Below are 72089 nucleotides of genomic sequence, written 5' to 3'. Positions count from 1 at the left end.
GTTCATGTAGCCTTCGTTGGACAAACGCTCTAGAAGCTCTGAAACACCTTGGGTTGAGTTAGTAGTCCTAGAAGCCTTGGTTGGAAAAATATTCTGGAGCCCTTGGTGGGTTGAGTTACTAGTCCTAGAGCCTTGGTTGGATAAATTCTCTGGAGCCCTGTGGTAGTTTTTGTTTGAGTTACTAGTCCTGGAGCCGAGTTGGAACAAACGATCTAGAGCCCTGGACAACTTATGTAGAGACTGATCCACTGATGGTTAGTGATATCTGACCCTGAGGTGGAATTAGTGGTTGAGGGTTGAGGTGGTTTGGCATCTGGAAGCCTTGATTTGGTTTTGCATGGTTTATTCCATGATATCCCACATTCATACTTGTAATATGGCATAGGGGTGACTGGCTGAAAGAAATATTTGGTTCAAACTAATCTTATGGTCAAGTGGTACGTGGAACTCCCTGACTTGGTTGGATTTCCATATTTTAATAAGAGCTCTTTTCCTCTTGTAATTTTATCAGTAAATGGACTTGTCATTATGTGGATTTGATGGTTTTTCTATCATTATTATTGTTCTGGCTATATTTTGGTTAAAAGTATGGTTTCATGACATATTCTAGTTATGGTTCTTAACATGTTTTGATTAGTAAATGAAAGGTTATTGAAATCATGACCTAATAGATGTTTTTGGAGTGATTATGAGAGGGAATTAGAACTTCTTGATGATTATAAGATAAGTATGAGACCCCTATGTTCAGATATGAATCTATGACTTGTAGATTACATGTTCACAATGTGTTTGATGAAATTATTGTCATGCTTACGCCTAGTTAGGTCAAGTCCTTGATTAATTTTTCTGTTAGAGTCTTTATCCTTTTGTCATTTATTGTTTTGTAAAGTCTCATCAAGTTTTGAGAAGTGATATGGAGTCTAACCATGAAAAGGTGGCATAGATCTCGTGGTTGCAGTCTCAGAACTAAGAAATTAGTACTGTAGTCACTACCTTGTAGGATTATGCATGTGACTGGAATCCTAAATTCACATGGATGTAGGCTTATGCATGTGACAGGAAGCTTAGGTCAGTGAAAAAACATTTAAGCTCAGTTTTTTGGCACCTAGAGTGGTTATTTAGCTCCTGGGAGTCCTGTAGTACTTGAGGAAGGTCAATAAAGTTTTAGTTTGTCGATTCCACTTGCTTAACTATTTTTAGGAGGTTGAGTCATATCATAGTAAATCTTCATCACATATTTACCTTGGTGGACTGGTGAAATTGGGTAAGTGTGGGAGGAGGTGGTTACAGAGTGGTATCAGAGCTCTTAGGTTCAACACTTGGACTGGATGGGCAGAGTGTGTTTGTCATGCATGCATCTTGGTTGTATATGTGTTCATTATGCATGTTAGTTTCTATATGGTTGCTACGCCTTCATTGTTATGGTCATTGTTATGCATGCATTATAGTGGCTATGATTAGCATGTATCTAGTCGGTATTATAGTTTGTGAGATCATGCATGGTAACTGGATAATGATTGAGATGATGTCGACATATTGATATGATTATGTATATATACATGAATCATGCTAATCTAGATTAACCTTGCAGATGAGATAGCCTCCCATGAAATTGATTGAGGTTTGTTGATTATGTTTGTATTTGGTTTATCTGACATAGTATGTTTCTAGGAAGAAGATCAAACATGACAAGCAAAATGGTTGACTATAGTTCATGTGATTCTCCCTATAGATATTACGAATGGCATGGTGATGAGTACTCCCTTCACATAGCAGATATGTTGAGAAGTTAAGGCAGAGCTAAGAATGTGCAAAGCAAATAATGAGAGGATCACTCAGTTATAGGAAAGAATTGCTAGGGCACATGAGAAACAAGCAAAGGTTAATGCGGTTATTCTTTAGATTTTATCATATTTTCAGAGACAGGGACAACTTAGGATCAGTCATGGATAGGAGGAAATGAAAAATGGTACATATGGAAGGAGGTCTTGATTAGGACACAATTTGGATAGAGAGGATATAGTGATAGATGGCATATTTTAGATACACTTGACCAGAGGGGCAGTGATCATGGGTTCTATCCTAGTTCTGGTTTAGAGAGAAAGTATGGTCATCACCATCACCATCTGTATAAAAGGAGTGAGAAACGGTATTTTCCAGAAGAGTTTAAGAAAGAAAAGCGTCCTACATTTGATGGAGAAATGAATAAATCAAAGGATGCAAAATCGTGGTTGCTGGGGATGAATAAATTCTTCAGATTGCATGACTATTCAAGAAACATGGAAGCCAAGATAGCTAACTTTAGTGTTAAAGGTAAAACAAACATTTGGTAGGAAGATGTGAAGAATGTTAGAGGCATTCAAGGAGAGGAGTTGACTTGGAGGGAGTTCGAGAGACTTTTCGTGAAGAAGTATATATCTGATAGGTACTATGATGACAAGACAAATGAGTTATATGAGATGAAGATGGGATCTATGAAAAATGATTATTATACTAGAAAATTCTTTGAGTTTTTAAGATATGTCCCTTATATTATGAAGGAGAAAGAGAATATTCAAATATTCGTCAGTGGGTATGCTAGTAGCATTCAAAGAGAGGATTGAGTTTGATGAGTCTTGATCTCTAGAGGAAGGCATCATAAAGTTGGATAATTTTTGTGGGAAATCAAAGCACAGGTATGAATCTAAACAGGATTGGAAAGGTAATGACAAGAATAAAATAAAATGGGATAAGAAGTGAGGAAGGCTACAGGGTACAGGTAACAAAGAGAATGTAGTGTTGCACAAGAAGTTCAATGCATCTGACACAAGACAAGGATTTAAGTCTAAGGAGTAGAACAAGGGTGATGGTAAGAAGCCTTTACAGTGTTAGACTTGTGGCAAGGATTATTGCAAGATAGAATATCCACAATATTAGGGTGGTAGACCGCAAATTTACAGTGCTTGGGGGGCATAGGCAATGGGGAATGTTGGACAAAGTATTCATCGAATTTATGAATTATTCGATAATATTGAGGCGGATCACCAGAAATCTATTATCGAGATGGACATTAAGATTTGTTATCAAGTTGTTTCTATTTTGATTGAAAATGGATCTAATTATAGCTATGTTAATCCTAACCTAGTGGATAAGTGTGGTTTGAATAAAGAAGTGCATGCAGAGTCTTGGTTAGTGCAATTGGCTACAGGTATTAAGAAAGGAGTTCATCATTGGGTAAGAGATTGTGCATTTGAGCTGAATGGTATGTCTACATAAGTGCATAAAAATGTGCTTCCATTTGGATCATACAATATGTTGTTGGGTATGGATTGGTTGTATCTTCACAGGACTAAGGTGGATTAGTATGAAAAGGAAATTGAGTGCTTGGATGAAAATGGAGAACAAAGAATCCTGCAGGGTAAGAAGAAGGTGACATCAATTAGAATGGTTACAACTATGTAGGGAAAATGTGGTTGCAAGAAAGGGTGTGTATTATTTGTAGTTAATATTTCTAGTGATAAAGGTGAGGATGTTGAGGATGTTGAGGTCTTAAAGAGGTATTTGATTTTACAACAGTTTCAGGATTTGTTCCCAACAGAGATTTTAGTGTTTTCACATCACAAATAATTTTTGTTGAGTTGGTACTAGGAGCAACACCTACATCATAGACACCTTATAGGATGAGCACTCCAGAGATAGGAGAACAAAAGTTGTAGTTGAAGGAAATGTTGGACAAAGGATACATTAGGTCAATTGTGATGCCCTGGGGTGCACTACTATTGTTCATGAAGAAGAAGGATGGTACTTTCAGGTTATGTATTGATTACAGTCATTTGAACAAGGTGACGATTAAGAACAAGTATCTACTTTCGAGGATTGATGACTTGTTTGATCAATTGAAGGGAGTAGTAGTGTTCTCAAAGATTGATTTGAGATCAGGATATCATCAAGTACGCATCAAAGAAGAGGACATTTACAAGACTGATTTCCAAACCAAGTATGGGAATTCTGAGTTTGTTGTAGTTCCTTTTAGTTTGACTAATGCTCCAACTAATTTTATGTGCTTGATGAAAAGTGTGTTGTGTTCCTATCTGGAAAAGTTTGTAATTGTATTCATTGGTGATATATTGATATATAATAAGAATGAGGAAAAGAATGCCAAACACTTAGCAATAGTATTAAGGTTGCTAAGAGAGCATCGGTTGTATCCCAATATTAGTAGATGTAATTTTTTTCAGATAGAGGTGGATTACTTGGGACATGTTGTTTCCAAGGAAAGTATAGCAGTGGATCCAGAAAAGATAAGAGCTATTATGGAATGGTAAACTACTATAAATGTGGATGAGGTTAGATCATTCATGGCATTAGTAGGTTATTACAAGAGGTTCATCTAAAACTTCTCACAGATTTCTTATCCTATTACATCATTGCAGTGAAAAGGAAAGAAATTTGAATGGACAGAGGAATGTGCAGTCAGTTTTGAGCAGTTGAAGCAGTTTCTTGCGAATGCTCCAGTTTTAAATATTGCATATTGGACAAATATTTTGTGGTATGTACAGGTTCTTGCAAGAGAGTACTTGGTAGGATTTTTATGCAGGAAGGACAGGCAGTGCGCTAGGAATCAAGGAAATTGAATGAGCATGAGTCAATTTATGTGATGCATGATCTTGAGTTGGCAACGATCATCCATGAATTGAAGATGTGGAGACACTATCTTCTTGGAAGGAGGTTCGTCTTGATAAGTGATCATAGTGGAATGATATACTTATTTGACCAACTGGATTTAAATGTCAGAAAATCTAGGTGGTTGGCCACGATTAGTGAGTTTGACTTTGATATCATGTACATTAAGGGAAAAGAGAACAGGGTTGCAGATGCTCTTAGCAAAAGAGTAAAGGTAAATCACATAGTAGCTATGAGTTCATATGGGACAAATTTACATGATCGGATATTGCAGGCAGGATAACAGGATGACATGTACCAAAAACTTAAGTATAGGTTATAGCACCAAGGTACAAGTGAAGAGGATGTGGACTATCATCTCATGGTGGATGGTTTGGTCATATTTAGAGACATGATCTATGTGTCAAACAAGAGCGAGCTCAAGAAGATTTTCTTGCAGGAATTTCATGTAAAGTTGTATTTAGGTCAACCGAGATATCATTAGACATTAACATTAGTTAAGAAGTCTTACCATTGGACGAATTTGAAGAAATAGGTAGCCGAGTTTGTTGCGAGATACTTGGATTGTCAACATGTAAAAGCAAAATGTAATAATATAGGTGGGTTATTACAGCTGATTCCGGTTCTAGAGTGGAAATGGGAGGTTATATCCATGGAATTCATTATTGGTTTGTCGAGGACATCTATACATCATGATTCTATTATGGTTTTGGTTGATAGGTTAATCAATGTAGCTCACTTAATTCTTGTAAGTCTATGAATTCAGCTAGGGAAGTAGCATAGGCCTTCATCAGAGATACAGTGAGGTTGCATGGTGTTCAAAAGAAGATTGTGTCAAACATACATGCTGAGTCCACTTCGAGGTTTTGGAAATATTTATTTGCAGGTTTGGGTACATATTTGGCCTTTAGTACAACTTATCATCTGCAAACATACGGACATACAGAGGGTCAACAAGATTTTGGAGAACATGTTGAAAATGTATGTTATGCATCAACAACAAAAGTGGGGAGAGTATCTTCCACTGGTGGAGTTTGCATATATAATGGGAATCAATAAAATTTGAAGATGTGTCCATTTGAGGCACTTTATGGGAAAAGTTGTAATACTTGTATCAGTTGGAGTGATCTAGTGAACAGGGTATTGATTGGACCAGACATGTTGGCAGAGATAGAATAGGAAATGTAGATAATTACGAAGAATCTAAAGGTAGCACAAGATAGGTAGAAGAGTTATGCATATCAACACAGGGTGTTTAAGGAGTTTTGGGTTGGGAAAAAAGTGTACTTTTGCATCAAGCCCAAGAAGAGATCCTTGAGGATTGGATCATGTGCCAAGTTGACACCTTGATATTGCAAGCCTTTAAATATTCTTGAGAGGATTGGACTAGTAGCCTACCGACTTACACTACCTTCGGCGGTGAAAATCCATGATGTTTTCCATGTGTCATTTCTTAAGAAGTATGTGAAATATGTTGATCATGTGATTGAATGATGTGTATTGAAGGTGGATCCAAAAGGAGAATTACAACTAGAAACTCATTGCATTTTCATCAAAATATGCTCACGCTCCAGAATCGAGAAATCAAGCAAGTTAAGGTGCAATGGAAACAATTTGGGGCCAATGAAGCTACATGGGAGATGATTGATCAGATGTGAGCTATGTATCCTTCTCTATTCAATGGTTGAGATTATTTCTTTTGGTATATGATTTGATTTTTTTGTTTGTTTATGTCTATATATGCATATGTATTTTATAAATATGGCACCAAGCTATGTTATAAATATACAATAAGCAGTATGGTGTTCATGATATGTTGGCTATGTTTTAGCAGATGGATATAATGTAAATGTTGCATCGATTTGTGCTATAAATCTCTATTGGCAGCATGTGTTTTTTGGTTTATAAGTGTCATCTAACTTCGAGGACAGTGTTCCCCAAGGGGAGGGTTCTATAACAACCTTAGTTAGAAAATCTATGTAATAAAGTTAATAATGGAAAAATAAGACCAAGGTCATGGAACATGTATTTCAAGATGAATGTTGGGCTCAAGAACATAGTGATGGGGATCACTAGTCATTAATAAATGGCTATGGAAATTGGGAAAGGCATTGGAAAAGGAAAACAGGCATTTATTGGCATTTATTTATGAAAGTAATGGAAAATAGGATAAAATGAAGGTGAGAGGTCACATAATTTCATGTGAGGAAAATTGAAGGAAAATAGAGAAAAATCAAGAAAAATAGAGGCCTCATTGATAAAAAGGATTCTAAGGATTAGTTTGCAACCTTTTGTCAGATTTTAGCTTGGAGATCTATTCTATTCTCTCTCTCTCATACTCTTGCATACTTAGAGTTTTCTTAGAGCATTCTTGGAGGATTTTGGCATACTTTGGATTTGGAGAAAGAAGGAAAAGAAAAACAGGAAAGCGTAAGGGGCAGTGGGATCAACTAATATAGTTAAATTTATTTGCAGGTATCGAGTTGAAAGTATGATTTCATTTTTGTTTTGACACACGTGGAATATGCATATGGTTAGTTGGTTAGGATTTGTCATTGACATGGAGGATTGCGTAGATTGATAGTAGTTTTTCCAAGACTTTCCATTTCATGGATAGCCATGGTGTTGTGGGTTTCCCACTTGATTGTTTCTTATTGGTTCTCTTGTTCCTTATGTCTATGCTTTGAGTTAATAGTTCCTGGAGCCTTGGTTGGACAAACGCTCTGGAATCCCTGGAAAAAATTGGGTTCATTTACTAGTCCTAGAATCCTTGGTTGGAAAACCACTCTTGAGCCCTTTGTGAGTTGAGTTACTAGACCTAGAGCCTTGGTTGGACAAGTGCTCTAGAACCTTGTGACAATTGTGGATTGATCTACTAGTCTTGGATCTAGGTTGGAACAAACACTCTAGAGCCCTAGACAACTTGGGTAGAGACTGATTTGGTGATGGTTAGGGATTTTTGACCATGAGGTGCAATCATTTGTTGAGGGTTTAGGTGGTTTGACCTCTGGATACCCTAGTTTGGTTTTGCTTGGTTTATTGCATGAGATCCCACATTCATGCTTAGAATATGGCACTGGGGTGATTGACTGAAAGAAAGATTTGGTTCAGCCTAATCTATGGTCGAGTTATACATGGAAGTCCTTGACTTGGTTGTATGTGCATATGTTAATAAGAGCTCTTTCCCTATTATAATTTTATAAATAAATGTACTTTCTATTATTTGGTTTTGATGGTTGTTCTATCATTATTATTTTTTTGGTTATATGTTGGCTATACGTATGGTTTCATGACATATTCTAGTTATGGCTCTTAACATATTTTGATTGGTAAATGAATGGGTATTGAATGTGTGACCTAATAGATGTTTTTAAAACTATTATGAGAGGGAATTAGAACTTCTTGATGATTCTCAGATAAGTATGAGACCCCTATGTTTAGATATGCATTTATGACCTATAGATTACATGTTTACAATGTGTTTTTCAAAATGACTGTCATGGTAGGCCTTGTTAGATCAATTCCTTGATTAAGTTTTCTGTTAGAGGATTTTTTATTGTGTCATTTATTCTTTTAGAAAGTCTTATCAAATTCTGGGTAGTTATCTGGAGTTTAGCCCCCAAAATAGGTGGCACAGATCTCGTGGTTGCAAGATTAGAACTAAGAAATTGGGATAGTAGTCGGTACCTTGCAGGATTATGGATGCAATTGGAAGCTTATAGTCACATGGATATAGGCTTATGGATGGGATTGGAAATATAGGTCAGTGAAAAATTAATATGGCTCGGGTTTTGGGCACCTAGAGTGGTTGTTTAATTCCTGGGGATCTTGTAGCTTATGAGGAAGGTCAATAAAGTTTTAAATTATCAATTCCACTTCCTTAACTATACTTAGGAGGTTGAGTCATATTACAGTAACTCTTCATCACACATGTATCCCAGTGGACCAGTGAACTTTAGTAAGTGTGGGAGGAGGTGGTTACAGAGTGGTATTAGAGATCTCAGGTTCAACACTTGGACTGGATGGGCGGAGTGTGTTTCTCATGCATACATGTTAGTTGTATATGTGTTTTTTATGCATATCAATGTCTATATGGTTGTTATGCCTGCATTTTTATGGTTATTGTTATGCATGGATTATAGTTTCTATGGTTATCTAATCGATGTTACAGTTTGTGACATCATGCATGGTAACTGGATGATGATTGAGATGATGTCGTCATATTGATATGATTATGTATATATACATGTATCATGCTAATACAATTTGATTTTGTAGATGAGATAGCCTCCCCTAAACTTCACTGAGGTTTGTTGATTATGTTTGTATATGGTTTATCTGACATGGTATGTTTGCAGGAAGAAGATCATAGATGACAAGAAAAATGGTGGACCACATTTCACGTGATTATCTCTACAGATCAGATGAGCAACATGGTGATGAGTACTCCCCTTACATAGAAGATACATTGAGAAGTTTGAAGGCATAGATAAGAATTTACAAAGAAGATAATTATAGGATCAGACAGTCATAGGAAATACTTGCTAGGACATAGGAGAAACATGCAGAGCTTAATGCAGTGATTCTTCAAAGTTTATCATATTTGCATAGATAGGGACCACTTAGGATCAGTCGTGGATAGGAGGAAATGAAAAATAGTGCATATGGAAGCAGGTATCGATCAAGACATAGGTTGGATATAGAGGATACAGTCAGAGATGGCATATTTTTAGATACGCCTAACCAGAGGACCAGTGATCATGGGTTCTATCCTTGTTCTGGTTCAGAGAGACAATATGGTCATCACCGTCACCATTCGTATAGAAGGACTGAGAAGCAGTATTTTCTAGAAGAGTTCAAGAAAGCAAAGCCTCCTACGTTTGATGGAGAAATGAAGAAATCACAGGATGCAGAAGTGTGGTTTCTTGGGATGAATAAATTCTTTAGGTTGCATGACTATTAAGGAAACATGAAATCTAGTATAGGTACCTTTAGTCTTAAAGGTAAAGAAAAAATCTGGTGTGAAGATGTGGAGAATTTTAGAGGCATTCGAGAAGATGATTTGACTTGGAGTGAGTTCGAGAGACTTTTTAGGAGGAAGTATCTATGTGATAGATAATATGATGACAGGGAAAAGGAATTCTATGAGTTGAAGATGGGATCTATGATCGATGAGGAGTATATTAAAAAAATTATTGGAGTTATTAAGATATGTTATTTATCTTATGGATGAGAAATCAAAGATTCAATGATTCATCAGTGGGTTGCTCGTAGCGTTTAAAGACAAGATTGAGTTTGATGACCCTATATCACTAGATAAATCCATCAAAAAGTTGAAGCATTGTTATGAGCAATCAAAGCACAAGTCTCAGTATAAATATGATTGGAAAGGTAATTACAAGACTAAAGGAAAATGGGATAAGAAGCGAAGAGGACTCCAGGACATAGGTAACAAAGAGAATGCAGCATCGTATAAGAAGTTCAATGCATCTGACAGAGGACATGATTTCAATCTAAGAAGCAGAATAAGGGTGAGGGTAGGAGGCATTTATAGTTTTGGACTTGTGGCAAGGATCATTGCAGGAGAGATTGTCCACAGTACTAGGGTGGAAGACCACAGATTTACAATGCTCAGGAGGCATAGACAATGGTGGATGCTTTACAGAGTATTCCTCATATTTATGTAGTGTTGGATAGTAGGCAGGAAGATCACTAGGCATCTATTATCGATATAGATGGTAAGCTTTTTTATCAAGTTGTTTCTTTTTTTATTGATCCAAGATATACTTATAGTTATGTTAATCCTGACTTTGGGGATAAGTGTGGTTTGAATAAAGAAATGCATTAACAGTCTTGGTTAGTGTAGTTGGCTACAGGTACTAAGAAAAGAGTTCATCATTGGGTAAGAGCTTGTGCATTTGAGTTGAATGGTATGTCTACATCAATGCATCTAAATGTGCTTCCATTAGGATCATACACTATTTTGTTGGGTATGGATTAGATGCATCTTCACATTACTAAGGTGGCTTTTTATGAAAAGGAAATTGAGTGCTTGGATGATAATGGAGAGAAAATAATCTTTCACGTTAAGAAAAAGGTAACGTCAGTTAGAATGGTTATAGCTATGCAAGAAAAGTGTAGTCGTAGGAAAGGGTGTGTATTATTTGTAGTTCATATTTCTAGTGATAAATGTAACGATGTCGAGGATGCTTAAGTCTTGAAGAGGTCTCTAATTTTACAACAGTTTTAGGATGTGTTCCCAGCAGATATTTTAGAGTTTCTACCTCCCAGGGAAGTGGAATTTTCTATTGATTTGGTACTAGGAGAAACATTTGTGTCAAAGGAACCTTATAGGATGAGCACTCCAAAGTTGATAGAACTGAAGTTGTAGTTGAATGAAATGTTAGATAAGGGATACATTAGGTCAAGTGTGTCACCTTGGGGTGCACCAGTATTTCTCGTGAAGAAAGATATGGTACTCTCAGGTTATGTATTGATTACAGCCAGTGGAACATGGTGACAATTAAGAATATGTATCCATTTCCAAGGATTGCTAACGTTTTTTATCAGTTGAAGGGAGTAGCAGTGTTCTCAAAGTTTTATTTGAGGTTAGGATATCATTAGGTACGCATCAAAGAAGAGGACAATTACAAGACTAATTTTCTGACTAGGTGTGGGCATTATGAGTTTGTTGTAGCTCCTTTTGGTTTCACTAATGCTCCATCTGCTTTTATGTGCTTGATGAAGAGTGTATTGTGTCCATATCTAGGCAAGTTTGTGATTGTATTCATTTATGATATATTGATATATTCTAAGAATGAGGAAGAGAATGTGAAACACTTAGCAACAATATTGAGGTTGCTAAGAGAGCATCAATTGTATTCCAAGCTTAGTAAATGTAGTTTCTTTCAGACAAAGGTACATTAGTTGGGACATATAGTTTTGAAGGAAGGTATAATAGTGGATCAAAAAAGGATAAGAGCTATTATGGAATGGGAAAATCTTATAAATGTGGATGGGGTTGGATCATTCATGGGGTTAGCAGGTTATTATAGGATATTCATCGAAAACTTCTCATGGATTGTCTATTATAATACATCATGAATAAAAAAGGAAATAAATTTGAATGGATAGAGGAATGTGTAGCCATCTTTGAGTAGTTGAATCAATTTCTTATGAATGATTTAGTTATAAGGGTTGTAGATCTGAACAAAGATTTTGTGGTATCTATAGATGCTTGCAAAAGAGGAATTCATGGGGTTCTGATGTAGGAAGGATAGGTAGTGTGCTATGAACCAAGGAAATTGAATTAGCATGAGAAAAATTATGTGATGCATGATCTAGAGTTGGTAGTGATCATTGATGCATTGAATATGTTGAGACACTATCTTCTTGGCAGGAGGTTCGTCTTGTGAGAGATCATAGTGGATTGTGATACTTATTTGACCAACCAAATATGAATGCCAGACAAGCTAGGTGGTTGGCCACAATTAGTGAGTTTTACTTCGAGATCAAGTACATTAAGAGAAAAGAGAACATGGTTATAGATTCTCTTAGCAGAAGAGCATAGGTAAATCACATAGAAACTATGAGTTCATATGGGACAAATTTACAGGATTGGATCTTGTAGGCTAGACAACGAGATGATAGGTACCAACAAGTTAAGGACATGTTACAATAGTAGGGTCTAGGTGAACAGGATGTGGAATATCATCTCATAATAGATGGTTTGGTCAGATTTAGGGACATGATCTAGGTTTCGGACAATAGTGAGCTCAAGAAGCTTATCTTGCTAGAATTTCATGTCAAGGCATATTCAGGTCACCCAGGATATCATAAGACAATGAGAGGAGTTAAGGAGTTCTACCATTGGCTAAATTTGAAGAAAGAGGTGGAAATTTTTTTTATGAGATGCTTGGATTTTCAATAGGTAAAATAAAATTGTAAGCATCGAGGTCGATTATTAAATTCGATTCCAATTTTAGAGTGTAAATGGTAGGTTATTTCCATGGACTTCATTACAGGGTTGCCAAGGAAATCTAGACAACATGATTCTATTATGGTTGTGATTGACAGGTTGACAAAGGTAGCTCATTTCATTCCAGTAAAGTCTACTAATTCAGCTAGTGAAAGAGCATAGATATTCATCAAAGATATAGTGGGGTTGCATGGTGTTCCAAAGAAGATTGTGTTAGACAAAGATGTGAAGTTCACTTCCAAGTTTTGGAAAGATTTATTTGTAGGTTTGTGTATAGAGTTTTCCTTTAGTACATATTCTCATCCATAGACAGATGGACAGACAGAGAGGGTCAACAGGATTTTGGAGGAGATGTTGAGAATGTATGTTATGCATCAACAATGCGAAAGTGGGAAGAGTATCTTCCACTGGTGGAGTTTGTGTATAATAATGGGTATCAAGGATATTTGAATATGATTCCATTTGAAGCACTTTATGAGTGGAGTTGTAATACTCCTATCAGTTGGAGTGATTTAGTGATGGGTACTGATTGGACCAGAAATGTTGGTAGAGATGGAACAAGAAATGTAGGTAATTAAGAAGAATATAAAGGTAGCATAGGATAGGAAGAAGAGTTATGTAGATTAGCACATGGTGTTTAAAGAGTTTCAGGTTGGGGAATAGGTAAACTTGCGCATCATGCCAAAGAAGAGATCCTTGAGGATTGGATCATGTGCCAAGTTGGAACCTCGATATTGCGGGTCTTTCAAGATTCTTTAGAGGAATGGACTAGTAGCCTACCGTCTTGCATTGTATCCAATAGTGAAAGTCCATGATGTGTTCCATGTGTCATTTCTTAAGAAGTATGTGAAATATATTGATGATGTGAATGACTATTCTGTATTGTAGGTGAAGCCAAAAGAGAATTGGAGTGGGAACCTTAGTGCATTTTGTAGTGAAAGATGCTCATGCTCCAAAATCAAGTAGTCGAGAAACTTAAAGTGTAGTGGAAGAAATTTGGGCCCGATGAAGCTACATGGGAGATGGATGATCAAATGTGGGCTATGTATCCTTCTCTATTCCCTGGTTGAGAGGATTTCTTTTGGTATATGTTTTGATGTTGTTTTTTAGTTATCTGTATATATACATATGTATGTTGTAAATATTGCATTGAGATGTGTTATAAAGCTCCAATAAGTGATATGGTGTTCATGATATGTTGGCTATGTTTTGGCAAATGGATATGATGCAAATGTTGCATCGAGTTATGTTATAAATCTCCATAGAAATCATGTGTTTGATAGTTTATCAGTTTCATCAAACACTAAGGACAGTGTTCCCCCAAGGAGGAGGGTTCTCTAATATCCTCGGTTAAAAAATCCATGTAATAAAGTTAATAAAGGAAAAATAAGACCAAGCTCACGGGACATGTATTCCAATATGAATGTAGGGTACTAAAAAATAGTGATGGAGATCGCTGGTGATTAATAAATGGCTATGGAAATTGGCAAAGGTAAAGAGAAATTTATTGTGATTTATTTATGAAAATAATGGAAAATAGGAGAAAAGGAAGGTGAAAGGTCACATAATTTTATGTGAGGAAAATTGAAGGAAAATAGAGGAAAATGAAGAAAAATAGAGGCCTCAATGATAAAAGGGCTTCAGAGGATCATTTCATAGCCTTTTTTTAGTTTTTAGATTGGAACTCTCTTCTATTATTTCTCTCTCTCTTTCTCTCTCATACTCTTGCAAACTTAGAGTTTTCTTAGAGAACTCTCAGAGGATTTTGGTAGACTTTGGATCTGGAGAAAGAAGGCAAAGGAAAGCACGAAAGCACAATGGGACAACAAGATCAGTGGCTACAACCAGATTTCTTTGTAGGTACTGAGTTGCATGTATGATTTCCTTGTTATTTTTGCATGCATGGCATATGCATGTAGTTTAGTTAAGACATGTCATTGGCATGGAGGATTTCCTAGATTGACAGTGGCTTTGCGTAGCTTTTCCATTTCCTAGATAGTCATGGTCTTGTGGGTTTCCAACTTGATTTTTTCTGATTAGAGCTCATTTTCCTTATAGCTATGGCTTGAGTTACTAGTTCCTGGAGCCTTGGTTGGACAAATTCTATGGAATCCCTCGAACAACTTGGGTTAAGTTACTAGTCCTTGAAGCCTTGATGGAAAAACACTCTGGATCCCTTGGTGTGTTGAGTTACTAGTCCTGGAGCATTGGTTGGAAAAGCACTTTGGAGCCTTGTGACAGTTGTGGGTTGAGTTACTAGTCCTAGACTTGGGTTGGAACAAATGCTCTAGAGGCATTGACAGCTTGGGTAGACATTGATCTATTTATTTTTAGTGATGCCTGACCCTGAGGGGGAATCATTGGTTGAGGGATGAGGTGGTTTGGCCTTTGGAAGCCATGGTTTTTTTCTTTCTTGGTTTATTCCATGAGATCCCACATTCATGCTTGGAATATGGCAGAGGTGTGGTTGGGTGAAATAAATATTTGGTTCAACCCAATCTATGGTTGGGTGGTACGTGGAAGTTCCTAACTTGGTTGGATTTTCATATGTTAATAAGAGCTCTTTCCCTCTTGTAAGTATGGGAGGAGGTGGTTACATAGTGGTATTAGAGCTCTCAATTTAACCACCTAGATTGGATGGGCAGAGTGTGTTTTTCATGCATACTTGTTGGTTGTATATGTGTTTGTTATGCATGTCAATTTCTATATGGATGTTATTCCTGCATTGTTATCGTTATTGTTATGCATGCATTATAGTGGCTATGATTAGCATGTATCTAGTCGGTGTTACATTTTTTGACATCATGCATGGTAATTGGATGATGATTGAGATGATGTTAGCATATTGATATGATTATGCATATATACATGTATTGATATGATTATGCATATATACATGGATTGATCTTGTAGACGAGATAGCCTCCCCTAAAGTTCATTGAGGTATGTTTATCATGTTTGTATGTGGTTTATCTGACATGGCATGTTTGCAGGAAGAATATCAAAGATGACAAGAGAAATGGTGGACTACAGTTCATGTGATTCTCACTATAAATCATATGAGAAGCATGGTGATGGTTACTCCCCTCACATAGAAAATACATTGTGAAGTTTGATGATAGAGATAAGAAGTTGAAAAGCAAATAATGATAGGATCATTCAATCACAGGAAATACATGCTAGGGAAAAGGAGAAACAAGTAGAGGTTAATGCAATGCTTCTTCAGTGTTGATCATATTTGTAGAGATAAGTACCACTTAAGATAAATTTTAGACAAGATGAAATGACAAATGGTTCATATGAAAGTAGTTCTCGATAAGGACACAGGTTGGATAGAGAGGATACAATCATAGATGGAATATTTTTAGAGACACATGACTAGATGGGAAATGAGCATGGGTTCTATCCTAGTTCTAGTTCAGAGAGGTAATATTCTCATCATTGTCACCATTTGTATAAGAGTGAGAAGCAGTATTTTCCAGAAGAGTTCAAGAAAGAAAAGCCTCCTACATTTGATGGAAAAATGAAGAAATCATAGGATGCAGAAGCGTGGTTTCTTGGGATGAATAAATTCTTCAAATTGCATGACTATTCAGGACCATGAAATCTAGGATAACTACCTTTAGTCTTAAATATAAAGCATACATTTGGTGGGATTATGTGAAGAATTTTATAGGAATTCGGGAAGAGGAGTTAACTTGGAGTGAGTTCGTGAGAGTTTTAAGGAAGAAATATCTATTTGAGAGATACTATGATGACAGAGTAAAGGAATTTTATGAGTTGAATATGGGATCTATGACCGATGAGGAGTATACTAGCATATTCTTGGAGTTGTTAAGATATCTACCTTATCTTATGGAGGAGAAATCGAAGATTCAAGGATTCATCAATGCGTTTCTAGTAGTGTTCAAAGATAGGATTGACTTTGATGAGGCTAGATCACTAGAGGAATCCATCAGAAATTTGAAGCATCATTATGAGAAATCAAAGCGCAAGTCTAAATCTAAACAATATTGGAAGGGTAATGACAAGACTAAATGAAAATGGGATAATAAGTGAGTAAGACTATAGGACACAGGTAACTAAAAGAATGTAGCATTTCATAAGAAGTTCAATGCATTTGATAGAGGACAGGGCTTTCAGTGTGAGGATCGGAACAAGGGTGGCAGAAGGAGGTTGTTAGATTGTTGGACTTGTGGCAAGGATTATCACAGGAGATATTTTCCATAGTATCAGGGTGGAAGACTGCAAATTTACAGTTCTTAGTAGGCACATATATTGGGGGATGTTCGACAGAGTATTCCTTGGATTTCTGCAGTGTTGGATAACAGGCAGGTAGATCACCAAGCATCTATTATCGACATGGACAATAAGCTTTCTAATCAAGTTATTTTTATTTTTATTGACCTTGGATCTAAATATAGTTATGTTAATCCTGACTGGGTGGATAAGTGTGGTTTGAATAAATAAGTGCATGCAGAGTCTTGGTTAGTGCAATTCACTACAAGAACTAAGAAAAGTGTTCATCATTGGGTAAGAGCTTATGCATTTTAGTGGAAAGGTATGTCTACATCAACGCATCTAAATGTTCTTATGTTGGGATCATACAATATGTTCTTGGGTATGGATTGGTTATATCTTCAAAGGACTAAGATGGATTGTTATGAAAAGGAAATTGAGTTCTTGGATGATAATGGAGAACAAAGAATATTGTAGGGTAAGAAGAAGGTGACATCAGTTAGAATGATTACATCTATGCAATAAAAGCATAGTCACAAGAAAAGGTGTGTATTATTTTCAATTTGTATTTCTAGTGATAAAGGTAAGGATGTTGAGGATGCTAAGGTCTTGAAGAGGTTTCTAATTTTATAGTAGTTTTAGGATGTGTTCCTAGCATATATTTCATAGTTTCTGCCCCACAAGGAAGTGGAATTTTCTATTGAGTTGGTGCAAGGAGAAGCACCTACATCAATGTCACCTTACATGATGATAACTCCAGAGTTATTAGAACTTAAGTTGTAGTTGAAGGAAATGTTGGACAAGTGATACATTAGGCCAAGTATGTCGCCTTGTGGTGCACCAATATTGTTTGTGAATAAGAAGGATGGTACTCTCAGGTTATGTATTGATTACAGGTAGTTGAAAGAGGGGTATCTATTGCTGAGGATTGATGACATGTTTGATCAGTTTAAGGGAGAAACAATGTTGTCAAAGATTGATTTGAGACCAGGATATCATTAGGTACACATCAAAGAAGAGGACAATGACAAGATTGCTTTCCGAACCATGTATGGGAATTTTGAGTTTGTTGTAGTTCCTTTCGGTTTGACTAATGCACCATATATTGTGATGTGCTTGATTAATAGTGTGTCACATCCTTATCTAGACAAGTTTGTAATTATATTCATTGATGATGTTATCGCTCTGATAATTCCTTTGAAGTAATAAGAAGGAAAAACCAAAGGTAACCACTATCCACTTTTGGAGATTAGGACCTAGCCTTCCTAATGCTCAGAGAGGGCTCTCTCTTTAAGTTTTAACTTTGTTTAGTTAAGAATGTTTTAGGCTAGCTATGATTGTTCAAGGGGTTTTGATCTTGTTTGAAATTGGGTGGTGGGATCTTTTAAACAGATGGATAAATTGATGTCTTTTGGACCATTGGGCTATGGAGTCAACTCATAAGGAAACAAGGTTGGATAAACTCACTAAAGGGGATGTTCCAAGGGCAAGATAGTAGAGTGTATTTCAAAATGTTTGAGATAGAGGGGTGAAAGGGTTTCACTCAGGGTGAGAGAGCAGTTAAGGGTTCTCAGACCCAGAAAATGAATGAAGGAAGGGGTAATCGAAATCAAAGGGCAATTAAGAATCCTTTAACGTGGATATTTATGAAATCAATCTAAATCTAAGAGAAATTAAGAATTCTTTAATTTAAATATCAGAAGAAAACATTGAAATGCTTCACTGTTAAAACAGAGTGTGATTTAAACAAGTTTTGAAATATTATTCCAGTTATAGCATTTAGATTTAAAACACATATAAGATTATGAAATAACTTTGAGAAAATGACAAAGATACGTGAAAATACTTGTCTGAAATTCGCTCAACACATGAATCCTTGGAACATTCTGATCTTTGTTAATCAATCCAACTTGTTGGCTCATCAACTGATACAATAACCTTCTGGGTCTTCTTGATCAAAAAGTCTATAGAAATGTGTAATAGAATCCACAATACATACTTTGAATTGTGAAGTATTTATACAAAAGTTATTTACAAAATATCTCAAACTAATTTGAGATTAAATCTAGGAAATAAAAATATCTTCTTGCAAGAAGATAGAGACAGCTATTGAACTGTTTCATGTTGTCCCTTTTATTTTGGTACTGCTGGATTTTATAGTTTGATTTTAGCCCTTTATGTTGCTTTGTTGTTTGATATTTCATGTCGGAAGCTTCATTTACTTTAGGCTTTCATCTGATACACTTTAACTCTATTGATCTGTCTTCATCTTTTTACCTAGTTGTTTTACTTTTACTGTACATTAACCTTTTTACTGCATTTTTATTTTAGTAAATTAGTCAATTTTTCCCACATTTCAGCATCAAGTAATTGGATTTTTAGCATCCTCCTATATATTTCATCTGCCTCGGTATATTTGGCAAAATTAGGCTTATTGATAAACAAGTGTTTTACCTCATGCTAGAGGTAAAACAAGTTTTCAAATGTCTGATAGAGTACTTTGCCTGTTGGAAATGCCTTGATTGATGATGTATTGACATGTTCTTTTGCTAGCTCTCTGATTTTGCTGTTGTAATCCTGTTGTGTCATGAGCTTGTCATTTATCACTAAGGGACTGGGTAACCCTTTTTCTCTCAAAATTTGAAACTTAGCCATAAATCTGTCAATGGCTACCTGCATATTCTGACACTTGTCCTCCAAGTTTAGCATTAATTTTCTCTTGGATAGGACCTTTCTCACCTCCAAAATTGTCTTTGTTCTGTCTTCTATTTCCAATTCTTGAAACTCGTACTTATTCTTACTGTTGAGGAACTATATAATTTTGGTAGCATCTTCTCGCATTTCTCCTAATTCTTCTTTTACTCTTTGGATGGTATCTGTAGCCATCTTTATTAGATCTATCTATTCAAAAATCACCTGAATGGATGGCCAAATATCATTAACAGGGTCAATGATATTGGCCCATAGTAGTTCCTTAGCTTGCCCAAGGGGTTATTTTAGTGTTAAGTCCTTTTCCATGGCTTTCAATTTATTTTTCATCCTGGAAACCTTTTGTACTTCTTCCTTGTGCATGATCTTGGCAAGCTTGTAATTAGTTTCCAAGCTTGTGACTTTCTCTTTGAGCTTAGTCATCTCTGTCACCTGTATGGAAATTTCTTCCATAGCTTTAACCAACTTTGTTGCTTCATCACCTGATGTACCTGCTACTAATGTAGACTCTGTGGAAACTAGTTGTGTTGTGGCCATAGGAGCTGTGGTAGCCAATGAGGCTACCAATGTGGAGGGAACAACCGTGGTAACTGTTGGGGTGACATTCACTGAGGTAGTGGTAACATCAGTTTGCTTTAATTGGATTAGGTTGTCCAATTCCTTCTCTGTCTCCCTTAACTGATCATTTAGTTTGAGGACTAATTCCATCAACTCTTCATGCTTGGTTTGGTTTTCCAAGACTTCTTATGTCTGGGGATGCTACAGTTGAGGTATCTTCAATTACTTCTTGAGTGTTGCAATATCATCATTCTTTTTCTTGATTAGTTGTTCAGTAGCTTTGATGTCTTTGGGATCATGTCCCAATTCAATCACTAAGTCTTCCAAAGACTTGATTCTGGTGTCTTTGACTTGTGAGGAGGCCTTTTCTAACTAATACTAGGCTGAAATGTTGTTCAATGAATTCTACAACTGATGGGAAGATATGGCTTTTCTTGTAAGGGTGGAGTAAATAATTTATCCGACCTGTTTGTGAACTTCAGTTTGGTCAATGGGATGAATATCCTTTGCCAATACCTCAAAATGATCTTCTTGTAATCTGCTAATGTTCTTGGTTGTTGTATAGTTGGTTTTATGAAGGACATCTGCATCTTTCCTTCCTTGATGTCAAAAGTTGACATCAACCTGGTTTGATTCGTAGGTGTAAGTTTGAGATATTGTGCATAAGACTGTGCCTTCAGTTTCTCATTTCTCATTTTGATTTATTTGAACCTGTCCTTAATGTCCTTATCTCTATCAACAGGCCTACTAAATGAGGAGACCTATAGACTGAGCTACCTTTCTAACATTTGAGTTTGTGATATAGATGGGTCGTGTGTTTCTCCAGATGGAGTTGTGCCCTTGCTTATGTCTAACTCAGTATTAGTTATTTCTGCTGAGCCTTCTGTGTCTTCCTGTTCTGAAACAGGATTGAGCCTTGGCCTTTTGCTCTGGCTGGCTTCATACTATACATTTGATGTGTCCATACCTAAAGTGGAGGCTCCCTCTCTGTTCCTATTGGGATTCTTTTCCTCATTCTGAGGAATCTGCAAAATAGTAGGGGTACTCATGGTTTCTTCTTGTTGTGGTACCTGCAGGAATGAGCTTTTATCAAGCTGTCTTTCTAAATCACACAAGGTATTTTCAACCTCTACCTTGGTATTATCCTTGTCTATGAGAGTGTTTTCCACCCACTCAAATTGATTGGCATATCTTTCTATCTCTGGTATGGGCTGATGAATGTAAGGTCCCTGTTATCACTCAGAACTTTTCCCTAGAAGTTTTCAGAAGAAGGAAAGGACTGAGATAACCACAAACCAACTTTTAACCATATGCTCTAGCCAAACTATCGCTCAGAGAGGGCTCTCTCTATATGATTTAGCTTTGTTTGCTAAGACTTTAGGCTAGTTTTGAAGGTTTAGAGGGTTTTGATTTGTATTGAATGGTTGGATGGTGAAATCCTTAAAACAAATGGATATACTGATGTCTTTGGACCATTGGGCTATGGAGTCAAAGGAGGGTAGAAAAACTGGAATTAACTCACTAAAGGGAGTGCTCAAAGGGCAAGCTACCATAGTAAAGTGCAGGTCTTTGGGCTAGATGGGTGAAATGATCTTAACCAGGGTGAGAGAGCACTTAAGAATTCTCAAACCAGGATTAAAATGAGGAACATAGGATAATCATGAACAAAGGGAAATTAAGAATCCCTTGCTATAGACTACAGGGAGACTACCTAGACTAAGAAGCAATTGAGAATTCCTTAATTTAGATAATTAGCATAAAACGTTAAAATGCATAATAGTTAAAACAGAGTGCAATGAAGCAAATTCTGAGATATCATTCCATATTATAACATTCTGATTTCAGATACATTAAAGATTGTGGAAAAACTTTTAAAGAAAGATAACAACACAAGAGAAAATACTTGTCTGCACTTCGCTCTACACATGAATCCAGTGAAATGTCTTGTCTTTATTCAATAATCCAGCTTGCTGGTCCAATCAGTGATACAATATCTTATAGTATTTTGATCAAAAAGATATCTAGAAATGTCTAAGAATCCACCCTACATACTTCGAATGGTGAAGTATTATACAAAAAGTATTACAAAATATCTCAAAACAAACTTGAGATTTAATCTAGGAAATACAAATATCTTCTTGCAAGAAGATAGAGACATCTATTAAACTATTTCATGTTGTCCATTTTTATGTGGTACAACTGGCTTTTATGGTTGGATTTGTAGCCCTTTATGCTGGCTTGAAGTTGTGGTCTCTTACATTGGAATATTCTTCAACTTTCATCTTTCACCTATTACTCTTTGACCTTGTTGTCTTGTTTTCATCTATTTACCTGGCTGCACTATTTTTGTTGTGCAGTAACCTTTTACTATAAATTTCTCATAGTAAATCAGTCATGCTTTCCCACCATTCTGCATCAGGTAATTTGACATTCATCATCCTTTGGTATATCTCATCAGCTTCAGTATACTTGGCAAAATTGGGCTTGGTGATGAATAAGTGTTTTACCTCATGTTGGAGGAAAAACAGGTTTTCAAAAGTGTTATATAAAACTTTTCTTGTTGGAAAGGCTTTAATAGATGAAGTGCTAGCTTGTTCTTTAGCCAACTACTTGAATCTATTGTCATAGTTCTGCTGTGTCATAAGACTTTCATTGATGATGAATGGATTGGGCAATCCTTTCTCCCTCAAAATTTCGAATTTGGCCATGAATCTATCAATGGCCACCTGCATGTGCTTTCACTTTTCCTCCAAGTTTAGCATCAGGTTCCTCTTGGAAAGATCCTTTCTTTTTTCCAAAATAGTTTCATTTTTGTCTTCTATATTTAGCTCCTAAAGTTCATATCTGTTTTTGTTGTTAAGGAAATGGATGAGTCTATTGGCATCCTCTAGCATGTCACCCAATTCCTCCTTGACTTTCTGAATAGCTATTGTAGCTATCTTTATCAATTCTGTCTACTCAAAAATAACTTGAATAGATTGCCAAATATCCTTGATGGAGTCAATGATATTGGCCCATAACAGTTCCTTGGCTTGCCCAAGGGGTTTCTCTAATGTTAAGTCTTTCTCCATAGCTTTGACTCTTTCACTCATTCTGTTGGCCTTTTGTGCCTCTTCCTTTTGCATAATTTGGGAAAGTTTGTAATCAGTCTCTAAACTTGCCACCTTTTCCGCCAGTCTATTCATTTCTGTAGCCTGAATTGACATCTCTTCCATGGCTCAGACTAATTGTGCTGCTTTTTCTCCTGATGCACCTACTGTTGTAGACTTTGTTGTAACTGGAAATGTTGTGGCAGGTGGAGCTGTAGGTGCTAATGAAGCTTCCAGTGTAGAAGGGACTATTGTTGATACTGTAGGGATGACATTTGTAGAAGTTGTGGAAATGTCAGTTTGTTTTAATTGGATCAAGCTATCCAATTCTTTCTCTGTCTCCCTTAGTTGATCATTGAGTTTTAGGACCAAGTCCATCAACTCTTCATGTCTGGTTTGGCCCTCTATGACTTCAAGTGTTTGAGGATGTTGTAGTTGAGGTATCTTCAATTGCTTCTTCAGTGCAACAATATCATCGTTCTTCTTCTTTATCAGCTGCTCAGTAGCTTTTATATCTTTGGGATCATGTCCCAACTCAATAACCAAGTCTTCCAAAGACTTAATCCTCGTATCCTTGGCCTGTGAGGAGGCCTTCTCCAACTGAAACTGTGCCAAGATGTTGTTCAATGAGTTTTGTAGCTAATGGGCAGCTATGGCTTTACCTGTTAGGGTAGAGTATATCATCTCTCCAGCTTGTTTATGCAGTTCTATTTGGTCTATGGGATGAATATCCCTTGCCAATACTTCAAAGTCAACTCTTTTGAAATTTGATGATGTTTTGGGCTGCTGTGTTGTAGGCTTGATGAAGGACATCTGCAGCTTTCCCTCCTTGATGTCAAAGGCTGACATCAGCCTTGTTTGATTTGTGGGAGTGAGATTTAGGTATTGAGCATATGTTTGGGCTTTAAGCTTCTCATTCCTCATTTTGATTTCTTTATACCTATCCTTTATGTCTTGGTCTTTGTCAGCAGGCCTACTGAAGGAAGACACTTCCACACTAAGCTGCCTTTCCAACATCTGAGTCTGTGATGTGGAAGGCTCTTGTATGTCTTCAGATGGAGTTGTGGGCCTGCTTCTGTCTACCTCTATGTTGGTTACCTGTGTTGATCCTTCTGTATATTCCTGTTCAAAGGCCGGATTGAGCCTTTTCCTCTTGCTGTGACTTGTTTCCTGCTACAGATTAGAGGTGTCCATTCCTGAAGTGGAAGCTCCCTCTCTATTTATTTTTGGATTTTTCTCCTCATTCTAAGAAGTCTGCGTGATTGGAGGTGTTCTCATGGCTCTTTCTTGCTCTGCTGGTACATGCAGAAAAGAGCTCTCGTCAAGCTGCTTTTCAAAATCAATCAGAGCATTTTCTACATCTACCCTTGTGTTGTCTCAATCTATTAAGGTATTTTCCACCCAGTCTGTCTAATTTGCATATGCCTCTATTTCTGGTATGGGTTGGTGGATAAAAGGTCCTAGCTTGACATTTTTCCTTTTCTTGGTAATGAATTCTAAAGGGTCATATCTCCATACAAAACTCCTTTGGAATTTCATGCTTTGCAGGATCAGGTCTACCTCTTTCCCTACCTCTCTAAAATTGCACATGAAGGGACCTAACTGGTCTTTGATTTTGAAATAGGCCTTCTTCTTCACATTGACAAAGTTGACCTCATCTGCATTGATGATCTGTCTGTAATATTCTAAGGCAAACAACCTCATGGGGAGGTATCTTGGCAACTTATATGGTGCAAGTAGGAAACCATATATTCTGATTTTTGTGTGGTTTTGGTAGAGGTACCAATCTCCCACTTTGATTTGCTTGGAAAGCTAGAGGACTCTTTTTATCTCTGGACTTATCCTAGGTGGAGAATTTCCAGTGAGCATAGTCATGACTGGATACACAAAATAATATATGAAGTCAGATTATGTATATGGTGATCTAAACCCATGGAAAAGTGGGGTCCAAAAAATGACAGATCTGGGCTGGCCCCTCGTGTCAAGCTTCTGGAGAGTAAAAGGAAACTTATCCGACTGATAATACAAAAATAGATGGTACAATACAGAGGAGTATTTGAATACTCTCTCATTGCCCATTCTTGTGAATTTCTCATGCATTCTGTCGGCTATGAATTTGGAAAAGTCATATGTGATTGCAAGAGGCTACCCTGGGGTATAAATGGAGAGGAAGGCAAGAATAAGTTCATCAATGTATTCACTTGTAGTGTAACCTAAGACACGTGATATCATGGTTACAATATACTGGCCCCATTGAGAGAAAATATTGGATACATATGGAGGGGAGTCCTTAGGGATGTGTTTTTCCTCTCTAATGAAGGTTTGGAACAACTGGGCCAATCTTGATGGGCTTAGCTTGGGATACTGGTCCAACAGGTCTCCAATTGAGAGTGGGGTTAGGTTTGGCCCTGGTTGGAACTACAACATTTCATTAATGGACTCAGTTGTGATAGTGAATAAAACCTTCTGGTCATGAGACATTATGGCTCTATGGATGGGGACGTAGCATGCATAGTACATACGAAAAACTTCTTGAAAGATATGAACTTGGGGGAACTGGTATCTGGGTAAATTGGACTCCCAGAGGCCACTATCATATGTATGGTTCAAGTGTTTGTCTTTTCTTAAGCAATGAATTTTGACCAGAAGCTCTGTTGAAGTTGTGTCTTTGATTTGGAAATCCCTATCAGCCAGGGGAGGTGGTCAAGGTCCAAGTGTGGAGTGGTAATGGGTCTAATGTCCATGGCGATAAGGGCAGCCATAATTTAGTTCTTGTGGATTTGAATTAAGCTCTAGGGGTTTTTTCTGAGGTTTTGAACAGAAAATGGAAACTTCAAAGGGTTCTAGCTGGAGGTGTTTGTGATTTTAATTAATTTTCAATTAATTGGACTTAATGAGAATATTAAACAGGCTGAATGTTTTTCAATTTTGCACAGAGAATGGTATTCTATGGTGAAATACCTAGAAATTGGGCGAATTGGCTTCAAATTGATGGTTCTCGGTGGCTGCAGAGGTTTGTACGATTCTGGTACAAACTGAAAGGTCAACTAGGTTGTCTGCAGCGTCTCCTGGAGCAGTCTTGAAAGTCTGGTGGTAAATTTGGCGTTCACAGGGATTGCAATGGTTCACAGAGTTTACACAGAGAATGCACGGAAAAAGGGCAAAAGAGGGCTTCGTGGCCTTTTATAGAGAAAATGGTTCATTTTTGGATGAACAGTTGATGGTTTTTCGATTAAGTGGGGGAAGCAGTTTTGGAGGGCCATCACATCGCTTTTGTGGTGTGGGCAGTATTCGGGAGGGGTCACCAGATGCATCTTAGAGTGCAAGACATAGCATTCGGCGGGTCAGGGAAAACCACTTTATCGGGTGGTTAACGTTCAATCATCGGGCGCGACTGATATGGCTGTGCGCTGTTGGATGCGGGAGTGCGATGATCATCGGTAGTCGGGTGGCAAATCTGCATGGGGGAAATGAACGGGAGTTGATGGGGGGCCCAGGGGTTTAATCACGGCGGTCTAGAATTATTTTAGGGATAAATCACAGGTTTAAAATGATCGGGTCAGACTTAATGAGGGATTAGGGAGTCGGGTGAGGTTAATACCAGGATTAACTTAAGTTTACCGGGATTAGGTAAACTAAGTAAAGTTATATCGGGGTATGGGGAATTTCTATTAGTTTTTATTAAAACCAAGGGTTGGGGTATTTTATACAGGGATTTAATTATTATATGGGATAACGGGATTTTGGGGAATTTACATAATAATATTAGAAATTAATATGAAATATAAAGGGTGGAGTGAGTTTTTTTTTTAAGTAAAAAGGTGGAATATCACGTTTGTGCGCTTTTCATACCTTCAATACTTAGGATAAAGTGTTTTTCATGGGTTTTTGAGTGAAAATGGATTTACATGGGGGTTCCCACTTTTCCTAGGTAAATGATGTCAACCATAGGAAAGTGTGATTTTATTAGGGAAATGAGGGGAAATGAAGGGAGATGAATTTTTTATGAAGGGATTTCTAGTACTTGTTTTCCATAAGCCATCAAGCTGAGGGTCTGGTCCCTCCAAAAGTCAAACAAATGCTCTGAGCCTTTTGACTTGTAGGATTTAAGTACTAGAATTTATTTATGGGAAACTAGTGAAGTAAAGGGGTGAAATGAATGAGGGGATTTTAAATGAACCATATTGTGAACCACTGCCTTTGCTTTGTTTTCTGCTTATGCATATTTGAATGATGCATTTAAAACAATGACATAAGTTCTTTTGTGTAATCACATGATATTTCTGCAACCTTTCTACTACTTACCCATTCACTCATCCTACCATTTTTTCTTCATTTTATTTCGGTGCATTTAGGCTAGAAAACCCTTATCAAATCCTTTTCTTTTACAAAGGGCTCAGATTAAACTGATGAAATCCTTTCATTTACTCTACCAATCTAATGATCTGCCAAGGTTAAACTGTTTGGTTAGATTTTATTCTCTAACTATAAACATAAAATTCAAAGCATGGTATAATCAAGATTAAACAGTTTGATTACCATGGATCGTGGCATGAGTAACAAGCTGCACACAATCATTATTATGCATAAAAGTAAATAGTAGTAGCATATTTTCTTGCTCACTTTCATGGTATATTTTTGTTTTTTGGGGTTCATATATTTTCATTTTTTTGGACCTTTTCTTATTCTTTTGTCCTTTGATTACTCTTTTAGGACATACCCTCTTTACAATTTTTTAAATTTTTAATATGGAAAACATTTTCAGAAAACAAAAGTATGTACAATATTACAAGGCTTAACCTTAGTCATTCAAAATTATAACTCCTATTGGTATAGGAACCTAATAGTGGCTCCACTTGGGGATGGCATTTTCTAGTGAAATGTCAAGAACTTTCAAGATCAGTGGCCTCTGAACTGTTGTTGATGTCACCTTGCAAATTGTTCCTTTATGCATCTGCATTATTGATACTTATGACAATATATATTTCAAAGTTTAGGGTCTTCTCTTTGGGCTTCAACTTCAAAAATCACCATCCAATCCAAACTAAAATTTTGAAAATAAAATATGCACAAATGGGAAATGACAATTAGTAAATAGGTTCAAAGTAATGTTTTAGCATTCGACCATTCACTGGCCTACCTTCTACTTCTGTACCATCAAGTTCACTCAGAAAGAAAGCCTTATTTCCTCTATAAGCATAGATGACATAGGGACCTTTCCATAGGAAACCAAATTTCCCATGTTTAACTTTGTCTTCCTTCCTGGAATCCCACTTGAGCACCTTGTCCCCAAGGTAGAAATCTTCAACGTTGGTTCTTTTATCAAAAATATTTTAACCATTTCCTGCACAACTTGAGTCCTAATATAGACCTCTTCTCTGGTTTGTTGAAGATGAATAGTTTGGTTGATTCTTCTTTGGATACTATTGGGTTCAACCTGCAATTCTTGAAGCATCTTCATTATTGGTACTCCCAAAGAGGATGGAAAGACAGATTCCATCCCATAAACTAGTTGATAGGGAGAAGTACCAATTGATTTCTTAGTAGTCAATCTGTCTACCCACAAGGCATTGACTAGCTTCTTATTCCAAGTTTTCTTATTTTCCTCTAGTAACTTCTTGATGATGTTTACCAGGATTTTGTTTGAGGATTCTGCCAATCCATTTCCTTGAGGGTAATAGGTTGTAGAATGGCCTAGGGTGATATGATACTTATTGCATAAATCTATCATTCTTTTGGATTTAAAGGCTGCTGCATTATCAGTAATGAGCTTAGTTGGACATCCAAATCTTGATAGAATATTGGTTTCAAGGAAGGTTATGATAACAATGTTTGTGGCTTGCCTTGAAGGTATGGCCTCTATCCATTTTGTGAAATAGTTTGTGGCTGTGAGGATCCATTTTTGCTAGGCAAAGGAGGGTGGGTGAATTTTGCCAATGAATTCTAAACACCATTGTTGAAAAGGTATTTCGGCAAGGATTTGCTTGAGGGGTAAAGGTAAAAGTTTTTTTTTTTCCCTCAAAAATTTGACATTTGTGACAGAAGGTCACATATTTCTTGACATCAGAAAATAAGGTAGGCCAGTAAAAACCAGCTCTAAGGATTTTATCTGTAGTGGTCTTCTAGTAAAGGTGTCCTCCATAGTCACCTACATGAAACTCTTGTAAAACTCTGTCAGATTCATCTTTTAATAAGCAATTGAGAAGAATACCTTCGTGGTCTTTCCAAAACAAAGCATTGTCTAATATACAAAATTTCAAGGATTTCATCTTTAAAAACCTGCTTTTAGTTCTAGATAATTCAGGAGGAGCTTGTAAGTTCTGTAAAACATAAATAATATCAGCATACCAAGGTGATTCAATGAAGGCCTAGCTGATTACTGGAGTTTCCATCTCCTCTCCATCATATATTGTTGCAATAAAGTTTATATCCAAGGCCTGACAGTTCGATTCAGCCCTGAGATTGGCTAAACCTTGGCCCTTGATTAACTTAGTAGGTTTGATTTCTATTTCATACTCTAAAATAGTAGCAATCCACTTTCCCCTCTTTCCATCTGGACCTTCCTGAGTGAGGATGTCTTTGACTACTGAATTTGGAACGTAGGCTACTATATGAGAATATAATATGTACACCCTCAAGTCCTTAATGGCTTTGACTAAAGCCAATTCTTGTTTTTCCATTATATTGTATTTTAAGGGGGCATCTCTCAGGGCTTTGCTAAAGAAAGCAATAGGTTGTTCATAGCCCTGGTCATTTTTCTACAATAGAACTGCAGCTATTGTGTGCTCAGAAGCAAAGGAAAATAAGATGAAATCTCTGTCAAATTTTGGACTGATTAACACAAGTGTTTTAGTTAAGGCCAGTTTAATGTCTTCAAAAGATTGTTTAGCCTCAACAGTCCATTTTATGGTCGAAATTTTTTTCAGCATATTGTTGAGTGATCTAATTAATTCTGCTAGATTAGATATAAATCTTCTAAGAAAGTTAATTTTTCCTAAAAAAGCTTGTAACTCTCTAATGTTCCTTGGTTGTTGTATTTGCAAGATGGCATTTATTCTCGCAGGATCTATTCTTATGCCATCTTTTGAGATTATGTGACCTAACAAATTTCCTTCCTCCAAACCAAACAAAGACTTCTTGGGGTTTAAGGAGATTCCAAATTTCCTGCATTTAATAAAAACTTGTCTTAGAGGATCCAAATGTTGATTGTTAGATTTTGAAAAAACAATAATGTCATCTAGATATATCACAACGAAATCATGATTTTCTTTTGCAAAGGCTATATCCATAGCCCTCTGAAAAGTGGCTCCTGCATTCATTAGCCCAAAAGGCATTTTCACATACATAAATGTGCCCCAAGGAGTAGTAAAGGCAGTTTTGGGTTGGTCATCTGGATGAACCAAGATCTAATTGTAACCAGAAAACCCATCCAACAATGATATTTTGGTTGATCCAACTACCCTTCGTAAAATGTGATCCATTTTGGGGAGAGGGTAATTGTCTTTTAGTGACACTTTGTTGAGGTTTCTGAGATCCACACAGAGTATGATCTCACCATTTTTCTTCCTAGTTGGCACCAAGTTTGAGACCCAATCAGAAAACTTGATTGGTGTAATTATTTTGGCATCATACATCCTCTGAATTTCTTTTTCAATTGAAGGTAATAAGATAGGACTGATCCTCCTAAGTTTTTGTCTGAATGCTTTTGATTTTCTTTAATAGGGATTGTGTGCTAGATGATTTTGGTGTCATAGGATTTGAGGTCCTCATGACTCCAAGCAAAAACATCCTAAAACTCTTTCAACAACTCAATCTATTTTACTTTTTCAATCGGAGGTAATGATTTTGAAATTTTGATCAGGTTAGGATTTTCACTAGTGCCTATATTACATTCTTCTATATCAGACCTTACTGGTTCCATTTTAGGTTTCCTAGGAACATCATTTGAATCAAATAAATCTTCCAGAGGGGTAATCCCTTTGGTAATAAGTTATGCTTGATATTAATTACTTCGGTTTCTTCACTTATTATTTCGTCACTCTCAGTTTTCTCCAAGTTATCTATATCTATCTAGTTCATCACCTTCTATCTCATTTATTGTTAACTCATCCTTAGAGTCAGGATCTATGGATGTATCAGTATCTATATTGTTATTTACAAACTCTTCTTCTGAAATTAAAAAGTTATTTATCTGTTTATCATTAGAAAATACTTGCCAATTCTTCAAATTATCTAGAATTGCAGGTCTATGCCTAACTTCAGTAGTGTATTGATGGTTAGGTTGGAAGGGTAATTTGCAAGTGCTGGAAAACATTGCTAAACTATGGGCTTGCATATTGTGTTTTTTGGGGATTACTGCAAGCTTTGTTTCTAAGAAAGTGTTAAGTATTTCTACAATATTTCCTCTATAACAACTTAATATAGGGTATTTTGTCATATATATAGCATCAATCTATTTTATAACTAGTTCAGAGTCTCCCATGACAAAAAATATTTTAGCTCCTAGATTCCTAACTAACTTAAGACCTAAAATTAATGCTTCATACTTGACCATATTGTTAGTACATATAAAATTAAATCTATGTGCATGGCCTTTTGAGTGATTATTTTCCAAATTGTATATCCACACTCCTCCTGCTCCAAATTTATTGACTGGCCCATCAAATTCAAGATGCCATAATATCTCATGCTCATAATTTTCACTATCTGGTGCAACAAACTTTTCATCACTTACAACAATTTGGCCACTTTGTTTATTCGAAAGTTCTAAAGTTTGGTTAGTTTCATTTTGTATAGAAACTGTAATTTCTTTTGGTTCTGTATTAATACTGTCTGAATTTTCTTCTGGTGTTTGATCAGCATTATATAGGATAAAAGAATTAATGTCTGAGTGTATGGAGTAGATGGGAAAGTTTTGAGGCTGATCCTGGCTACTTACCATGTATTTCATTAAGGTTTCTCGGTATATTTTCTTAGGTTGTCCAAAACAGAAATTGTAGCATATGACATATCTAGTTGTAAAGATCCCTAAAGTTTGGCTGCCCATGATCTGGATAATAGCATGCCATACTTTGGCGGGATGTCAAAAAATACAATATCCATAAGGATGCTTTTGGCAGGATATTGGACAAGAGTAACACACAAATCTTTAATCAATCCTAGACACTTTACTTGACTTGAGTCAAATGAGAATAAGTCCTTGTAAGGCCTTGTAATGTCTAGGTTTAATTTCTCCATTACTGATTTGGCCATTAAGTTTTGGGAGGCCCCAGAATCAAACATTGCATTGTGTAGAATTTTATCATGGATACTAAGTCTAATGTAAAAAGGTGGAACTCCTCCTACTAGTTTGCCATTCACATCTGGGCCAAATATGAGTTTTGGTTGATCATCAAACAAGTTAACATAATCTTCATTTTCAGCAATGTTTAAGGTCTGGTTTATTTGTGATTTTTAAGTTTCATTCTTTATTAGTTCTATTAAAGGAACTGAAATCTTTGGTTTTGCTATCTCTGCTCCCAGATTGAATGGTGAAGAAACTTTTTCTGTTTGAAGGTTTTGGATTTTTGAAGTAGGAATCTAAGTAGACTTGTCTTCCTTTCCTTTATTGGGGATCTCCTTATGTGGATTTTCAGACCTAGTGTTTTGAGTTTTGTCCACTGGTTCCTTAGGTGGATGGTTGAAAAGCAGAAGGTTGATCAGAGGTTATATCTACAATGGTGGGACCAGAAGGATTTGGGTTCTGCCTAGGGAGAATTTGGAGGATCTTTGAAACAGGGGCTTCTTTTATTTTCTTAGGTTGATTTTGCATTGTTTTCTTGGTTTGGTCAGGGACATCAACATTCTTTCTGCTTCTTAGATTATACTGTTTGTGTACTTCAAAAATGGCAAAATCATATCCCTGTTTGTAATCAAATGACTCTCCAGACTAGATTTGTAATTGCTACAACATATGCAATTCCTGCTCATCTTGGGTGAGAAAAACAATGTCTTCATCATTTATTCCCATTATGTTTATTGTGTGTCTTAATCTAGATCTTCAAGATGGGATGTTTCTGCATAATTTTCTTGAAAAGGAGGCCTAATGTTCTGATCCGGTCCATTTTTCCCAATGTTTTGATTTTGGTTTTTTCTAAAATTTGGGTTTCTAACTGGAGGTGCTTGTTGGTTATCCTTTCTATGTTATCTATTCTATCCATTAGTCTTTCCATACCTTTGGCTAAACTATCTATTTTAATGTCAGATGATGAAGCTTCATCTTTAGCAGTTTCGCTTTTTTCATTTCTAACTCTAGCCCTTTTGGCTAACAAATTAGCTTCAACACTAATAGATACACTTTGCATTTATTCTAATGTTGGGGGGTTTCTTTCCCTAAGTTGGTATGCCATATCTGTGTCAAAATCATCAGGGAACTTTATTAATGCTAAGTTAGGTGGGGGTCTAAGATTAACTGGGATGGCATTATATATACTGTTGAATCTAGTACAGTAATCTTGAATAGTTTCATTAGGTCCCATTCTAATGTTCTCATATTCTAAAATGATTTGCAGGGGATTCTTTTTCTTTTCCCATATGTTTAAAAATTGTTGATGGAATGCTTCTAAACTATCAATACTATTAATAGGCAATGCTCTAAACCATTTCCTAACATCACCAGCTAAAGTTTTGGCAAAGAGTCTCATCTGAACATTATCTGTATCAATTTCATCAACTCAAAGTAATCTGTTATCTTGTTGACATGTTGTTGAGTAGTGTAATGTCCTATGCCATCAAATTGAACAATTTTACTTTGGTAGTTTTCTGGCATAGCACCAAGTTGGGCAGGTAAAACAAGAGGAGCATATCTATTTGCCATGGCTATAGGCTAGGAGGGGTTAAGATGTGGATGAAGAACCAGGACTGTTAGGTGATGAATGGGAGATGATAGGTTGGTGAGGAAGAGTAGGTACAAATGGTGGTGAAGAATGGACTTCAGAAGGTATTATTGATGAAGTTGAAGGGAACAATGGTGAACTTAAAGTAATGGAAGATTGTTCAGAAAGCTCAGGGGCTATGGAAGTATTAACAGATGATTGTGGAGATTTCAAAATGTACTCATCAATGGATTTTTTGGCCTATTGAACTTCGAGGTCTGCAATGAATTCTAGATCTAGAACAATTTCACTGAGTGCACTTTCAGATTTTGTTCTAAATAACGAAAGATCAAATGACTCATCAAAGGGAAGTTCTTCTAGAAATAACCACTCATCAGGACATGAATTAGCTTTAACTAAAGGTGTCTGGCTAACTGAACTTTCTTCTTTTTTGGATTTTCTTGAAATTAGGTTGGGATTATCAACTACTAGGGCAGGATTTGGGTCTGGATTAGCCCTAGTAAAATGAGTCTTCCTGGAAGCTAGAATTTCAAACTTTTTAATTGTTTTTGTGAGATTTTTCAAGAGAACTTCTAACAAATGACTTTAAGAGGCTTAAAATAAAAATTTAGGATTTTCTTAAAGCTTTATTAAGGCTGAGGATTAGAAGTCCCCAGTATGGTCACCAATAGGTTATCACTTAGAACATTTCCCTAGAAGTTTTCAAAAGAAGGAAAGGATCGAGGTAACCACAAACCAACTTTTAAGCATAGGCTCTAGCCAACCTATGGCTCAGAGAGGGATCTCTCTATATGATTTAGATTTGTTTGCTGAAATTTTAGGCTAGTTCTGAAGGTTCAGGGGGTTTTGATTTGTACTGAAGGGTTGGATGGTGCAATCCTTAAAAAAGATGGATAGACTGATGTCTTTGGACCATTGGGCTATGGAGTAAAAGGAGGGCAGTAGAACTGGAATTAACTCACTAAAGGGAGTGTTCAAAGGGAAAGCTAGTAGAGTAAAGTGTAGGTCTTTGGGCCAGATGGGTGAAATGATCTTAACCAAGGTGAGAGAGCACTTAAGAATTCTCAGACCGGGATTAAAATGAGGAATAGAGAATAATCATGAACAAAGGGAAATTAAGAATCCTTTGCTATAGACTACAAGGAGACTACCTAGACTAAGGAGTAATTGAGAATTCCTTAATTTAGATAATTAGCAGAAAACATTAAAATGCATAATATTTAAAACAAAGTGCAATGAAGCAAATTCTGAGATATCATTCCATATTATAGCATTCATATTTTGGATACATTAAATATTGTGGAAAAGCTTTTAAAGAAATATAACAACACAAGAGAAAATACTTGTCTGCACTTCGCTCTACACATGAATCTAGTGAAATGTCTTATCTTTATTCATTAATCCAGCTTGCTGGTCCAATCAATGATACAATAGCTTACAGTCTTTTGATCAAAAAGATCTATAGAAATGACTAAGAATCCACCCTACATACTCCGAATGGTGAAGTATTTATACAAAAATTATTACAAAATATCTCAAAACAAACTTGAGATTTAATCTAGGAAATACAAATATCTTCTTGTAAGAAGATAGAGACAACTATTTATCTGTTTCATGCTGTCCCTTTTTATGTGGTAATGTTGGATTTTATGGTTGGATTTGTAGCCATTTATGCTAGCTTGCAGTTGTGGCCTCTTACGCTGGAATCTTCTTCATTTTTTATCTTTCACCTAATACTCTTTGACCTTGTTGTCCCGTTTTCATCTATTTACCTGGCTGCTCTATTTTTACTGTGCAGTAAATTTTTACTATAAATTTATCACAGTAAATCAGTCATGCTTTCCCACCATTTTGCATCAGGTAATTTGAAATTCATCATCCTTCAGTATATCTCATCAACTTCAATATACTTGGAAAAATTGGGCTTGGTGATGAAAGTGTTTTACCTCATGTTGGAGGAAAAACAAGTTTTGAAAAGTGTTATATAAAACTTTGCCTATTGGCAGGGTTTTAATAGATGAAGTGCTAGCTTGTCCTTTAGCCAACTGCCTGAGTCTATTGTCATAGTCGTGTTGTGTCATAAGCTTGTCATTGATGACCAATGGACTGGGCAATCCCTTCTCCCTCAAAATTTGTAATTTGGCCATGAATCTATCAATGGCCACTTGCATGTTCTTTCACTTTTCCTCCAAGTTTAGCATTAGGTTCCTCTTGGAAAGAACCTTATTTCCAAAATAGTTTCAGCTTTGTCTTCTATATTTAGCTCCTGAAGCTCATATCTTTTTTTTCTATTAAGGAAATGGATGATTCTATTGGCATCCTCTTGCATGTCACCCAATTCCTCCTTGACTTTCTGAATAGCTACTGTAGCTATATTTATCAGTTTTTTCTGCTAAAAAATAACTTGAATAGATGGCCAAATATCCTTGACGGAGTCAATGATATTGGCCCATAACAGTTCCTTGGTTTGCCCACGGGGTTTCTCTAATGTCAAGTCTTTCTCCATAGCTTTGACTCTTTCACTCATTCTGTTGGCCTTTTGTGCCTCTTCCTTTTGCATAATTTGGGCAAGTTTGTAATTAGTCTCTAAACTTGCCACCTTTTCCTTCAGTCTATTCATTTATGTAGCTTGAATTGACATCTCTTCCACGGCTCTGACTAATTCTGTTGCTTTTTCTCCTGATGCACCTGTTGTTGTAGACTCTGTTGTAACTGACAATGTTGTGGTAGGTGGAGCCGTAGGTGCTAGTGAAGCTGCCAGTGTAGAAGGAACTGATGTTTATATTGTAGGGATGAGTTGCGGCAATGTCAGTTTGTTTTAATTAGATCAAGCTATCCAATTCTTTCTCTATCTCCCTTAGTTGATCATTGAGTTTTAGGACCAAGTCCATCAACTCTTCATGTCTGGTTTGGCCTCTTGTGACTTCAAGTGTTTGAGGATGTTGTAGTTGAGGTATCTCCAATTGCTTCTTCAGTGCAACAATATCATCGTTATTCTTATTTATCAGCTGCTCAGTAGCTTTTATATCTTTGGTATCATGTCCCAAATCAATAACGAAGTCTTCCAAAGACTTAATCCTCATATCCTTGTCTTGTGAGGAGTCCTTCTCCAACTGAAACTGTGTCGAGATGTGTGATGTTGGTAATGTTCCATCTGCGGACAGAGGCAACCCCTCTAGCCCTAGAGTGGGTCTAGTCACAACAAGATAAAACAACAGCTAATTTCCTTAAAGAGTCATTATTGAAAGAGCCTACCTCAAACTGGTGTTCGATGGAGCTTTCGTTGCGCTACTTCAACTATCATTTCCTTTTCCTCAATGAGCGGTTCACCTAAAACGACACAAGAGAACAATAGAACACGTAATAGAGCACACCAATGAACTATTCACTTACAGAGTCAAGAAACCATAAGCTATCAAATATATTTTACACGTGACATAGGGAATCACCATTGATTGTATGAATATGAGCAAAAGCAAAGCTTACAACCAAGCCTTGACATCGCAAGCTTCCTTAGAGGGTCCAATCAATATGTCTCTTCAAGCATTCACTCTCAAAAGTGTCTCCCAAAATGCTGATAACTCTCTCTCTCACTCAAAAGCACTAGTATAAGGCTAAAGCAATCCACAACCAATTGCTAGACTGTCAATAATTCACACTGCAAACTATCAATCTCACACCAAAACTAGCTAATTTGTTCAATCCCAAAAACTAGTTGATCATAGCAATGGGGAATGATTTTATAAGAGGAGGAGCCTTCATAAATAAGGGAGAGGGAGCTTATCCCCAAGGGAGGTTTCTCAAAAGGCGGAACCACCATCCCAGAGGAGGAAAGGTGAACTTCCTTGACCCAACAACCAGTTCCAGATCCACCCAGAAGCATTCGGTTTGAACTAATTCGCCATATCTGGGTCATTGCGAGTCAAACACTAGGACTCAGAGACGACATTGCAGGGCAATAGTGTATTCAGAGCTATCGTCTCAACAAGGATATTGAGGACTTGCGACAAGCCCTAAAATCTGACCATCGCAGAGAACAGATGTACCCCTGTGATGATGTCATGACGTTCTAGTTCATTATAGGAAACCGTCACAGGTATAACGAGTTTTACTTGTGACGGTCTTGAAACATGGGTAAAAAGGGTCAATCCTCAGGATTAAGGAGCATTTGTTAATCTTCTTGAATGATTGGGAAGATGCGGACACATTTTCTGATGTATAACACAGAACAGATGCCATTTAGGGACTGACTCTACTGGGGAGCAGGGATGCGGGGTCAGTGACAAAATACTTTGTAATAGATGCCCCCTAAAGCATGAAGGCCGAGAGAGTGGGAGGGGTGAAATGATTTATGAAACCATAACTTAACCAGAACACCATCCCAGAGAACCTGCAGACGCAAGTACAACTGATATCTCTGATAGTGAAAGAAATACATGTAGCTAAGGTATGGCCGCAACCATCCAAAATAAAAATAAAACTGGTCTGTGGTGTGGACGCAGCCATCTAGAAAGACTCAGGTATGGTCGCAGCCATCCAATCAAAGAGTCATGTATCTAATCACGAACCAGTCCGCGTAACCCGAACTTATGTAATCTTAGTTAGGGGTCTTGAGTCCCAACCGATCATAGTATAATTTCTAATATGCGAATAGATGTGCTGAAGTTGAGCATACTAGAAAATCGCTTGATTACCGACCAATGATGTAAACCATTAACAAGCGCAAGAGAGACCACCAGTAATGTTAATGGTTCTCAAGGAAATATCAGTACGATCCACAAAGTGTGAAGAATGATTTGGAGTCGAACACTTGTGGAATCACCCAATCGAAGACCAATAATGCAAGCCTATTGTCAAGTGCGAAGAACTTTCCATTGAGGCATGCAAGCTCCAAGGTACCCTAAAGGAGTCTCTATATCAACTTTCTAGATAATGAGTTGATGTCGACATGAAGCGATCCATCGCAGGAGGGCCATAAAGTTTCCCACATCAATGACACGAGACAAGGAACAAGATGAAGATGGATGAAATAGAGAATCAGAGGAGGATGTAAGGGTGCAAACTGCAGAAGGATTAAACTCTTGAACATATCAGCGACACGAATCCGGAATGTGGCAGCATTTTGGTACCAAGAGACCGAAGGTCTTGTGAAGACAACAAGGATCAAATGGAATGAGGCAAAATGACAAACCCAAACCCCGAAATGCTAATGACGATGTGAGGATATCCCAAACCTGGCGAGAAGCAAAAGTGTTGATGTTCAAGAGCGACTAGTTGCCATAGGTAACCAATGGAATATTTCCAAGTTTTCCCCCACCATTGTTGGCGAGTACCCAAATTATTTTTGAAAAACAAGCTTGAAGGGGATAACATATGCTTGCAATATAAGTTCGTTCTTCGGACAAATCCAACGTAGTGAAATTTTAACGAGCCCTAGGGAGGAGAAGCACGGGTCTCATCATGGTGACGAGTCCAATTTCGTCAGGGTTTAACGAGTCCAACATAGGTAAAACTTGAAGTCTTTTTCATGTTTAGAGAGTTTTAAAAAGACACGAAAAAGAAAACTCTAGATGGGCCCTTTTCGTAAGTTTGTGTCTCTCAATCCCGAAAAGGTAGAAAACGATACTTTGAGAAAACTGGTTGACCATTTTGGTCAAGGAGTACTTTTCATAAATAGTGTTTCCAGTTTGAAAAAGTAGAAAACTTACTGGACAGACGATGTTTCGTAACCATGAATGAGCTTGAAATGACAAGGACTCAACCATCTTTTTGTTTTTAAACGACCAGTAAAGAGCTGAAAGCAGACCCCCATTTTTATTCTCTTTAACGAGTCAGAAAGGGAAAAATATTTGGCAATCTTTTCATCTTTTATGAGTCAAAAAAGAGCTTAAAGGTGACTTTCCTAGAGGAATGAGTGGTATAAAGGGTAGAAACTAGTTTCGGCAATGGTGGAACTGCTAAAAACATGTAATGGTCAAGAGGCTGGCTAATAAAACCACTCATCGTTGTGGTCCCTCAGGAAAGTAAAAACAACCAAGTGAAAGCATATGATCGGCCAAAGAGATGGTGGCAATGGAATGAAACAACCAAGGATCATCTAGCAGAATTTAGTGGATAAAAACGGCAATCACGAGATGTAAATCAGGTATGGGTTCATTTTTACACAAGCTTGAACCATGGAGAACTCTGCTAGGATTCGGTTTCATGTTTACACAAGCTTGAAATGAAAAGCTATGATTGTTATAAGTTTGCATGCCCCCAGCATAATGATGCAAATCGAGGTACATGCCCCCCAAGCTTCATTTCATTCAACGAGGTGGATGGAATGAAGGTTAACTTTCGAGATCTTGGAAAGACTCGACTCAGATTTTACAAGATCTTCATCAAAGACTTGATTTGGAAAAGGGATTTGTTTCATTTTTAAGGAGGTTGACACAATAAAAGAACTATCCTCATAACCCTTGTTTCATTTTTTAATGAGGTTGACACAAGATCAAGAAATTTCCTCAGGACTCCTTGTTTCATTTTTTAACGAGGTCGACACAAGAAAAGAACTCTCCTCAGGACTCCTTGATTCATTTTTTAATGAGCTTGACACAAGACAAGGAACTATGCTCCATGATCCTTGTTTCATTTTTTAACGAGGTTGACACAAGATAAAACTATCTTCGGGACTCCTTGGTTCATTTTTTAACGAGATTGACACAAGAAAAGAACTCTCCTCTGAAATTGTTCATGGGCCATACGAGAACATGACTCCCAAGAGCTCTTCACTGGATGGAAGAACCATGCTCTGGGAGGAATACATGTTGTTGGGTACCAATGACAGATTGGGTTCTGTTGTGGCTAGCAACACCCCCCCTTATTCAATTAAGTATCAACCATGATACTGAATGAATGGGGATCCTTAGTTAATTTTTAGGTAAAGCAAGAGTTTCTTTTTGAAGTCACAATCATACGCTTAGAAAAACCCTCTTGGATATTTTAAGCCTAAGTCTATGATAAAAGAGAAAACCTTTAAGGTCGCTTTGCAAAAGGATAGGAAACACCTTCATTTCCCTTTTTATGCGCACCATCCTCGTATTAATAATGACATTGCATCGCAAAATAGTAATGCTCATAAAGAAAAACTTAAAGATTTTTCGATCTGCGATAGTGCCGATCGCTAGATCGTATATCGCAGAAAAGAGCCAGGCAAGTTTCGGTAAACATCAAATTTCTGCGATCTGCGATATTGCGATCGCTGCGATGCCACATCCATGCGATTTGCGATGATGCGATTAGCGATCGCGCGACATGCGAGGTTACGTCAGCAAATCATAAATCACTTCGGTACGAATCCTTCGGGCGCGCCATTCAAAGAAAAAACCACTTACTATAATCTGACCCGAAATCATGCGCTTTTAATGATAGTAAATGAATTAGTTGTCAGTTATTTAATGGATTAAAGACGCGTGCCTTGATGGAGATTTGCTTTACGTAAGGTGGCATATTTGCTTTATCTCTTGCATTTAAAACTCTCCCATCACCTTTCTGGATCAATCATGTCCATTTCACTCGTTATCTGCAGGAACAAAACGCTAAGACGTCTCAGACAGAAACGCAAAGAGAAATGGGAAAGAAAAATAGAGCTCAAAGCTCCGAAGCGAGGGAGAAGACCAAGGAGATGGCGCCCCTATACACAGACACAGCCTATAACAAGGACGCAGGAATATCAACATGGGAAGGCATGTACAGGCTGCTAGAGGAAGAAAAGCCTAGAATAATGAAGGTGACTGCTGTCGCGGGTGCACCACGCTCTTTTGAGGCATCCTTGGAGGACCTAGCATGTTCGTTCCTTCACAGAATAGCGGCAAGACCCAAGATTCTACCATACACAGATATGATCAAGTGGATACTGGATGATGCAGAATTGAGAAACAGACAATTCAAAGTTCATGGACATGGGCTCGTGGGATCATTTGCTGCGCAAGATTTGAAACTTATGTATCATCTTCCTGAACCGCAAGTGACCTATAATGCAAAATTTGTTAAGAAGTTCGCGGTGGAGAATCCAGATCTATCAGACACCACTAAAGAATGGTCTAGAAGAGACGAGCCGCTAAAAAAGGATAAAAACGGTATGTACAGCACTGGTTCCCTCACCTCTCCATATTGTTTTGTTGCTACCATGCTCTGTAGGTTATTTGGGATGCCGGATATCAACAAATTTTCATCTGAATGGATGCCCTTAATTGATGCTGCCACTAACGCCGACACCCTAGATTGGGCCAAAATCCTTTCTGATACTCTATACACGGCTGTTCTCAATTACCGGTCTAAGAGATCCTTGTCTCAAAGGGTCTATCCTCCTTTTTATCTGTCTGCCTATATTATGGATTCTGTTTGTCTTGTATCTGAATTCCCTATTATGGGTTGGAAATGGACTACCCAAGACCCATTTCCCATGCATGTTTATCATAAGGTCTTATGGGATTCCCAGTTTACCCCACTTTTACCAGATTTGCCATGGGGTTATTTTGCCCCTATATAGAATGATATATGATAAGGACCCCCCAAGGTGCTCTCCCGAGGCCCAAATTGACATCATCCCCGTCGCGAGATGGTTTGGGGAAGAATGGTTTACTTACATTAGAGTTTTTGGAAGCACTGTACCTCCACATGTCCTACCCCTATATGTCCCTGATAAACTTTTGGCTCGGGAAATCGCTTATCAAACTTGTTCTGAAGGCAGCCTGACCAAAGACCTAAAGGACAAGAAGAAGGCCATATGGCCTCAATTTCCCGTTACTTGTGGGGCCTTCTCTTTTTTCGATGTAGGACACGCTTTTGGCGAGGTGGAGAATGTGACGTGTCTTCAATTATTTAAGTTCCCAATGAGGCCATTCGACCCAAATGATGTGGCCCAAGAATTCACAACGAACGTCAAGATAAGAGTGTTCTCTGGAAAGAAAGATCCGTTTGATGATCTATTTCAGAGTAAAAGCTCGCTCAAAGAAATTTGCGGGAAGCTCAGTCGAGGCTATCTCCAGATGACCTCCAAAAATTCACGTTATATAGAGAAAGAAGGCTTGCCAGTATTCCACTAGAGAGGCTGCGACTACCTACCAGAGAACCAACTCCAAGCATCAGCCTCAGTGAAAACTCCAGCACTTCCAAATCTAAGTCCAACGCCGCGTAAGAAGTATCTGAGCATCCTGAAGAGTCTGTTTGCGACCAAGGAAAAAATGAAGAAACAACCAAAGACACAGCTCAGTCAAGTGCAATGTCTCAGCAGCAAGTTATCACCTCACCACCAAGAGATGTCCCCCCTCCTGTCATCGAAGCACCACTTGTCACGACAGAGCTAGATAAAGAGTGGGAAACCTTCAATGAATTGATCAATCTTGAAGGGCAAGTCCCGAAAACACCTGTGAATAATACACAGGTGGTGCAAGAAGTCGTTATGACCATGGTCAGTAGTGCCACAGAAGCTGAACACCTTCCTATCGCTCCAGCTTCAGAACTTCTACTTAACGTAGAAGAAATTCCCCCACTGGATGTATTCTATAGTCCCCAACACAAAGCAGTTGTAAGGAGACAGAGAAAGAAAAGAAAGCTTGAAAATACACTGTCTCAAGAGGCTGAACATTTGGACGTCTTATGGAAAGACCCCAATAATAATCCAACTGAAAATCTTACGAAGCTGTCTCAGATTGCAGTAGCGTATGCTTCTGCAACTATTGATAAGGCCTCTTAAGTTCATCAACTATTAAAGGAACAAGAAAATCATATACAACTGCTACAACAACAGTTGCAACAAGCCAACGCGAACACTGAAGCTTCCAGACAGCTAGAAAAGCTACAGGAAGACTTTCAACGGATGCAGGTAGGCTATCAAAGGAGTCTCGAAGAAAAAGAAAAACAGTTGCAGACTTTGCAAGAAACGCATAAAGATGAGCCTAAGCTGGAAGAGTTTATCTCAAAATCTATCGGCTTGAACGAGCAACTACTGCAGCAAAAGGAAGAGTTGGGACGTAAAATATCACAGTGGAGTCACTATTGTGCGCTGAGCGACAAAATCACCAGTCAAGTGGTGGATTTGCGGAGCGACTATGATCAGAACGACAAAAGGGTGACAGAATATTTGACTTGGCAAGATGATGAGGAAGGGAAAAGAGCAGGTGCACCCAGGATTAACGAAAATCATAAAGAGTTGCTCTTTAATAAATGGGACAATCAAATCACGCGGGCGGAGCAAGCAGCAGAGATAGCAGTGACACAGGCAAGCACTCTTATCGACTGTGTAAATGAGAATTTACACAGGGAAAATTTAATTGCAGAGACCACCCCGGGGTACCTACCAAACAAGTTGCAACTGGAAACAGAATGGAGGCAGAAAGCACAGGCAAAAGGGAAGGCAATCCAAGCATTGGCCAGACTGAATTGGGAATGTTACTGGACGTATTTGGTTAAACCACATAGCCAATGGATGACGGTGAAATGCATTACAAACGCAGCCGAGAAGTTAGCGCCAGCTCTTGTAGATGCCGTTTTCGCAGCCCAGCTCAGCACAGAAATCAGTCAGCCGACTCTCCTCAAGCCTATGGTGGATACTTGCAACTTTAAAGACCAAGTTCATAAGTGATTTCATTTAGAATGTTGTTTTTTCTTTGTTTTAACTAAATTAGAAAAAGGACGGTCATTTGAAAACCGTATACTAAAATTTTGTAATGATACTATTATTAGAATTAGGAAGTAGTATTTTAACCCTTCTCATGCATTTAGAGAAGGGTCCAGAAATTTGTCAAAAACTTGTCCTCGGAACATGCACTTCTGCACCCTCAGAGGAGGTTTTGATGAATGGAAGGATCGAGATTTATTTATGTTTGCATTTTAATGTCTGCTACTGATGTTGCACTTCTGTACTCTTGGTAGATGTTAGAAGTAAGTAGAGATAAATCGCCATTGCTTGAAGTTTGTGAGTGAAATCAGTCATAAATGGTACTTTTATCTCTTGACCAATTTCAGCTTATATTCTTAGAGTGATATTCAGTTTTAGTTGTTCATATGTGGATGCATGAATGTTTGGGCTACCATTTGGCACTTCTGTACGGTGGAATCATTTGTTTATGCTTGACATATGAATGAATTATTATGCGATATGTTGTTCACAACTGTTTTGCCTAACTTCTTATGCAGAATGGTTTATCTTAATTGGTTCATATTCTTATGATAGCTGAATGATCTTTATTACTAGTTATTGTTCGAAATATTTTTATATCGCATAATAGAAGAGATATATCCCGGGTTAGCGTAGACTAGATGTGTTGTTTTCATTAGATTACAATAGTATATAGTTTGTTTACAAGTTAGATTTGAGTTAGCTCTAAAATACTTCTAGAATCAGCATAATCAAAATCTACACACACACACATAACCTTTATATTGGGAAGCTGGTCCCATTATCCCTAGTCGGACCCGCTACACCAAACGGGCAAGGAGCCGCCAACCAGGTTCCGGACCGGGTGGGTATCCCCCTTGTTGTTGACCCGATTTCCGGTCCCTCAACATATTTGGCGCTAGAAGGAGGGCCTGAGCATAGTGTCTGTTGGAATGTTTTCCAAATTATAAAGCTTGAAACAGGATGGCTGCTCATAGAATTCCTATTTGGAGTTGCATCCATGTTCCTACCTCTTCCAACACTCCACCAGATGTGGTAAGGCTTTTATCTCAGGTAAAATTCAACGGTAAGAATAATTTTTCTGCATTTAATCATGCCCTTCAGTTCATTCAAAAAGTTTCAAGTTCTGATATTCAGTGAATTGATGAAGGCGTTTTGTGCAGAATTTTTACTCTTACATTCATAGCAGAAGCTAGAAAATGGTGCAAAACCCTCCCAGTTGCATCAATCCACAGCTGGGACCAATTCGTCAAGACTTTCATTTTGGAATTCGATTGTTATGACTACGACCAGGTGTATGATGAAATTGACTACCTACGGAAGCAAGATGAACCAGTAAGGGATTTTAATATGCGATTTCATCTTAAATGCCTAAAGTACGATCTTGAGAGTGAGCTCACGGATGAAGAATCTTCGGATTATGATGAGTATTCCCTACCCCCTATGCCTGATCAAGCAGAAATTAGTTCAACCTTTGTTTCATTTCCTTCTAATATGAATGAGCATTTCAAGTCAAATACACAAATCATCCGTAATGAAGAAAATCTGCAAAGCCTAGGAGTCATGCATGCTCTAATGCCAGAGAACAAAAACGAAAATACTGAGAGAGAAACTACCTTGGAACCAGAAGATGACTCTGACACAAAGTCAGACAATATCATTACGAATCAACGAATGCAGATGCCAAGGTTAGAACAACGAACTATTTCTCTTTCAAAAAGTATCAGCGCACAAAGGTATGATCTAAAACCCGATGTTTATGATGGATCTAATGTACAAAGTTTTTTCTATGATGTTTTCAAATGCATTATTCCAGATACACATTTTTCTCTTTATCCTGATGTTTTTAGTGATGACAATTTTTCCCCTCTCAACATTAAAGATATCTCAAAGAACACAGAGGGTTATTCAAACGACTCATCATTAGGTCTTCAAGATAAAGAGACATCTTTAGCACATCCTTTGATTAATGTCAAACAAGAGCTGCTTGGCCTCCCTTATCTGAAAAAATATAATGAAAAGGAGGAACCTAGGGAAATCTGTAGAGTCTTCAGTGATAGTTACTTTGACAACGATGATATTGTTGAGTTATCCCAAGTAACTCAACTAGGTTCAGAGAATGAGAAACAGCTCGAATCAGAAATCATATCAAACGACCCTCGTTTCAAAGTAAAAAATCATTTGGATGATTTTACTATCCAAGACAATACCCCGATCTATGATTCATATCATGAGGAAAACTCCACTCCTGTTCGCAATCATAACTTATTCCCTGATTCACAAGACCTGGCCAGTTCTTGTGAGGAGCAAGATGTTACAATTAAATCCCAGTTGTGCTGTAACAATATTTGTACAAATAATCATTCATTTCTTTATCACCTAAACCCATTTTGTACAAAATCGGATTTCTTTTTAAATTTTCGATCTTTTAATAGATTGTGTTTTAGCGATTTATACATGAGAACTTTCGTTTCAAACGAGATCGCTAAAAACCCAGCGTTAACAAAAAACAGGTTACAAGCCATTGAAACTAAAAAATCATTTTCACAATATGACTTGTCATCCTTCCTATTACGAGATCATCAATTCATAACAGAAATTCATCCTAATTTTTATGATCCAATAGGTATCCAGTTGGAAAAAGGTTCTCATGAGAAAGGAAAATCAGACAGAATTCCAATTGAGGTTGAACGTTCTTATTCCACAGCCAATATTTATGATCCAAGGAAAGTTTGGTTCTTTACACTGATGTTTGAAAGTTTCATACGGCTAGGAATAAAAATGAATAGATGGTTCCATTGGAAATATCATTTCACATAGTTGATTTTCTGTATATAGTTAGAATAGGAGTAGGAGTAATTTAGCTAGATTATTAGGTTTGCTTTTAATAATTGATAGGCAAAGTTATTCTTTACATAACCCTAGGGAATGCTTGCCTCTCATTGCGTGAAATATTTTTCTCCATAATAATGTTGACTCTGGTTAATGGCATTTGGCATTTACTAAAGACACCTTTTCTTTGTTAAAGATTTTTTTTTTTGAAACTTCTGCTTCTATGAACAGCAAGTCTTTTAGGAATTTGATCTTTATTATCAATAGAACTTTAATCCAGATATGATGATGGTTTCAACTGCAAAAAATTTAAAGAAAGCTATCTCAGTGGAAAATTTGTTTTAGGTCAGCACAATGAAAGGTATCAATATTAAAATAAAGATTCTCTGTAGAAACAACCATTACCAAAACAGCCCTATCATTTGTCGTCCAGAAACTTTCTTAAGGAAAGAAAATTTGACTTCCTCCCTGCTAAAGGAAAACGCAACATTCAGAGAAATAATCCAAAAAGACTCTATATCTCAAAGAATAAGAGGTCTCATCGCGAGCCAGCTTATCATGATCACAGATATTATAACTTGCTGACTTTGCCAAAACTGTCTACCAAAACAGGGCAATGACTCAAGATTGTTGCAATCAAAAGACAAGGGGTCTCATCACGAGCCAGCTTGTTCAGCAAAAGTGTAAATCAAGTGAATGACTGTGTCATAATTTGGCCACCAAACCAAGACATTGTTCTTTAGAGAATAAAAAAGGAAAAAGTGTCAAAAAGGGATTTTCTCTGAAAAAGTTGTAAATAACCTTAAGCAGGATAAAGGATCATTACTGGGTAATAGGTAACCCTGTCGAGGCTATGGATGCCTGCTGGCAGCAGAGGCTCTACCTGCGACAAAGGAGCATATTTGAAAAGAGCTGATACATAGGGAAGACTTTATTTTATGTTTTACAAGACCAAGTAATGACTGATTTAAATGCAAAGACAAGCTGAAGACGCAAGTAATTGAAATAGAAAGAGGTTGAAACGAAACATCATTGACAGTTTAAAGTATCATTTGCTTTATCTTTTTATAATAAAGCTCAAGTTTTTCTTTAAGACAATTTTTTCAGGAGTTTGAAAGCATCAATGTAAAAGCAGAGATAACTGGTTCTCCCAAGTGAATCGCCAATTGTTGTGGCCAGCAACACCCCCCCTTATTCAATTAAGTATCAACCATGATACTGAATGAATGGGGACCCTTAGTTAATTTTTAGGTAAAGCAAGAGTTTCTTTTTGAAGTCACAATCATACGCTTAGAAAAACCCTCTTGGATATTTTAAGCCTAAGTCTATGATAAAAGAGAAAACCTTTAAGGTCGCTTTGCAAAAGGATAGGAAACACCTTCATTTCCCTTTTTATGCACACCATCCTCGTATTAATAATGACATCGCATCGCAAAATAGTAATGCTCATAAAGAAAAACTTAAAGATTCACCGATCTGCGATAGCGCCGATCGCTAGATCGCATATCGCAGAAACGAGCCAGGCAAGTTTTGGTAAACATCAAATTTCTGCGATCTGCGATATTGCGATCGCTGCGATGCCACATCCATGCGATTTGCGATGATGCGATTAGCGATCACGTGACATGCGAGGTTACGTCAGCAAATCATAAATCACTTCGGTACGAATCCTTCGGGTACGCCATTCAAAGAAAAAACCACTTACTATAATCTGACCCGAAATCATGCGCTTTTAATGATAGTAAATGAATTAGTTGTCAGTTATTTAATGGATTAAAGATGCGTGCCTTGATGGAGATTTGCTTTACGTAAGGTGGCATATTTGCTTTATCTCTTGCATTTAAAACTCTCCCATAACCTTTCTGGATCAGTCATTTCCATTTCACTCGTTATCTGCAGGAACAAAATGCTAAGACGTCTCAGACAGAAACGCAAAGAGAAATGGGAAAGAAAAATAGAGCTCAAAGCTCCGAAGCGAGGGAGAAGACCAAGGAGATGGCGCCCCTGTACACAGACACAGCCTATAACAAGGACGCAGGAATATCAACATGGGAAGGCATGTACAGGCTGCTAGAGGAAGAAAAGCCTAGAATAATGAAGGTGACTACTGTCGCGGGTGCACCACGCTCTTTTGAGGCATCCTTGGAGGACCTAGCATGTTCGTTCCTTCACAGAATAGCGGCAAGACCCAAGATTCTACCATACACAGATATGATCAAGTGGATACTAGATGATGCAGAATTGAGAAACAAACAATTCAAAGTTCATGGACATGGGCTCGTGGGATCATTTGCTGCGCAAGATTTGAAACTTATGTATCATCTTCCTGAACTGCAAGTGACCTATAATGCACAATTTGTTAAGAAGTTCGCGGCAGAGAATCCAGATCTATCAGACACCACTAAAGAATGGTCTAGAAGAGACGAGCCACTAAAAAAGGATAAAAACGGTATGTACAACACTGGTTCCCTCACCTCTCCATATTGTTTTGCTGCTGCCATGCTCTGTAGGTTATTTGGGATGCCGGATATCAACAAATTTTCATCTGAATGGCTGCCCTTAATTGATGCTGCCACTAACGCCGACATCCTAGATTGGGCCAAAATCCTTTCTGATACTCTATACACGGTCGTTCTCAATTACCGGTCTAAGAGATCCTTGTCTCAAAGGGTCTATCCTCCTTTTTATCTGTCTGCCTATATTATGGATTCTGTTTGTCTTGTATCTGAATTCCCTATTATGGGTTGGAAATGGACTACCCAAGACCCATTGCCCATCCATGTTTATCATAAGGTCTTATGGGATTCCCAGTTTACCCCTCACTTTTACCAGATTTGCCATGGGGTTATTTTGCCCCTATATAGAATGATATATGATAAGGACCCCCCAAGGTGCTCTCCCGAGGCCCAAATTGACATCATCCCCGTCGCGAGATGGTTTGGGGAAGAATGGTTTACTTACATTAGAGTTTTTGGAAGCACTGTACCTCCACATGTCCTACCCCTATATGTCCCTGATAAACTTTTGGCTCGGGAAATCGCTTATCAAACTTGTTCTAAAGGCAGCCTGACCAAAGACCTAAAGGACAAGAAGAAGGCCATATGGCCTCAATTTCCCGTTACTTGTGGGGCCTTCTCTTTGTTCGATGTAGGACACGCTTTTGGCGAGGTGGAGAATGTGACATGTCTTCAATTATTTAAGTTCCCAATGAGGCCATTCAACCCAAATGATGTGGCCCAAGAATTCACAACGAACGTCAAGATAAGAGTGTTCTCTGGAAAGAAAGATCTGTTTGATGATCTATTTCAGAGTAAAAGCTCGCTCAAAGAAATTTTGCGGGAAGCTCAGTCGAGGCTATCTCCAGATGACCTCCAAAAATTCACGTTATATAGAGAAAGAAGGCTTGCCAGTATTCCACTAGAGAGGTTGCGACTACCTACCAGAGAACCAACTCCAAGCATCAGCCTCAGTGAAAACTCCAGCACTTCCAAATCTAAGTCCAACACCGCGCAAGAAGTATCTGAGCATCCTGAAGAGTCTGTTCGCGACCAAGGAAAAAACGAAGAAACAACCAAAGACAGAGCTCAGTCAAGTGCAATGTCTCAGCAGCAAGTTATCACCTCACCACCAAGAGATGTCCCCCCTCCTGTCATCGAAGCACCACTTGTCACGACAGAGCTAGATAAAGAGTGGGAAACCTTCAATGAATTGATCAATCTTGAAGGGCAAGTCCCGAAAACACCTGTGAATAATACACAGGTGGTGCAAGAAGTCGTTTCGACCATGGTCAGTAGTGCCACAGAAGCTGAACACCTTCCTATCGCTCCAGCTTCAGAACTTCTACTTAACGTAGAAGAAATTCCCCCACTGGATGTATTCTATAGTCCCCAACACAAAGCAGTTGTAAGGAGACAGAGAAAGAAAAGAAAGCTTGAAAATACACTGTCTCAAGAGGCTGAACATTTGGACGTCTTATGGAAAGACCCCAATAATAATCCAACTGAAAATCTTACGAAGCTGTCTCAGATTGCAGGAGCGTATGCTTCTGCAACTATTGATAAGGCCTCTGAAGTTCAACAACTATTAAAGGAACAAGAAAATCATATACAACTGCTACAACAATAGTTGCAACAAGCCAACGCGAACACTGAAGCTTCCAGACAGCTAGAAAAGCTACAGGAAGACTTTCAACGGATGCAGGTAGGCTATCAAAGGAGTCTCGAAGAAAAAGAAAAACAATTGCAGACTTTGCAAGAAACACATAAAGATGAGCCTAAGCTGGCATAGTTTATCTCAGAATCTATCGGCTTGAACGAGCAACTACTGCAGCAACAGGAAGAGTTGGGACGTAAAATATCACAGTGGAGTCACTATTGTGCGCTGAGCGACAAAATCACCAGTCAAGTGGTGGATTTGCGGAGCGACTGTGATCAGAACGACAAAAGGGTGACAAAATATTTGACTTGGCAAGATGATGAGGAAGGGAAAAGAGCAGGTGCACCCAGGATTAACGAAAATCATAAAGAGTTGCTCTTTAATAAATGGGACGATCAAATCACGCGGGCGGAGCAGGCAGCAGAGACAGCAGCGACACAGGCAAGCACTCTTATCGACTGTGTAAATGAGAATTTACACAGGGCAAATTTAATTGCAGAGACCACCCCGGGGTACCTACCAAACAAGTTGCAATTGGAAACAGAATGGAGGCAGAAAGCACAGGCAAAAGGGAAGGCAATCCAAGCATTGGCCAGACTGAATTGGGAATGTTACTGGACATATTTGGTTAAACCACACAGCCAATGGATGACAGTGAAATGCATTACAAACGCAGCCGAGAAGTTAGCGCCAGCTCTTGTAGATGCCGTTTTCGCAGCCCAGCTCAGCGCAGAAATCAGTCAGCCGACTCTCCTCAAGCCTATGCTGGATACTTGCAACTTTAAAGACCAAGTTCATAAGTGATTTCATTTAGAATGTTGTTTTTTCTCTGTTTTAACTAGATTAGAAAAAGGACGGTCATTTGAAAACCGTATCCTAAAATTTTGTAATGATACTATTATTAGAATTAGGAAGTAGTATTTTAACCCTTCTCATGCATTTAGAGAAGGGTCCAGAAATTTGTCAAAAACTTGTCCTCGGAACATGCACTTCTGCACCCTCAGAGGAGGTTTTGATGAATGGAAGGATCGAGATTTATTTATGTTTGCATTTTAATGTCTGCTACTGATGTTGCACTTCTGTACTCTTGGTAGATGTTAGAAGTAAGTAGAGATAAATCGCCATTGCTTGAAGTTTATGAGTGAAATCAGTCATAAATGGTACTTTTATCTCTTGACCAATTTCTGCTTATATTCTTAGAGTGATATTCAGTTTTAGTTGTTCATATGTGGATGCATGAATGTCTGGGTTACCATTTGGCACTTCTATACAGTGGAATCATTTGTTTATGCTTGACATATGAATGACTTATTATGTGATATGCTGTTCACAACTGTTTTTCCTAACTTCTTATGCAGAATGGTTTATCTTAATTGGTTCATATTCTTATGATAGCTGAATGATCTTTATTACCAGTTATTGTTCGAAATCTTTTTAGATCGCATAATAGAAGAGATATATCCCGGGTTAGCGTAGACTAGATGTGTTGTTTTCATTAGATTACAATAGTATAGAGTCTGTTTACAAGTTAGATTTGAGTTAGCTCTAAAATACTTCTAGAATCAGCATAATCAAAATCTACACACACACACATAACCTTTAGATTGGGAAGCTGGTCCCATTATCCCCAGTCGGACCCGCTACACCAAACGGGCAAGGAGCCGCCAACCAGGTTCCAGACCGGGTGGGTATCCCCCTTGTTGTTGACCCGATTTCCGGGCCCTCAACAGGTTCCAATGCCACCAGTACATGATGTACGAGACCATCTGCAAGATCATCAATAGATGTGGAGACAGAACAGGTAGCCACATAATTGACTTGTGGCGAGGGAGGTACTGCTGGAAAACAAGAACTGATAGGGGATGATGGTTGTACAGGAGGTACCTGGTGACCAAAGAACGACAATTGATCTATAGTCACAATTCTTCTATCATGTGGAAAACAAACCACATAGAAAACTGAAGAAATAAGAGCCCCCATGACATAAATATAGTCACAGCCAAGGAGAAGACTGAAATCCAACACACCTTGGACGAACATCATGTCTATACAGATGGTTTTGCCTCCCAAAGTAACTGGGAACTTTGGAAGGATCCCCAAAGGTTGACTAGTTCCTACGTCGATAGCCAACAGATTCTGAGTGGCCGGCACAAGTTGTGGGGAGCCCAAAGTTTGCCAAGTAGTGGAAGGCATGAGGCTATCAGACGCACCTTCATCCAAGAGAGTGCCAGGTACTGCCTTATTATAGGCATGCACTGTAATCTGGAAAGGCACATAAGATGGAAGGCAGAATGTAGTCAAGTGACTCCAGTCGAAGGAAACGACAGAACTACTTGGTGGGGGTATCATATGATTGCCCCCATGCTCTACAAGAATCGAAGAAGGACTCTCTTGATCAGCCGGGATAGGAGGTTTTTTCTTTGACTCGGAAGAATCTGACGAGACGAGAAGAACATGAGCAGTATGATCATTATGCTCTTCTAGAACAGAGTGAACAACTGGTGCTGAAACCAAGTCGACACTCTCTTCAACCAATGGTTGGTCGGAAACAGACATAACATGGCCAGGCTCAGGAAGAGTAGGATGGACAAGAGATGAATCCAAGTCAATCTCTTTGTCAACCGAGAGAGGGTCAGAAGAGAGCCTCTGATAACCAACTGGAAGTTGGGGTGAAGAGGCTGTAAGATTTTACAAAATAGCGGAAGCTTTATCCATGAGCGGAAAAAGGTGAAGGAGATGGTCGCCTTCACATAACCTACAGGGGAATCTAATCTTCCCTTTCTTCTTACCACTTCCAGTTGAGGGTGTAACATCGACATGAGCTTTAGAGGGCGATGAGGGACGAGCCAGATCATGAGACCATACTTCTAAGATCCTAGGAATACTAGGACAATCACAAAGAAAATGGTCACCCTTGCACAACTTACAAGGAAATTTAACCTTCCACGGAGGATCATAAGGTTTTTTGACCAGAGGCACACTCAGAGCAATAGTTGCATGGGTGGCCTCTCGCTTATCTAACCTCTTCTTCTTCGTCTTCCTCTTCTTCTTCTTAGCTTCCTGGCTATTGGATTGGGAACTTTTACCAGGTGAAGTAGGAGAGGAGGGTGGAGGAACATGAGAAGAAGGCGAAGGCTCAACCCTAGAATAATCGTGTCATGATTCAAATGAAGGAGATAGTGGAATAGGATTCATGACGAAGTAGGAGAGGAGGGTGGAGGAACAGGGGAAGAAGGCGAAGGCTCAACCCTAGAATCATCGTGTCATGATTCAAATGAAGGAGATAGTGGAACAGGAGTCATGACCGGAGACACACTCGGAGCAATAGCTGCACGGGTGGCCTCTCGCTTATCTAACCTCTTCTTATTCGTCTTCCTCTTCTTCTTCTTAGCCTCCTGGTTACTGGATTGGGAACTTTCGCCAGGCGAAGTAGGAGAGGAGGGTGGAGGAACAGGGGAAGAAGGTGAAGGCTCAACCCTAGAATCATTGTGTCGTGATTCAAATGTTAGGTCCCTATAATACTAGTGATGCCCCCATTAATATTTTAGTTGTATCCCTTATTAATATTGTTGTGCCCCTATTGTCCCCATATTGTTATTACTGTGGCCCATAGAATCCCTCTATTGTTATTTTTGTCCCTTTATATTATTATTGTTAGGTTGGCTTGGTTATATTGTGACCCCTTAGACTCCTATATATAGAAAGGAGGTTTTGTCATTTGAATCATCCAAGAATTGTTCATTTATGTAATGTAAAGGAGGTTTCCCCCTCGAAGAGGTTGAATTCTAAGGCGTTGATCTATATTTTCTATCTTTTTGTGAGCTAGTTTCATAACATTTGGTATCAGAGCTTCGGATTCTAAGGTTTCGCTACTTCAAATAGGTCATCGTGGAATTTCCGCTATAACTATTTTTCTGCAATGTTTCAGAAGCAAAAAAAAAAAACCATTTGAGACAAAATCGCACTTAACCTCGGATCCAAATTTCAAAGCTTTTCAAACTATATTTGTGGAGATATGACTGACCTGAGGAAGTTGGTCTTTTTATAGACTCCTGAATTACATTCCAAACAAGTGACCTAGGGAAAATCGTCATAACTTTCTCTTTGAGCATCGGATTGAAATTTTGTAAGAAGGTATAGAAAGAGGAGGGACATTTGTTTCTTGTATATATTTTTCAGAGCCAAAAGTCAAAACAGTGACACGTGGCACTTCATACAAGTTTTCTCTTCTGGAAAGGTCTATAATTAGGTCATCTTGGGAGATTGTGTATAACCCTTCCTTGGAGAATCCAACTTGGATAAGACTGGTGGCATTGGAAAGAGGATGTAGAGGGCTACTACAGATCACAATTTCAGAATTCAATGATCCGAAATTACAGAGATACATCAGATTCAATATCGAGCTCCTACAAAGTGAAAAAAGGTGTGTAGTTTTTTTAAAACTTTTTGCATACGCTTGGTTTGAAAAATTAGTTTGAAGGAATTCAAAGGGCATAGTAAAGCATTATTATCAGTAATTGATGCCCCGAGGAAAGAAAATGCAAACACCTAGTAAGCAAACTGAAAGCTCTAGCATGACTCATGAAGAAGAGGAAGAAATGCAACATGATATATCAAAATTACGAGACCAAGTGCAACAAGTGTCACTTGCACAAAAAGTAACAGAATCTAAGATGGATGGTTTAAAGAAAGATGTAGAAGCTAAGATGGATGGTTTAAAAAAAGGTGTAGAAGCTAAAATGGATTATTTAAAGAAAGGCTTAGAATCCAAGATGGATGGCATGGAAGCTAAGATGAATGGCATGGACGTTCAAATGGATGGCATGGATGATAAGATGGAAGAATGGAAGATAAATATGAATAAGTTGCTACAAGAAATGGTCACTAATGGTGAAAGGGTAGTAAAGGAAACTCATGATGAGAACAAAAAAAATGTTAATCATGATTCCATAGACTCTAATGTTGGATCGAAGACCCACCATATTCCAAAAATCGATATGAGGAAGTTTGATGGAAAGGATCCCGCAACATGGATATTACAGATGGAGCAATTTTTCGATCTCAATAATGTGCAAAACACACAAAAGGTGTGTATTGCAACTTTATACTTGGAACCAAATCAGTTTGTATGGTATCAATGGCTTTGCTCTCGTAAACAAATTATCACTTGGGCAATTTTTACGGAAGAATTGACAACACATTATGAGGATACAAAAAGCAACACTTTTTTTAGCCAATTGATAAGTCTCAAACAAAAGGGTTCAATAATGGAGCACATTGAGGAGTTCCAAAAATTGAACATAAGAGTAAAAAATATTCCAGAGGAGCATAGGATTGATGTGTTCATAGGGACTTTAAAGGATAATATCCAACATGATGTTCGCCTTTGGGAACCTGATTCATTAGAGAAGGCATTCAGGTTAGCAAGAAAAATGGAAAGAAAAATTATGGCAACCAGGAAGCATACCACTCACAACTATAAAGATAGAAGTCTTGTTGCCCCTAGCCTTCCACAACCTATAAGGTTGACACCACAAAAATTGGAAGAAAAAAGAGCAAAAGGGCTTTGTTACAATTGTGATAGCAAATACACTAAAGGTCATAAGTGTGTTGAGAATAAATTATTCTACATAGATTGTGAAGAGGAAGAAGAAAAGGAGCAAGAAAGGTCAAAAGAAGAGGATATACTCCAGGAACAAAGCCTAGATAAAGAAGAAATGAATCCGACCATATCTTGTAATGCATTGGCTGGAATTACCACTCCTCAAACAATCAAGATAGAAGGACAAATCAAGAAGAAAAAGATAATAGTGTTGATTGATTCAAGAAGTACCCACAATTTTATTCATTGTAAGGTAGCAAAAGAATTGAATTGCTTCCTATATCCAGCACCAGAGTGTCAAGTGATGGTTGTAAATGGAGGAACAATAAATTTCTCTGGAAAGTGCCATAATATCAAGCTATCCATGGGAGAATATGTATTGAAAAGCCCAATACTTTCCATTCCAATGGGAGGTGCTGATGTTGTACTAGGAGTCCAATGGATACAATCCTTGGGTACAATAGCTTTTAATTTTCAAGAACTTTTCATGAAATTTTATGCGGAAGGAAAGGAAGTTGAATTAAGGGGTATTGTAGGGAAACAGAGAAAGATAATAAGCTCTAACAATATGACAAAGCTTCTAAAAAGGGAACAATGAGGTGTAATTGCACAATTATGTTCTCTAGATGTTTCCACATCGAATTCATCTATTGCTCCATATCTTCAAAATTTCTTGGACAATAATTCCAAGGTATTTGAGACTCCCAAAGGTCTCCCACCTATTTGTGATCATGATCATGTTATTCATTTGATTCCAGGAAGTGTTCCTCCAAACATCAGGCCGTACAGATATCCCTATGCCCAAAAGAGTGAAATTGAACATATGGTTGCAGAAATGCTTGAGGCTAGTATAATTCAACCTAGCCAAAGTTCTTTCTCTGCTCCAATAGTATTGGTGCACAAAAAGGATGGATCATGGCACATGTGTCCGGATTACAAGGAGCTCAACAAGCTCACTATTAAAGATAAGTTTCCCATTCCTGTCATTGATGAATTATTGGATGAATTGCATGGATCAATTTACTTCACCAAGTTAGATCTTCGTTCAGGATATCATCAAATCAAAATGAAGACTCAAGACATTCTGAAAACAGCATTTAGAACTCATGAGGGTCACTATGAGTTTTTGGTCATGCCTTTTGGCCTTGCCAATGCACCTTCTACATTTCAAGGTTTGATGAATTCCATTTTCAAACCCTTCCTTAGAAAATTTGTGTTAGTACTTTTTGATGATATACTAATCTACAACAATTCTTGGAAGGATCATGTTGAACACGTTGACAGGGTGCTACAACTATTGGAGGAGAAAAAATTATATGCAAAAAGATCCAAATGTTTCTTTGGAGTACAAGAGGTGGAATATCTGGGTCATATTGTATCTCATGAAGGAGTTAAGGTAGACCCTAGAAAAATTAAAGCCATTAAGGAATGGGAAATCCCCACATCCATAAAGCATTTGCGAGGATTTCTCAGGTTGACAGGGTACTATTGCAAGTTTGTTAAGAATTATGGGAAAATAGCAGCACCTATAACAACATTGTTGAAGAAAGATGCATTTTCATGGACTCCAAAAGCAACAAAGGCCTTCGAAGATCTTAAAGAGGCAATTCGCCAAGCGCCGATCTTAGCTACACCAGACTTCACAAAAACCTTTATTGTGGAATGTGATGCTTCTGGAAATGGAATTGGTGCTGTTTTAATGCAAGATGAAAGACCCATTGCTTTTGAAAGTCGTCTAATCAAGGGAAAGTATTTACACAAAGCTATTTATGAGAAGGAAATGTTGGCAATACTACATGCACTTAAGAAATGTTGACCCTACCTAATGGGAATACACTTCAAGGTAAAAATGGATCATGATAGCCTTAAATACTTTTTAGAACAAAGATTATCCTCTGAAGAACAACAAAAATGGGTCACAAAGATGTTGGGTTATGACTTTGAAATCATATACAAAAAGCAAGCAAAATGTTGTGGCAGATGCACTCTCAAGAAAGGATGAGGATGTGGAAGCATTGTTGTGCACCATTTCTATTATCCAACCAGATTGGATAAACAAAGAAAGGGAGGAATGGAAGAATGATGAAGAAAAGTGGGAAGTTATTCGAAAGTTACAGCAAGATTCCAGTACATCTGCTACATTTAGCTGGAAATATGATTCATTATGGTACAAAGATCGCTTATACCTCTGTAAGAATTCCCAACTCAAACAAAAGATTCTTCTGGAATTGGCATGCTTCTCCCTTAGGAGGGCACTCAGGATTTTTAAAAACTTACCATAGGGTTAAGAAGGGATTTTTTTGGGATGGCCTTAAATCAAATATTCAAACTTTTGTGGCAGAATGTTTAGCATGCCAATAAAATAAAGCTGAAACAATTAAGACACCAGGTCTATTACAACCTTTATCCATTCCAAGCCAATGTTGGGAGGAGGTTTCTATGGATTTTATCACAGGTTTACCCAAGTTTGAGGAAAATAGTGTCATCATGGTGGTAGTTGACAGACTTACCAAGTATGCACACTTTTGTGCATTATCACATCCATTTATAGCCAGCACAGTTTCTACGGCATTTATGGAAACAATTCAAAAGCTACATGGAAACCCAAAAATTATTGTAAGTGATAGAGATCCCATTTTTACAGGAAATTTTTGGACAAAATTATTTTCTTGTCTTGGTACTCAGTTAGCTCATAACTCATCTTATCATCCTCAATCTGATGGGCAAACGGAGATAGTAAACAAATGTTTGGAAGGATATCTTCGTTGCTTTGTATCTGATAAACAGACACAATGGGTCAAATGGTTGCCTCTGGCTGAATGGTGGTATAACACTTCCTTCCATACTGCAATAAAAATGACCCCATTTATGGCACTTTATGGATATCAGCCACCATCCATCACATTATATTTAAGAGAAAATTCTAAGATTCAAGCAGTGTAACATTACATCGAGCATCAACAACAAGTTCTCCAACTCTTAAAGGCTAACCTTGTGTTGGTGCAGAATAGAATGAAACAAGAGGCATATCAACATCGCAGTGAAAGAAGTTTTGATGTAGGTGATTGGGTATTCCTACGGCTACAACCATATAAACAATGTCCCTCAAGCAAGCTAAGAAGGATAACAAATTGTCACCAAAGTATAATGGTCCGTATAAGGTGTTGCAAAAGATTGGTACTATGGCATACAAATTGGAGCTTCCTGCAGCTTCTCTAGTGCACCCAGTTTTCCATGTTTCATGTTTAAAGAAGTTTATAGGCGACAAGTTCCCAGTTCAAACAATATTGCCAGAACTTGACAAGGAAGGAAAAATTATATTGGAACTAGAAGCAGTCATAGAAACAAGAACTCGACAACTATGAAATCGATCCATTTCAGAGTATCTCATCAAGTGGAAGAACTTATCCGTTGAAGATTCCACATGGGAGGATGAGAATTTTATATAGAAGAATCCAAAACTACTCAAGCGTTGAGGACAAGACTTTTTTGAAGGAGACGAGCATGTTAGGTCACTAAAATACTACTGATGCCCCCATTAATATTGTAGTTGTATCCCTTATTAATATTATTGTCCCCCTATTGTCCCCATATTGTTATTACTTTGGCCCATAGAATCGCTCTATTGTTATTTTTGTGCCTTTATATTATTATTGTTAGGTCAGCTTGGTTATATTGTGACCCCTTAGACTCTTTTATATAGAAAGAAGCTTTTGTAATTTGAATCATCCAAGAATTGTTCATTTATGTAATGTAAAGGAGGTTTCCCCCTTGAAGAGGCTGAATTCTAAGGCATTGATCTATCTTTTCTATCTTTTTGTGAGCTGGTTTCATAACATTTGACCTTCCGCAGAGGATCGAAAGGTTTTCTGACTGGAGGCACACTCGGATCAATAGTTGCACTGGTGGCCTCTCACTTATCTAACCTCTTTTTCTTCGTCTTCCTCTTCTTCTTCGTAGCCTCCTGGTTACTGGATTGGGAACTTTCACTAGGAAAAGTAGGAGAGGAGGGTGGAGGAATAGGGGAAGAAGGCGAAGGCTCAACCCTAGAATCATCGTGTTGTGATTCAAATGAAGGAGATAGTGAAACAGGAGCCATGACACTCGGGACCACCAAGGTTGCAAACAACCAAATGGGCAAACCAATGGTTAATCTAGGAAAGGACAACGTTGCCATATACGGAGCACCAACATTCCCAAAAGAAGGAAAAGGACCAGGACTCCCATATGGGAGGAGACCGTGACCAGTAGACTCTAGAAAGGTTACCATTGGGATCGACCTTGAAAGGAACTCTAACTGTAACTAGGGATATTCCATGGGAAGTAAATTTTACGACATTGAAACAAAACTGCTTCTTTTCATATTTTAAGAGTCGAGAAAAGGACGAAAAGGTGACTCTATCACTTTTGAAGTTTAGTGAGCCTTAAAGGACAAGTGCTCAGATGATCCTTTTACTTTTAAAGAGTCGAAAAGGAATGGAAGTGACTGCTCTGGAGTACTAGACAAGAGGTTTACCAGACAAATTGCAAAATTGCATATACACCTTGGTTATCAAATGAAAGAGAAATGACCAAGGAATTTTTGTACGACAGTCAATCTTCCCGAATGTTGTGTTTGGTGCATTACGATTTGTAAGGCGGTAGAACCGACTTCCTATGGATAATAGGATGATAACCTAGTGGGGTCTCCCAATATATACTCGATGGTACGGGGAGCACAAATCCGTACTAGTACCTATTGGATCACAAAAGGAGGAATCACCCAACCTTAGTGAAAACAATAGTAACTAGGTTTAATGATGTTGGAACATGTCTCTAGCCTAGACCACTAGATAAGTGGGCGTTAGTTTCCAATGCGTTTTTAAGTTCATTGAATAGATTTTAACGGTTAATATTGAATTAAGTCTCGGTTTTAAGGCCCTACCGAATGTATTTCAACAATTCCTAGGATGAAACTACAATGAGTAAAACACCATTCCTTTCGATGAACAACTACCTAAATGAGGGTAAGGAGTTCATTTCCAAGCGAACGCAAACCATGACAAGAAAATGCAAGAACAAGAGTGCATGCAAGCAATCCAATCACTAGGAAACACAATGCATCAATGCACTTATCCCGTAACTACTATTGAAAGATTTGAAAGTTGTTTCTAACTTCTCAATCATGAAAAAATTCAGTAATGCAAATGCGCTTTCACTTTCGTATGCTGTATGAATGCAATATTTTTTATTTTTGGAATTTAATGACAAACAAGCAAATGCAATCATGACTGATCTAAACAAATGTAATCTATGTTTGATAGTGTGGAAATCAAATCAATATGAGAAACTGGTTCAATAACCAAACACTAGAGACTAATCAGAAAGAATACAAGCAATAGAATAGCTTCAAACAAATCAATCATATGGTTTCGGATGAATCTTGGATAGACAAGTAACCCAAATAAATGAATTCTTGACGAAACCTTAAAAAGTTTTAGGTCACACAGCTTGAAAACACAAGACTCAGATAAATGAAACCAAGGAGAAAGTGCCTTAACAAAATACAGTCAGAACAAGTGTGATAAGAGACAAGAGACAGTAGGGGACAAGCAGTACTGGCTGATCCAAGAGGTTAGGATGTGAAAAAGAACCTTACAGGAATCGTCTCAGGGGTTGAACTAGCAACTTGAGATGAAAGCCAAATCGTCGCAAGCACAAAGCTAGAAACTGAGCGACATCGCCGCAAGAGTACACCTGTCTTCGGCGATGGTCTGATTTCATGAATCGTCACAGCTGTATGACAGGATATCTGCGACGTACAACTTGATCAAAGAGGACGGGTGCGACTCGTTGCAACTGTTAAGAGCTAAACAGCGAAGATCTCAATTAAGAGGCAAAACAAAGAAAAAACACCTGAAAGACACCAGACTTATCTCTCAGATAGTGAGAGGGACGTGAGAGGGACTACCAGATTGACTCAAGTAACCCAGAACACTGATGGCTTAGCCCCGAAACCAAGAGACACTATGTAATTCAATCAAAAAATAAATCAAGAGAAAAACAAGAGACAACACACAAAGGACTCCCCAGTGGAGTTGCCAACTTGTGATGTAGGTAATGTTCCCTCTGTGGACAGAGGCAACCCCTCTAGCCCTAGAGTGGGTCTAGTCACAAAAAGACAAAACAACAGCTAATTTCCTTAAACAATCATTGTTGAAAGAGCCTACCTCAAACTGGTGTTCGATGGAGCTTTTGTTGCGTTGCTTCAACTATCGTTTCCTTTTCCTCGATGAGCGATTCACCTGAAACAACACAAGAGAACAATAGAACACGTAATAGAGCACAAAAATGAACTATTCACTTACAGAGTGAAGGAACCATAAGCTATCGAATATATTTTACACATGACATAGGAAATCACCATTGATTGTATTAATATGAGCAAAAACAAAGCTTACAACCAAGCCTTGACGTCGCAAGCTTCCTCGGAGGGTCCAGTCAGTATGTCTCTTCAAGCATTCACTCTCAAAACGATCTCCCAAAAGGTTGATAACTCTCTCTCTCTCACTCAAAAGCACTAGTATAAGGCTAAAGCAATCCACAACCAATTGCTAGACTATCAATAATTCACACTGCAAACTATCAATCTCACACTAAAACTAGCTGATCATAGCAATGGGGAATGCTTTTATAAGAGAATGAGCCTCCATAAATGAGGGAGAGGGAGCTCATCCCCAAGGGAGGTTTCTCAAAAGGCAGAACCAGCATCCCAGAGGAGGAAAGGCGAACTTCCTTGACCCAACAACTAGTTCTAGATCCACCCAAAAGCATTAGGTTTGAACTAATTCGCTATATCTGGGTTGTCGCGAGTCAAACACTAAGACTCAGAGACGACGTTGCGGGGCAATAGTGTATTCAGAGCTATCGTTGCAAGAAGGATATTGAGGACTTGTGACAAGCCCTAAAATCTGACCGTCGCAAAGAACAGATGTACCCTTGTGACAATGTCGCGACGTTCTAGTTCATTACAGGAAATCGTCGCAGGCAAAATGAGGTTTACTTGTGACGATCTTGAAACATGGGTAAAAAGGGTCAATATTCAGGATTAAGGAGCATTTGTTAATCTTCTTAAATTATTGGGAAGATGTAAACAAATTTGCTAATGTATGACACAGAACAGATGCCATATAGGGACCGACTCTACCCAGGAGCAGGGGATGTGGTGTCGGTGATAAAACACTGTGTAACAAGATGTTGTTCTGTAGGTGATGGGAAACTATGGCTTTACCTGTTAGGGTGGAGTATATCATCTCTCCAGCCTGTTTATGTAGTTCTATCTGGTCTATGGGATGAATATCCCTTGCCAATACTTCAAAGTCAACTCTTTTGAAATACGATGATGTTTTGGGCTGCTGTGTTGTAGGCTTGATGAAGGACATCTACAGCTTTCCATCGTTGATGTCAAAGGTTGACATCAACCTTGTTTGATTTATGGGAGTGAGCTTTAGGTATTGAGCATATGTTTGGGCTTTAAGCTTCTCATTCCTCATTTTGATTTCTTTATACCTGTCATTTATGTCTTGGTCTTTGTCAGCAGGCCTACTGAAGGAAGAAACTTCCACACTAAGTTGACTTTCCAACATTTGAGTCTGTGATGTGGAAGGCTCTTGTATTTATTCAGAGGGATTTTGGGCCTCCTTCTGTCTACCTCTATGTTGGTTACCTATGCTAATCCTTCTATATATTCCTGTTCAGAGGCCGGATTGAGCCTTTGCCTCTTGCTGTGACTTGTTTCCTGTTGCAGATTAGAGGTGTCCATTCCTGAAGTGGAAGCTCCCTCTATGTTTCTTTTTGGATTTTTCTCCTCATTCTGAGGAGTCTGTGTGACTGGAGGGGTGCTCATGGCTCTTTCTTGCTCTTCTGGTACCTGTAGAAAAGAGCTCTCATCAAGCTGTTTTTCCAAATCAATTAGAGCATGATTCGGATTTAAACAGGAACGCAACAAATTACAGAGATAACCATATACACAAAGATGCAGCGGAAATAATACTTCATTTCATTAATGGAAAATACTGAAATATGCTTACAACCAGAAATAGAAATAAACCAGCTAGGGCGATGGTAGCTTATCTCTGAGAAGAGATGTGATGGCTACATGCCTCTGAACTGTCTTACAATGAGGTTCGAAGGCCTATTTATTGTTGAGAAACAGTGGAAAAACCCTTAACATTCCAAAACCTAACCCTAGAAGATGAAACGCCAAACTATGGGCCCCGTTTGGGGTAAGTTGGTACATCAACTTCCCGGGGTCGTCACTTTGGCATACGATCTTCGTTTGACGCATACAATAACTCGTTAGAAATATCTATCCGAGCACTATCATTGTTGGAAAGGGCAACATCGGTCCATCCCATGGACCCATGTTGCCCCCGGATTCCCCAAAAAACGTCGTTTAGGGCCTCAAAACGGCTCCAGAAGTTCAGGACCCGAAAAACTGCTAAAAATAGTAAGTTGTGCTACAATTAAGGAAACTAAAAATGTTGAGAAGAACAATGGTGGGGGTCTAGGTGGACTTGGTAGGTGGCCACCAATATCCACCTGGATCAGAGCATTTTCTACATCTACCCTTGTGTTGTCTCTGTCTACTAAGCTATTTTCCACCCAGTCTATCTGATTTGCATATGCCTCTATTTATGATATGGGGTGGTGGATAAAAGGTCCTAGCTTGACCTTTTGCCTTTTCTTGGTAATGAATTCTAAAGGGTCATATATCCATACAAAACTCCTTTTGAGTTTCATGCTTTGCAGGATCAGGTCTGCCTCTTTCCTTGCCTCACTGGAATTGAATATGAAGGGACCTAACTGGTCTTTGATTTTGAAATTGGCCTTCTTCTTAGAATTGACAAAGTTGACCTCATCTGCATTGATGATTTGTCTGTAATATTCTAAGGCAAACAACCTCATGGGGAGGTATCTTGGCAACTTATATGGTGCAAGTAGGCAACCATATATTCTGATTTCTATGTGGTTTTGGTAAAGGTACCAATCTCCCACTTTGGTTTGCTTGGAAAGTTGGAGGACTATTTTTATCTCTGGACTTATCCTAGGTGGAGAATTTCCAGTGAGCATAGTCATGATTGGATACACAAAATAATCTATGAAGTCAGAGTGTGTATATGGTGATCTAAACTCATAGAAAAGTGGGGTCCAAAAAATGACAGATCTGGGTTGGCCCTTGATGTCAAGCTTCTGGAGAGTAAAAGGAAACTTATCTGACTGATAATAAAAAAATAGATGGTACAATACATAGGAGTATTTGAATACTCTCTCATTGCCCATTCTTGTGAATTGCTCATGCATTTTATTGCCTATGAATTTGGCAAAGTCATATGTGATTGCAGGAGGCTACCCTGGGGTATAAATGGACATGAAGGCAAGAATAAGTTCATCAATGTATTCACTTGTAGTGTAACCCAAAACACATGATATCATGGTTACAATGTAATGGCCCCATTGAGAGAAAATAACAGATACATATGGAGGGTAGTCCTTAGGGATGTGTTTTTCCTCTCTAATGAAGGTTTGGAACAATTGGGCCAATCTTGATGGGCTTAGCTTGGGATACTGGTCCAACAGGTCTCCAATTGAGAGTGGGGTTAGGTTTGGCCCTGGTTGGAACTGCAACATTTCATTAATGGACTCAGCTGTGATAGTGAATAGAACCTTCTGGTCATGAGACATTATGGCTCTATGGCTGGGGACGTAGCATGCATAGCACATATGAACAACTTCTAGAAAGATATGAACTTGGGGGAACTGGTATTTGGGTAAATTAGACTCCCAAAGGCCAATATCATCTGTATGGTTCAGGTGTCTGTCTTTTCTTAAGCAATGAATTTTGAGCAGAAGCTCTATTGAAGTTGTATCTTTGATTTGGAAATCCCTGTCAGCTAGGGGAAGGTGGTCCAGGTCCAAGTGTGGAGTGGTAATAGGTCTAACGTCCATGGTGATAGGGGCAGCCATAATTCAGTTCTTGTGGATTTGAATTAGGCTCTGGGGGTTTACTCTGAGGTTTTGAATAGAAAATGGAAACTTCAAAGGGTTATGGCCGGTTGTGTTTGTGATTTTAAGTAATTTTCAATTAATTGGACTTAACGAGAATATGAAATAGGCTGAATGTTTATCAATTTTGCACAGGGAATGGTATTCTATGGTGAAATACCTAAAATTGGGTGAATTGGCTTCAAATTGATGGTTCTCGGCTGCTGTAGAGGTTTTTATAGTTTTGGTATGGACTGAAAGGTCAGCTAGGTTGTCTGCAGCGTCTCCTAGAGCGGTCTTGAAAGTCTGGTGGTAAATTTGGCATTCACAAGGGTTGCAATGGTTCACAGAGTTTACATAGAGAATGCACTGAAAAAGGGAAAAAGAGGGCTTCGCGGCCTTTTATAGAGAAAATGCTTGGTTTTGGCGGGTTCATTTTCAGATGAACAGTTGATGGTTTTTCGATTAAGTCGGGGAAGCGGTTTCGAAGGGCCATCATGCCGCTTTTGTGGTGCAGGAGGTATTCAGGAGGGGTCACCTAATGCATCTTAGAGCTCAACATGTAGCGTTCAGGTGGTCGGGGAAAACCACTTTATCGGGAGGTTAATGTTCAATCATCGGGCACAACCGATATGACTGTGCGTCGTTGGATGTGGGGCGATGATGATCAACGGTAGTCAGGTGGCAAAGCTGCGTGGGGGAAATGAACGAGAGTTGATGGGGGCCCCAGGGGTTTAATCACGACGGTCTGGGATTAGTTTAGGGATAAATCACATGTTTAAAATGATCGAGCTGGGTTTAATGAGGGATTAGGGAGTCGGGTGAGGTTAATACCAGGATTAACTTAAGTTTACTGGGATTAGGTAAACTAAGTAAAGTTATATCGAGGTATGGGGAATTTCTATTAGTTTTTATTAAAACCAAGGGTTGGGGTATTTTATACAGGGATTTAATTATTATACAAGATAATGGGATTTCGGGGAATTTAAATAATAATATTAGAAATTAATATGAAATATAAAGGGTGGAGTGGTTTTTTTTTTAAGTAAAAAGGTGGAATATCATGTTTGCATGCTTTTCATACCTTCAATACTTAGGATAAAGTATTTTTTGTGGGTTTTTGAGTGACAAGGGATTTACATGGGGGTTCCCACTTTTCCTAGGTAAATGATCTCAACCATAGGAAAGTGTGATTTTATTAGGGGAATGAGAGGAAATGAAGGGAGATGAATTTTTGATGAAGGGAGTTCTAGTACTTGTTGTCCATAAGCCATCAAGTGGAGGGTCTGGTCCCTCTAAAATTCAGAGAAATGCTCTGAGCCTTTTGACTTGTAGGATTTAAGTACTAGAACTTATTTATGGGAAATTAGTGAAGTAAAGGGGTGAAATGAATGAGGGGATGTTAAATAAACCATATTGTGAACCATTTCCTTTGCTTTGTTTTCTACTTATGCATATTTGAATGATGCATTTAAAACAATTACATAAGTTCTTTTGTGTAATCACATGATATTTCTACAACCTTTCTACTAACCCATTCACTCATCCTACCATTTTTTATTCATTTTATTTGGGTGCATTTAGGCTAGCAAACCCTTATCAAATGCTTTTATTTTACAAAGAAAACTATCTAATTCAACCGTTATATCATCCAAGGGCTCAGAATAAACTGATGAGCTCCTTTCATTTACTCTACCTATCTAATGATCTTCCAAGGTTAAACTGTTTGGTCAGATTTTATTCTCTAACTATAAACGTAAAATTCAAAGCATGGTATAATCAATATTAAACAGTTTGATTACCATGGATCGTGGCATGGGTAACAAGTTGCACACAACCATTATTATGCATTAAAGTAAATAGTAGTGGCATTTTCACTTGCTCACTTTCATGGTCTCTTTTTGTTTTTTGGGGTTCATATATTTTCATTTTTTTGAAGCTTTCCTTATTCTTTTGTCCTTTGATTATTCTTTTAGGACATACCCTCTTTACATTTCTTAAAATTTTTAATATGGAAAACATTTGCAAAAAGCAAAGGTATTTACAATATTACAAGGCTTAACCTTTGTCATTCAAAATTATGACTCCTATTGTTATAGGAACCTAACAGTCCCAATTTGACCTTTTGTCTAAGTTTAGTCATAAACCCTCAAGGGTCATATCTCCACATGAAACTATTTTGGACCTTCATTTGTTGCAGAATGGGATCTGCTTCCTACTCTGCTTCTCTAGAATTGCAAATGAAAGGACCGAACTGATTTTTGACCTTGAACTGGGTTCTTTTCTTGGTTGAGACAAAATTGACTTCATTTGAGTTCATTATTTGCCTATAATACTCTAGAGAAAATAACCTCATGGGGAGGTATTTGGGCAGTTTTTATGGTGCAAGCTGGCAACCATAGATTCTTATTTCAGTGTGATTTTGGTAAAGATACCAATCTCCCACCTTACTTTGCTTGGACAATTGGAGAACTCTTTTGATTTCTTGACTTATTCAAGGTGGAGGGCTTCCTGTTAGCATAGTCATGACTCGATGGACAAAAGATTCAATGAAATCTGTATAAGTGTAAGGTGATGAATATCTGTGGAAAAGTGGTGTCCAAAAAATAACAGACCTAGGCTGGCCTTTGGTATCCAGCTTCTGGAGGGTGAAGGGAAATCTGTCTGACTGATAATACAAAAACATATGGTAAAGTACAGATGAGTATTTGAATACTCTTTCATTGTGCATTATGGTAAACTGTTCATGCATTCTTTCAGCTATGAACTAGGCATAATCATACAAAGTAGTAGGAGGCTTTCCTGGGGTAAAAATGGACATGAAGGCCATGATGAGCTCATCAACAAATTCATCAGCGATACAACCTAGAATACATGACATCATGGTTATGATTTGCTTGCACCTTTCAGAGAAAATGGCAAAAAAATATGGAGGGGCATCTTTAGGAATGTGTTACTCTTCTACAATGAAAGTTTGGAATATTTGGGCCAGTCTAGAGGGACTCAACTTGGTGTATAGGTCTAATAAATACCCAATGGGGACGGGGGTTAGGTTTGAACTTGGTTGGACTTGCAACATTTCATTTATTGATTCAGCTGTGGTTGTGAACAAAACTTTCTGGTCAGGGGAAATTATAGCTCTCTGGCTGGGAATGTAGCAACCATGGCACATGTAGACAATTTCAAGAAAGATATGTACTTGGGGAAACTGGTATTTGGGAAACTTGGAGTCCCAAACGCTAATGTCATTATAATGGTTCAGATATCTGTCTTTACTCAAACAATGAATTTTGAGCAGGCCCTCATATGCACTTGTGTCTCTAATTTGAAAATCTTTGTCCACCAAGGGAAGGTTGTCAAGGTCCAAATGGTGAGTTGTGATAGGTCTGACATCCATGGCGACGGGGGCAACCATAATTTAGTTCTTGTGGATTTGAATTTGGCAATACAGGTTTATTCAGAGGTTTTGAAGGAAACTGGAAGCTTTTAGAAGGGTTTGGGCACAGACTTTTAAATTTAAAGTAATTTCAATTAATTTTACTTAATTAAAACACTTCAAATACTAAACGTTTTCAAATTGAAAGGGTTGTCTGGTAATTTGTCTTCAAATACCTGGAATTTGGTGAATTAACTACAAATTTGGTGTTCTCGACAACTACAGGAGTTTGAATGGCTCTAGTACGGACTGAGAGTTTGATTGGGGTATCTGCAGCTTCTTCAGGAGTGGAATTTGAGGTCAATTAGCGATTTCAGCGTTTGCAGGTGTCGCAATGGCTTGCAGAGGTTCACAAAGAAAATGAGCAGAAAAGGCGGAAAATGGCTTCTCAACCTTTTTATTGAGAAATGGTCACTTTTTGGCAGGTAATTTATGAATGAACAGTGGGCAATTTTTCAGGTTTGGCGGGGAGGTGGTTTCCCAAGCCATCACACCGCTTTTATGGAGGAGACATTTTTTAGGAGGGGTCACCCGATCTATGCTAGCACATGACACGTAGCAGATGGGGGGCCGGGGAAAACCAACTTATCAGGTGGGTAAAGGTAGGCCATCGGGTGAACCCGATATGGCTATGGATTGTCAGATATGGGCACTGATGATCGGATGGTAGTCGAGCGAGGGATGTGCGCGGATGGTATGAGCATAGGCTTCGGGGGGGTAGGGCTTTAATCCTTGGTAGTTTGGGATTAATTAGGATTTAATCATGGGATTAAACGATCGGGCGGGGATTAATAATGGGATTAGTTTATCTTTACTGCACAGTGGTGGATTAAGTGGGTTTTGTCGAGAATATGGGACAAAGTATAGTTTATATTAAAACTATCAGATATTTATATCGGGGATTTATTTAATATATGGGAAAAGGTATATCGGGAATTATATAATTAAGTTAAAAAATAAAATGAAATGAATGTGCGGAGTGAACATACCACTAAGCATAATGTAATATTGATGCACTTTCTTCACATACACTTATACTTAGGATAAAGCACTTTTGTGGGTTTTTTGAGTGAAATGGAATTTTAACTTGGGGTTATTTACTTTTCCTAGGAAAATGAAGTTTAACCTTAGGAAAAGGGGTTTTATTAGGGTAATGAAGGGAAATGAATTTTATGAAGGGAATTCTAACACTTGATGTCCATAAGTCATTAAGCCGAGGGTCCAGTCCCACCAAAAGTCAAAGAAATGCTCTGAGCCTTTATGACTTGA

This window comes from Pinus tabuliformis, chromosome 2_1, assembly GCF_031772625.1.
Source record: "Pinus tabuliformis cultivar Carrire ecotype Pingquan chromosome 2_1, CPIR1, whole genome shotgun sequence".
Taxonomy (NCBI): domain Eukaryota; kingdom Viridiplantae; phylum Streptophyta; class Pinopsida; order Pinales; family Pinaceae; genus Pinus; species Pinus tabuliformis.
This window is presented reverse-complemented; position numbering follows the sequence as displayed.